Source organism: Rhinopithecus roxellana, chromosome 13, assembly GCF_007565055.1.
Source record: "Rhinopithecus roxellana isolate Shanxi Qingling chromosome 13, ASM756505v1, whole genome shotgun sequence".
NCBI lineage: Eukaryota > Metazoa > Chordata > Mammalia > Primates > Cercopithecidae > Rhinopithecus > Rhinopithecus roxellana.
Window position 1 is genome coordinate 133,284,459 of NC_044561.1, and position 55,825 is coordinate 133,340,283.

At 54.1% G+C, this 55,825-nt stretch overlaps 2 protein-coding genes across 18 annotated transcripts; one reads left to right on the forward strand and one right to left on the reverse strand.

Annotated features, from left to right (window-relative positions):
• Nucleotides 1-4,001: 4,001 nt before the first annotated feature.
• Nucleotides 4,002-23,590, reverse strand: GGT1 (gamma-glutamyltransferase 1). Of its 17 annotated transcripts, XM_030914063.1 has the most exons (17): nt 23,447-23,589; nt 23,158-23,227; nt 21,147-21,215; nt 20,843-20,930; nt 20,649-20,725; nt 19,936-20,103; nt 16,938-17,068; nt 16,717-16,803; nt 11,394-11,586; nt 10,843-11,000; nt 8,979-9,128; nt 8,335-8,471; nt 5,379-5,566; nt 5,019-5,146; nt 4,805-4,917; nt 4,610-4,723; nt 4,002-4,306 (listed from the first exon to the last, which is right to left on the reverse strand). In XM_030914063.1, exons 6-17 carry the CDS (start codon nt 20,097-20,099, stop codon nt 4,160-4,162), a joined length of 1,710 nt encoding a protein of 569 aa, XP_030769923.1. In that variant the 5' UTR covers nt 20,100-20,103; nt 20,649-20,725; nt 20,843-20,930; nt 21,147-21,215; nt 23,158-23,227; nt 23,447-23,589; the 3' UTR covers nt 4,002-4,159. The 17 variants fall into 17 exon arrangements, with proteins under 17 accessions (XP_030769923.1, XP_030769922.1, XP_030769925.1 ...); XM_030914052.1 differs by having other exon boundaries at nt 4,005-4,306; nt 4,610-4,917; nt 23,447-23,590; XM_030914049.1 differs by having other exon boundaries at nt 4,005-4,306; nt 4,610-4,917; nt 19,936-20,106; nt 23,447-23,590.
• Nucleotides 23,591-36,653: 13,063 nt separating this feature from the next.
• LRRC75B (leucine rich repeat containing 75B) lies at nt 36,654-44,204 on the forward strand. Its single transcript, XM_030914066.1, is given in 5 exon segments — nt 36,654-36,955; nt 39,883-40,011; nt 41,492-41,604; nt 43,429-43,470; nt 43,472-44,204. Coding segments are annotated over 5 exon segments (942 nt in total). The 5' UTR covers nt 36,654-36,778; the 3' UTR covers nt 43,953-44,204.
• Nucleotides 44,205-55,825: the final 11,621 nt, after the last annotated feature.

The window sequence follows — 55,825 nt, forward strand, 5'->3', positions numbered from 1 at the left end:
ACACACACAGCTCCTGCTTCCTGGGCCAGTGCATGTGCACACACACACGCACACACACACACCCCCACAAATACACATACCCACAATCACACACATTCACACACACCCACACCCCCCACAAACACACAGTCACACCCTCACACACCCACACACACACCCAAACACAATCACACACATTCACACACCCACACGCCCTTCACTCTCACACATACACACACCCACACACACATACCCAAACACAATCACACACATGCCCACACACACACACACCCAAACACAATCACATTCACACACACCCACACTCCCCACACACACACAGTCACACTTACCCTCATACACCCACACACACATCTAAACACAATCACACACATTCACACAGCCCCACACCCCCACAGACTCACACTCACACATACATACACACTCACACATGCAATCACACACACACACCCACACACTCACACACACACAAACACACACACCTTCTCCAGGAGGGGCTGGCTGTCAAAGGCCACCCAGCTTCCTCACACATCTCACTCACAGTCCAATATTTGAGCAGACCTTGGAGTCAGCAGCAACAGTAGCGTGGGCAAAGGCCTGGGGGCCACAGGGGGTCTGGTGGCGAGACAGGACCACAGCCAGCACAATGACAGCCAGCACCAGCCCCAGCCCCAGCAGCACCAGGGTGACCAAGGACCCACAGCCCTGGGCCATGGCTCTGTGGCCCAGGAGGAGAGGGGAGGCCGGTGGGCAGGCACAGGGACAGATGGGTGGGCAGATGGATGGACAAGAAGATGCACAGATAGATTCAAAGGTAATTGGACAGATGGACAAATAGGTCAGACCACAGATAGACAAGAAGATGGATCGACAGACAGGCCAGATTGCTGGACAGAGAGGACAGTAAGAGAAAGATGGTCAGACAACGGGACAGAGATGGGCTTATAGATGGGTGGACAGACAGGTCTGAAAAGCGGGCTGCCAGGTGAATGGGTAGACAGCTGGCAGCTGGCAGCTGTGGTAAGCTGCTGCCCTCCCCAGGTGCACACTACAGAGTGGCCAAACATATGCCTCAACTTCTAGTTTTCAGCTCCTGCTTGTTCCTGGCAGGAGGCCAGGCACCAAAGTGTCTGAAGGGAGTTTTCCTTGCCTAGAGGAGCCAGCTGCTGTGCTAACTCCCTCACTGCTGGTAGGTCCCAAGGCCCCACCTGCCACTCACCAGAGCCCAGGGTCACACTGTCCCAATGTGCAGGAGAACTTGGTGCCTGCTGCACTGTGGTTGCCAAGTGGGGACAGGGCTCCCAGGGATCTCCACACCATTCCCGGGGTTCCCAACAGCTCCTGGAAAGCAGAGCTGGAGCTGCTCAACTATCTCCCCTGGATCCAGCAAAGCTGCCCCCTCCCAGAGTGCAGCACCACTCCCCAGCTCCCATCTCTATCCCCTAACCCTCTCTGCATGGCCCAGCCCAGGCAATATCAAAGTGGAACTGAATAGAGACAGAGGGAAGGGGACAAAAGGTGGTGTCACTGAAAACTTGGGTTCAAGTCCCTATGCTTCTGCAGCCTTGTCTGGGTTCCACAACCCCCCAAGGATGACCGAGGGCTTCTCAGTCCACAGAGAGGACAGGGGGACTTGACAGCATCAAACGCTGGTGACTACAAGACGTCCGTGTGGGGAATGCAGACAGACCATGCTTCTAGCCCTTGGCACCCAGGACCATTCGTCCCTGGGACTTGCTGTCCTGAAAATGCAGCATGGGCCTCCAGGGAGGGAGGCTGTGCCGCCTAGGTGCCACGCCCAGCCTGCAGCTCTTCCCCACCCTGGCTGCGGGTCTGCTTCCCTGAATCCAAATCCGATATGACTATGCTGGCAGCACAGCCTCTCTGGGGACACTGGCCTGGCCCTGTTCTCCCCAGGCCTCAGGGTGCCTAACTGGGAGGCAGCCAGGGGAGTGAGGACCCACTGAGGGGCTCTGTTGACCAGGCTTAGCAGGGGTGCAGGTGATGTGGGTTGGAATCCTTCGCACGTGGCCCCCACAGTCCTCCCCACTTCTTTCCCAGCTGAGCACTGCCTGCTCCAGATGTCTACACCTGGAGTCTGAGATGCCCAACTGGGCAGCAGAGAAACTGAGGCACAGAGACAGCCTGTGCCCTTACAGGCCACACAGTCTGCCAGGCCCCTATGTCCAGCCAGAGCCCCTGGTCAGCCTGGGCTGGAGTGGTTGTTTAGAGGCAGACTGTTCCCACGGCTGCCTTTTGCAGTCGGGGCCTGTGGACTCCTCCTCCCAACCCCACCTGACTCCCAAGTCTCAGTGACTTTGCTCAACCAGGAGCTGAAGTGCATTCCTGGGTTCAGGCCAGTCCACCCACCCACCCGCTGCAGTCCTGGAAGCCCAGAGGCCAGGGCAGCAGGAACAGTGGAGACAGCAGTGAAGGGGACGTCCCCCCTCCTCTCCCCACCATCCTGGTCAGGCAGAGGCCAGGGTGCAGGGACCGCCTGAGCAAAGGCCCAGGGAAAGGAATGGGTGTCATTCTGGTTTTGGCCCGAGGCACAGCCAGGGAGGTCCCTGAATGTCCTTCCTCAGGAAATGATGGGGGAAGGGACGATGAGAATGAAGGAGAGGATTTAAGTCTCCCACCCCCTGCAAGGTAGTCCTGGGCTGAGCCCCATGGGACCTGGAGAACCAGGGTGAACCTCACCAGTGCTTCGAGTCCAGAAAGCCTCATGGCCAGCTCCCACTTCTCTTGCTGCTGTGCAACCCAGAGCAAGGCCTGACCCTCCAGCCTCAGTCTTCTCCCCTGCAAACGGGGCCACGGCCTTTCCTCTCAGGCCAAAATAAGGATTGAGGACACGTGCAGTGACTCATCCCTGTAATCCTAGCACTTTGGCGGCCAAGCTGGGAGGACTACTTGAAGTCAGGAGTTTAAGACCAGCCTGGTCAACATAGTGAGACCCCCATCTCTATTTGTTCAAATAAAATTTTTTTTAAAAATTAAAGAAATAAAATAAGGATTGAGGAGTGACTTGTACACCAGTTGAGCCCACCTCCATCTCACCCCTGGGGAGCCCCAGAGAGACAGCCCTCCAGGGCTCAGATCCAGTGGTACTCTACTCTGAAGGCACAAAACCCTATTTGTCTGTGGGCCTTTTGTATCACCAGGTTTTTGGGGCTCCTGAAGGAGAGCCCCAACCCGGCCTCACCTGGGCCCTGGCCTCAGTGCCCCTGGTAATATCCAGGTGCTGGGCTGTAATCACCACCCCCCACCAGCCCACCTCCACCAGCCTTTCCCAGATCCCTGCCCCAGGTGTTGGAACTGTGCCCAGAGGAGGGAGCAGGCCCCAAGGGAGGCCTGGAGGGGCTGCCAGTGGTGAAGGCTGCTGTGTCTAGCTGTTCCCTTCCAGACCCACTCCCTCTGGGCTGCGTTACCAGCTGGTCCAAGCCCTGATCCCTGGAATCTGGGGACCTCTTCCCATTTGCTGTTCCCTGAAAACCAGGCCTCCCTCTGGAGAGGGTCACAAGCTTGGGTTTCACTCTGGGCTTACACTTGGAAACCCCCCAGGGGCTTGGCTCTGACTAAGATGTTTTCCTCTAGCATGATTCCCAATCCCCATTCCTCGGAACTCAGCTTCACCTCTCGTGTCATTGGCAGGATGAGTTGGATGCCCATGGGTCTGAGAAGGTGCCCAGGTTCCCAGCATCAGCTGGCCACCCACTGCCTAAGAAAGCACCAGGGGCACGGCACCCCCTGGTGGCTAGTCCTAGGTGTCACTGTGCAGCCCCAATAAGGGAGCACCTGGCCCCAAAGTCCAAGGGATCAGGGTGGGAAGGGGCAGGGGTTGGCATGGACCTTCCCTGGGCCTCCAGCCACACGCCTGGCTCTCCCCATGCTGAAGATGCTGAGGCTAGTTCCAGCGCCCACAGTGTGAAGATCTCCCAATCCCACCTCTCCGTTCCTCCCCAGCTAGATGATTCCATTTCACACAAAATACACTGAGGCCCAGAGAGTGGGGAGCCAGGCCAGGGAGGCCACCTGGAGCCTGACACAGTGGCCTCATTTATTGTGATGCTCTGCCACTCACAGGGGACCCCGAAGTCCCCTTCCTGGTCCTGGTGAGTATCTTGTCCCTGGATTGCTGGTCAGCTTTGTCCGCCCTGAGCACTCAGTAGCCGGCAGGCTCCCCGCCTTTCCTGGAGTCCGAGGCAGCTGCCCAGCCACCAGCTGTGCGGACAACAGCTTGCACCACAGCAATGAAGGTGGATGCGACCTCGGTGTCATGGTGCCGGGTTTCCAGGGCTGCAGTCACTGCCTAGGGGTGCGAAGAGAGGGGAAGCCTGAGCAGGGCTCCAGATGCCACCTGAACCATGCCTGTGTGGTCACAGGCCTCAGCCCAGGTGGTGCCATTTTGGGCCAGGTCATCAGGAAGAGCAGGTTGGGGCCTGCTGGGTCTCACTGGAGCAGGTGGCTTGGCCCTCATGGCACAGGGCTCCAGATGGCCCAGGCACCATAGAGAGGACACCAATCATTGTCCACTCCGTGATGATCCAGGCCTCCAGTCCAGGATGCCCTGGGACCCCATACTGTGACTCAGTTTCTCCAACCCCCAGCCCACCTGGTCAATGGTTCTCTCCACTGTTGTGACGTTGGGTAGAAGCTGGTTGTGCAGCCGGGGCTCCTCCACGGCCCGCTTCACGTCATAGCCGAACCAGAGGTTGTAGATGATGGCCTGGGGCATGGGAGTGTGATCAGCATGGCCTGGGGGCTGTGCAGGGTGGGCAGGGCCAGGGAGAAAAGGGGTGACACATACCAGTGCAGTGGCCGTGGTGATCTGAGTGCCCCCAGAAGCTCCCACCACCATCCGGACCTGGCCGTCCTGGCCCACCATGATCGTTGGGCACATGGACGAGAGCGGCTGCTTCCCTGTGGCCGACGGGAGAAGGCGGGGATGCTGGTCAGCTGCCTGCCCAGGACACCTGCCCGTCTCCACCCCAGCCCCCCACCCCCAGACCTCCACCCCATACCTGGCTGGATGAAATTGGCGGGTGAGGGGGGCACCCCAAACTGATTGGTGATGCTGGGAGAGCTGAAGTCATCCATTTCATCATTGAACAGGATCCCGCTGACTGGGGAGCGGACCTTGGAGCCAAAGCTACCGCCCAGCCAGGTCAGACAGCGCCTGACCTCGCCCGATCCAGCCTGGTCCCTATCCACCCACTGAGGCTCAAACTTACTCCCTGAGAGGCCCAGGATAAGCTACCAAGGTTAGGCCTCAGTTTCCCACCAGGAAAAGAGGTGATGGAGCCACCTTACTGGATAAGTGGGCAGTCCCTGGGCCACATGCCCCTGGCCCTGTCCCACCCAGGCAGCCCAGCAGCCCCTACTAGAGGTTGATGGTGCTGGTGGCAGACACAGCACTGCCGTCCTCTGCGACGACAGACAGGTGGGCAGTGCCCCCATCATCTGGCGTGTAGAACTCGGGCTTGTAGTAGGAGATCGGGTGGGTGGTATCGTCAGAGATCTGGGCCCGGAGCTGGGCAGCGAAGAACTCCGAGGTCATGTTGCGGACCACCTGCCGAGACCCCAGAGCTGGCCTGAGGAGGTGGGGAGGGAGGGTGGGGAGGGGGCACAGGTCTCAGAAGGCCCCCAACTTTGGCTCTGACCACAACCCTCTAGCACCCACAGCCTTCCATGGCTCCCCAGGGCTCAAGGACAGGCCCAGGACCTTGCATGACCAGTCTGATTCCCTGTCTCTGTCACCTTCCAGCAACTCTGAATGTCTGCCTGGCCCTCAGCCTCCAGACCCTTGCCACATTCAATCACTCATTCACTCATGCAAAAATATATTTCTAGAGTTTGCACTGCGTGCCTGGCACTGGAAAATCAACAGGGAACAGACACTTAGGTCCCTGCCCTCATGCCAAGAAAAACAAACACACACGGGGAAAGTGCTGAAACCACAAACGAGGTAAGGGAATCGAGAGGCATGAGGTATGGGTAGAGTGGTCAGGGAGGGCTTCTCGGAGGAGGCAACATGTGAAAAGAGCCTGGAATGTGGCCTTAATGGTCAGTGCAAAGGCCCTGAGGGCTGGTAAGCGATAGGCAGAGAGTGAATGGGGTCGGGGGAGAAGAAGATGAAGATGCAGGCTGGGGCCCATCCCACAGGACCTCCTAGGTCCCATAATGGCTGGCTTTTGCTCTGTGCCACGCAGGCTTTGGGCAGAGGAATGAGCAGGCTGGGGAGTGTTTTCACAGGGTCCCTCTGGCAGCTGTGAGGGGGATAAGGATAAAGCCCAAAGGGGAGGCTGCGGGTATCAACCAGGCGAGAGATGATGGCCTGGGTGGGAGAAAGAGAAGAATTGAGGATGGTGCCAACTAGGGAGGTAAACCCTGCAGAAGGGGCAGGTTTGGGGACGGTCAGGAGCTTGCCTTTGGATACTTCATCAGACCTGAAGAGCATGGGTGCATGTAGAAGCATGGGTGCACCGGCAAGGGCAGGCTGAGGGATGAATATGGAGGTATTGACATTGAGAGGCTGCTGGATGCCACAAGCCTGGCCAAGGTCCCCAAGGCCGTGGTGAGGAGGAGATGAGGAGGTGAAGGAGGAGACAGAGAGGATGGGCCCTGAAGGCTGAAGAAAATGCCTCAGGAGAGTTTCAGCAAGTCCCCCACGGATTAGCAATCGCAGGGCAAGGTGCTCTGTCTGAATCTGCCCCCAAGGAAACAGAAAGGCAAATCCAGGATGTGGGACATCTTCCAAGACCACTGCCCTGGGCTTTAAAAATCAACAAAACAGGTCGAGCACGGTGGTTCACACCTGTAAGCCCAGCGCTTTGGGAGGCTGAGGTGGGAGGATCATTTGAGCCCAGGAGTTTGAGACCAGTCTGGGCAACATGGCAAGATCCTGTCTCTAAAAAAAAAATACACAAATTAGCCAGGTTTGGTGGCATGTGCCTGTGGTCCCAGCTGCTTGGAGGGGCTGAAGTAGGAGGATTGCTTGAGCCCTGGAAGTTGAGGCTACAGTGAGCCGAGATCACACCACTGAACTCCAACCTGGATGACAGAGCCTCTGTGTCCAAACAAAAACACAACAAAAACAGAACAGCCAAGGGAGCCTACTATAGGTAAAGAGAAGGGACAGCAGGTTGTGTCACCCCAACATCCTGCTGTGGTATGTTCAAGTCTCACTCTTGAGACACACCCTGAGGTGTGACATCAGCAACCTACTGTCAAATCCCTCAGAAAAACATGAATCCCAATAGACGTGGGTGGAGACGGAGAGAGAGGAAATCCAGCAGAAACATCCACACTGCAGACTCCAGGGAAAGGGAACATTGACACTTGGATGGTTTTGGGGTTTTTTTAAACATTTTCATAGGTGTGAAAATTTGCAAAATGAAAACTCGAGGAGAGTGTGGTGAGCTGTGTGAGATGCTGTCGAGTGGGGCCTGATGGGGAAACTGAGGCTGGATGTGGCGATCTGGTGGCATGGGGATAGAGCAGGGGAGGGGACACCCTGAAGGGAGAGAGGACATAGCCCAGCCATGTTTGTTCTAAGGGGAGCAGAGGACAGAAGGAGGCAGCAGATGGAAGTTTCTGGAGCTACAAGAGCTGCCTTTCTTTTGGGAATAATCCGTTATAAAGAAGTAAATGGTCAGAGGCAGAGAGGAGCATTGTAGGATCAGTGCCCTGAGCCAGTAAGTGGATGGAAGAGCTGGCCTTAGCCAAAAGGGAGGGCAGAGGGACACGCTGTAGTGGCCCTGTCCCCTCAGAGAGACAAGACACCAGGTCACTGGCTGCAGCAGCAGTCAGAGGTGCAGAATGCTCATGGGGAAAGAGAAGACACCATCCGGACAGCTGAGGCCCCTCCTGGGACGTCACTGGTCAGTGTGGAGGGGTCTGCAGGTCTGCCTGGGCATGCCAAGGACCCAAGTATGTAAGGAGGGATGTGAGGATCCTCAGTGGGAAGGAATATGACAGGGTCTCACAGGGACCCAGCATGGAGCTCTCCCTTTCACCTGTCCTTCTCATCATGCCCGAGGGCTGCAATGCCCCATGCGTTCCTCATCTCAGCACTGAGCACTCGAGAACCACAGCATGTGCAAAGGACCTGAGGTAGGAGTGTGGCCACTAATTACCCACACTGTCAGTTCTGTGGGGCAGAGGCCAAGACTCGGGGTCACCCACCAGTCCATCTGAGCACACGGTATGCCCGCAATCAAAGTTTGTGGCAGGAATGGATTCATAAAGCATATGTGAGGCTGCAGCCGCCCTGGGGAGCCCACCTGATGCCTCTACAGCAGGCCCCACGCCTAGAGTGGGCCAGCCTCTGCCCCTTACCTCAGTCACATCCACAAACTTGGGGTCCCCAAGCAGGGTCCTCTTGGCATAGGCAAACCGGAAAGCCTCCACGATGCGGTGGTACGTCAGGCCCTTCTGCTCGGGGGTCTCCACGCTCGCCCGGGAGAAGTTGTACCCTGGTTGATCAGAGCCAGGTACATGTTGCTGAGTCCCAGAGGATCTGAGGGACTCAGAGGGTTAACACCTTCCTGAGCCACTTTGCCCACCTCAAGGAGCGTTTAATAACCAATAGCACCAGCTGGTTCAGAAGGCTGTGGTGAGAGTGAAGTAAGGTGAAGGCTCCCCAGCCTGGACCTCACATCACGCATCAGCTCTGGCCATGCAATGACCAAGTGGCAAGGCCACCCACTGGACCAGGGATGCCCTCTGGACCAAGCCCTGCAGCCCTGAGCTCCTGTACCTCTCTCCGTCCTGATGACTCCTGTTCCTCCTCCAACCCTTGAGCATTGCCTACTTCAGCCCTGTCACTCTGCACTGCCTCCTTCAGGACATGGTGAGCTGTGACGCAGGAGCACTCCCTGGGAGCTCAGTGATGCAAAGACGTGGCATGGGGGCCAGCAGAGCTGCAGCAGGGGTGGGGCGTGTCATGGGTTCTACCACAGGGCTGTGGTGCGACCACTCACCTTTAAGGATGTTGAGGATGAGGGCCAGTACGGGCCCGCTGAGTGGCGCGCTGGGCATGTACAGTACCGCGTCTCCCAGGCTGATGTTCAGTGGGTGCTCAATCAGCTCAGCGCGGTAGTTGTTCAGGTCCTCGGCTGTCACAATGCCCCCTGCAATGGGACAGCAGCTCGAATAGGTGCTGGGAAGGGGCTGCACCCTTGTGTGGAGGATGGAGCTGCACCAGTGGTGTTGGGGGCAGGCATGGCTGCACCATGGTGGTAGGGAAAAGCCTGAACCTACCAGGGAGGACAGAGTGCACTACTGGAGGGTTGGGACTGTGCCCTGGGAGGGGGCCACAGGCAACCTCACCCCCTTGGGAACCTCACTCGCTCTTGAACTCCTGTCTCCCTGACACTGCTCACCACCCCCACAGCTGGGCTGGGGCCACCTGCCCTCTGCCTGCTTGGCTTACTGGCTTCCGGTCTGCCTTCTCTCCTCTGCGGCCAAAGAGTGTTTTCTTTTTTCTTTTTTAGACATAGGATCTTGCTCTGTCACCCAGGCTGGAGTGCAGTGGCTTAATCACAGCCTTGAACTCCTGGGCTCAAGTGATCCTCCAGCAGATCCTCCCCAGTAGCTGAGACTAAAGGTGGCACCATCACACCCAGCAAATTTTAATTTTTTTGTTGAGTCTTGCTATATTACTTTTCAGTATGCTTTGAATTTTTTATGTTTTCTTGTTCCCCACTCCCACTCCCACTATATTTATGTAGTCTCAATATGTTTTTTGTAGTCTCACTATGTTGCCCAGGCTTGTCTTGGACTTCTGGCCTCAACTTCTACCTCAGCCTCCCAAAGTGTTGGGATTACAGGCGTGAGACACCAAGCTTGGCCTCAGAGGGCCTTTTCTTTCTTTTTTTTTTTTTTGAGATGGAGTATCTGTGGAGTGCAGTGGTGCAATCTCGGCTCACTGCAACCTCAGCCTCCTGGGTTCCAGCGATTCTCCTGCCGTGGCCTCCCAAGTAGCTGGGATTACAGGCACAACCCACCATGCCTGACTAATTTTGTATTTTTAGTAGAGACAGGGTTTCACCATGTTGGCCAGGCTGGTCTTGAACTCCTGACCTCAGGTGATCCACCTGCCTCGGCCTCCCAAAGTGCTGGGATTAGAGATGTGAGCCACCGCACCTGGCTCAGAGGGCCTTTTCTAAGTGGAGAATTCCTGCCAGTGTCCCTGCCATTCGGCCTCTTCTCATGATGAATGGATAGAGGGAGGGAGGTTCTTAATTCTCCAGGAGTCAGCTCCAGACACACAGGGTATTGGCATGCTAATTTCCAGCCTCAGTGGTAAAGGTCGACACACTAGTCATCCTTCTCCATGAAACAGTGACAAAAATTACCTGAAGAAAGCCACAGCCAAGCTCCAGGCCCCTGCCCCACAAAGCCCCTTCCCCACGCCTCCCTCAAGGTGACCCTCATCCCTTGTAACCCTCCTGGTGAATCAAAGCCCCTCTCCCTGGGCCTTAGCCCAGCTGCTCGTCTGCCAGGAATCCCTTCCTCTCTCTGCCTAACAAAATTATCTGCAGCCCAGTCACTACCTCCTCCAAGTCCTCCTGGATATTCAGGCTGTATTTTAGTGCTTCCCTAGCCCTGGTTCTTGCCTACACCTGCATTTACCCCACCAGGGACTTGCTCTCCTGGCTGCATGGCCTGTTTTGGTTTTGACATAAGCAGGAGCTGTGGACCCACATGGCCAACCACTGACCTTCCTCCACCAGGAACTTCCTACAGGCTCAGGCAGGATGGGAGGACCCCAGGGCTCTGGGCCATGGCTCAGGGTTTCCACTGCAGGGTTCCTCACCCAGGCCCCTGAGGTTACTGACTCACCAGCTGCCTGGATGTCCTTCACAATCTGGGCCGTGAGGCTGCCGTTGTAGAAGGCCTGGGCACCCTCGATGGCCAACGTCTCGTAGGTGTCAGCCAGCCGTGGCAGGGTCAGTCTTTCCCTCTCCCGAAGCACCTTTCCATCCCGGCAGAACACCTCACTGGGGCAGAGGGGGCTCACGTGAGGAAGCAGGTGGGATGGACTCAGCTAGACCATCCCCTACACCTGCCCATACAGGAGAACGGAGCAAAGCAGGGGCAGCACCTGTCACAGGTGGGTGGCCCCGTCACTCAGCGCTCATCCTCCCAGTGTACCTTCCAGGAGCCTCCTAGTGTCCCTTACCACTCAGGACACATGGCCAGCCACAGTGGCCACTGGGACCCCAGGCTGAGAATGTGTCCCCACACGTGGTGGGAAGGGTCTGCATCTCCTCAGCCCATTATCAGTGCGGGGTCCTGAAGGCAGAGGGCCACTCCACTGCTGCTAGGGGCCTGCAGGGTCCTTGGGCTGTGCCTGCACTGCCTGTGTCAGGGGGTCGCATCCACAGACATACCACAAGACAGGCTGCTGCTCGATGACGGTCCGCTTGTTTTCCAGGGCTGCTGCCAAGCCCTTGCCCACGGGGAAGCCCTGGCGGGCCAGCTGGATACTGGGCTGGAAGAGGCGAGCCCAGGGTAGCCGCCCATGCCGCTGGTGAGCCAGCTCATAGCCTCGGATCTCCCCGGGCACCGCCACTGACAGCCCCCCTGGGGAGAGAGAGCCACAGTTAGCGACCGGGAGTGGGGAACATCGGAATCTCTCGCAGGCACATTCCCTGACTCGTTTTACAGATGGGTCAATGAGGCTTAGGACGAAAGATATTTTTTCTTTCTTTTTTGAGATGGAGTCTTGCCATCTTTCCCAGCCTGGTCTCAAACTCCTGGACTCAAGTAATTCTCCCACCTCAGCCTCCTGAGCAGCTGAGATTTCAGGAGTGAACCACCACACCCAGCAGAAGGGGATGTTTAAGGTCATATCTGGGCTCAGCAGGCAGGAGTGTACATGGACCAGGGATGTCTGAGGAGGGCACAGGAGGGGAAGCAGTAGCATACAGCTGGGTTTTGCTGTCCCAGGATGAGGTTTCTGTCTGTGCACGTGCTTGCATGTCTAAAATCCTGTGCCAGGCCAGATCCCCTCCCATCTCACTGACCACAAGCCCTTATCCTGTAACACTCGTGGGCTCCACCAGAATGTGCCAAAGCAAGAACAGGTCCTGCCCAACCCAGGTCAAGCACAGGCCACCCTCAAGAATCAGCCAGCCCCAAGAAAGGGCTCCCTTCCACTTTTCAACTGCCCTAGAGGCAAGACCTGAGCCTTAACCTCCCCGTCCTGTCCCCTCTCCCAGCCTCAGTTTCCCCATCCAACTATAAGGGTTTTTTGTTTGTTTTGAGACAGGGTCTCACTCTGTTGCCCCAGCTGGAGTGGAGTGGTGCAATCATGGCTCACTGCAGCCTTGGCTTTCCAGGCTCAAACGATCCTCCCACCTCAGCCTCAGAAGTACCTGAGACTATAGACACACCCCACCACATGTGGCTTTTTTTTTTTTTTGGAGATGGAGTTTCACTCTTGTTGCCCAGGCTGGAGTGCAATGGCACAATCTTGGCTCACTCCAACCTCCGCCTCCCGAGTTCAAATAATTCTCCTGCCTCAGCCTCCCAAGTAGCTAGGATTACAGGCATGCACCACCATGCCTTGCTAATTTTTGTAATTTTAGTAGAGACAGGTTTCACCAGGTTTGTCAGGCTGGTCCTGAATTCCTAACATCAGGTGATCCATCCCGCTCAGCCTCTCAAAGTTCTGTGATTACAGGTGTGAGCCACCACACCAAGCCTAATTTTTTAGTTTTTTATTTTTGTAGAGACAGGGGTCTTGCTATGTTGCCAAGGCTGGTCTCAAACTCCTGGCCTCAAGTGATCCTCCCACCTCAGCCTCCCAACATGCTGGGATTACAGGTGCACCCAGCCTATAAGGGGTTTTGCCTTTCAGTTCTGACTTTCGAGGAGGTCACTGGAAACAGACCCCTGGGCCTGCTTCCCCCATGAGCCTCACTGACCACATGTACACTATAGACACCGACCCTCTGCCCAGAAAGATACAACTGTGGCCTCTGCCCCCAGGTATTTTCCTGCTCTTGCCAGAGATGACAGGGGCCATTTGGCTACTCCCAGGCTTGGTGGCTGTGGCTCTAGAACTGCCTCTCCCACCCTGAAGCTTGGCACAAGTTTCCAAGAGCCGGTGGTTTCATTTCTTAGAAGCTGCATATACATCCTGGAAGCTCTCATACCCAGCACACGATTCCTTCCCCCTTGCAGTTAGACAGAACTTCTTTTCTTTTTCTTTTTTCTTTTTTTTTTTTTTTTTGAGACGGAGTCTTGCTGTGTGTCCCAGACTGGAGTTCAGTGGCATGATCTCAGCTCACTGCAACCTCCGCCTCCTGGGTTCAAGTGACTCTCCTGCCTCAGCCTCCCAAGTAGCTGGGATTACAGGCACATGCCAGCATGTCAGGCTAATTTTTGTATTTTTAGTAGAGATGCGGTTCCACCAGGTTGGCAAGGCTGGTTTCAAACTCCTGACCTCAGGTAATCCACCCACCTCAGCTTTCCAAGGTGTTGGGATGACAGGCATGAGCCACCGCACTGCAGGCCCAGTCAAGACAGCAGTTCTAATGTTTGACAGCAGACCAGGGTGACAATGGTTAGCAACAGTATTTTGTATATTTCAAAGTACTGTAAGAGAAGACTATGGTGCTAGCAAACAGGAATGAAAAATACTCAAGGTGAAGGAGACCCTAAATACCCTGCCTTGATCATCATACACTCTATGCATGTAACAAGCACTCACATGTACCCATAAGTATAGAAAATACCATGTATCAATATCAGAAAAAAATCTTCTCCTGACCTCACTCCAATCAGGCTGTCATGCCACCACACTTGCCAAGCTCTCCAGCGACCCCCACACTGCCAGACCCAGTCCCCCCTCTCAGCTTTACTGGGCTCATCACTTTCCCTGATAGCCACCCCTGCATCCCAGCACCTGGCTCCACCCGAGTATCCCCTGCCTGCCATCCTAGCTCCTGCTCTGCCCTCTGTCTTTGCTCTCTCTCCTGGTGGTCTGCCTGACATCTGAGCTTCAGCCTCCATTTAAGCACTGACAATTCCCAAATTGACCTGCTGGCCTGGACTGCTCCTCTGATTGCCAGACACAAGTATCTACCTGCCTGCTCGAAGAAAGCATCTCAAACTTAAACGTGCCCAAAACCGAGCTCCTGAGTGTCCACTCAGACCTGCTTCCTGAGAACCCTGCCTGTCTCCACTAGGGTCACCCCATCCTTCCAGGTACAGACAAAGGATCTAGAGTCCTCGGGGACTCCCTACACCAGCATCACACCCAACCCATCCTCAAATCCACAGGCTCCACTTCCAAGTGTGTCTGTCCAGCGTCAGCCACTTCCCACCACCCTCTCCACGAATTATTGCAGTGACCTCCAGACAGGTCCCCATATGCTCCCTGTCCCTTACCTAGCAACCCAAGGGGTCCACAGGTCAGATGCATCCCCCTCCACTCACACACTCCACGGGTCCCCACTTCCTTCAGACGAGAGACAGAGGCTTCCCCATGACCTAAGAGATCCCACACAACCTGGACCGTTCCCCTCAGGTCACTTGCTGCAGCCTCCCCAGCTCCCCACAGGGCTCTGTCCCTGCCCATCACACCTGGATCACTTGGTCTTCCCCCAGACACCACACAGCTCCCCTGACCCCACCTCTGCCTCTGGGTCTTTGCTCAAATATCCCCTCCCTGACTAGGTCACCCTCCATAGAATCCCAGATTCTGAGGCCCCCTAGGTCTGTTTTTCCACAGCCCGTAGCACACCCACACCTGCCTAGTTTCTCCTTCCCACCTGGAATGTCACAGATTTCATCTGCCATCTTTGTTTTTCACCCCAGCTTCAGGAACAACACCTGATTCTTTAAGAGATGCTCAATACATTCTAGTTAAAGAAATAATTCCAAGCGTCCACAAGGTACCAAGCCTATGATTCCTGCATTCTCTTACCCTGAGCAACTTCATGTCTACAGATGCTGAGTTTCTCAATGAGTATTAAAAAAAATGAAAGATTGGTCGGTGCAGTAGCTCACACCTGTAATTCCAGCACTTTGGAAGGCCGAGGGGGGAGGATCATGAGGTCAGGAGTTCGAGACCAACTTGGGCAACATAGTGAAACCCCCTCTCTACTAAAAATAGAAAAAATTGGCCGGGCATGGTGGCGGGAACCTGTAATCCCAGCTACTTGGGAGGCTGAGGCAGGAGAATCACTTGAAACTGGGAGGCGGAGGTTGCAGTGAGCAGAGATTGTGCCACTGCACTCTAGTCTGGGCAACAGGAGTGAGACTCCATCTCAAAAAAAAAAAAAAAAAAATCAAAGATTGAGTATGTTGTAGAAGACTCCAAAGGCCACCACCCAGGATCCTCACCTGAGGTCTAAGACTTGCTATGGTGAGTGTGCCCTGCCCCTCCATCCTCCAGCTTTTTTTTTTTTTTTTTTTTTTTTTGAGACCGAGCTTTGCTCTTGTTGCCCAGGCTGGAGTACAGTGGCATGATCTCGGCTCACTGTAACCTCCACCTCCTGGGTTCAAGCGATTCTCCTGCCTTAGACTCCTGAATAGCTGGGATTACAGGCCCATGCCACCATGCCTGGCTAATTATTATACTTTTAGTAGAGACAGGGTTTCACTATGTTGGCCAGGCTGGTCTTGAATTCCTGACCCAGGTGATCCACCTGCCTCAGTCTCCCAAAGTGCTGGGATTACAAGCGTGAGCCACCACACCCAGCATTTTTTTTTTTTTTTTTTGACAGGGTCTTGCTTTGTTGCCCAAGCTAGAGTACAGTGGTACAATCATGGCTCACTGCAGCCTCAACCTCATGGGCTCAAGTGATCCTCCCACCTCAGCCTCCCAAGTAGCTGGGACCATAGACACACACCACCACACCTGGCTAATTTTTTTTTTTTTCCATTTTTTGTAGAGACAGAGTCTTGCTACGTTGCCCAGGCTGGTCTCAAACTCCTGGGCTCATGCAGTCCTCCTGACTTGGCCTCCTTAAGTACTAGGATTATAGGCGTGAGCTGTTGAGACCCACCCAATCTTCCAATTTTTATCTTATAATCTATTGTGCCTCCTTTGAGGATGGACAGTGGCTTCCTGGATGGACAGTGGCTTCCCCTCAGGTACCTGGGGAATTTGGGGGCCTCCTCTCCACTGAAGACCAGATTAGAAAAAGAGAGATTCCACCTCACACTCTAGAGCCCCATCCCCACAAATGAACAAATGAGTGAATGGGATGCCTGTTGAAAAGGCAGGGTAGAGACAGCTTGGACTCAATTTTAACTTCACAACCTCCCAGCTGTGTGACTTCAGCTGATTTTCATGACCTCTCTGCATCCGCACCCTGTAAAATGGGAACCCACATAGCATCCCTTACCCCAAAGGAGCAGGGACGGGTGTGAGGGACTCATGGATGAAAAGCACAGAGCAGAGCGTGGGCCCCAGTGAGCCCTGGTCCATAAGGTCTGCTAGTGTAATAATTATTCTCTCCGTGTGCTGCACAGGGTGGCCCCAGAGGCCTTAGCAGAAATAACAGAAGCCCCCAGCCCTTTACCCTGGTGATGATGGTCCTGACCACTCATTGTGGGAGGGTGCTATGGGGCCAGGAAGGGATGGAGGTGCTAGAACTGCCCCTGGACCCTGACAGGGCCAGGATCCTGTGGGCAAGGCCCCTTCCCAGTGGCCCAGCCGGCTCTGCACCCACGCCCCAAGCTTGCAGGACAGCTTACCATTCTGGGACTGCTCTGAGCTGTTGAACATGCTGGCGAAGGCCAGCCTGGGGGCCACCTCGCGGGCGTTGATGACCTCAGCTTTTCCTAGAAGGAGAAGCAGGTAGGCAGGCAGACCCACCCAAACCCTTTATGCTGCATGAGCCTGGGGACCATCCAGCTGTGCCGCAGCCCAACCCACGCCCCCTGCCCCTCTCCCTCGCCTCTCCCAAGGCACTCACGCGTGGTGCTGTTGTAGATGGTGAGGAACAGGCCGCCCCCGATGCCCATGCTGTGGGCATTCATGAGCCCCATACACAACAGGGCTGCAATGGCTGCATCCACCGCAGAGCCCCCGTCCCGCAGTGCATCCCTGCCATGTGGCACATAAAGATGTGAGAACCTGCAGGCTTCCATCCTGGCCCTGCGTACACACCCTGCTGCCCACCTGCCTAACGGAGGATGGAAGAGAAGTCCATTCGAGTTTTGGGGTTTTGTTTTTAGTTTCTTTCTTTCTTTCTTTCTTTCTTTTTTTTTTTTTTTTGAGGTGGAATCTTGCTCTGTTGCTAGGCCTGAGTGCAGTGGCACTATCTCAGCTCACTGCAACCTCTGCCTCCTGGGTTCAAGCCATTCTCCTGCCTCAGCCTCCCGAGTAGCTGGGACTACAGGCACATGCCACCTCGCCTGGCCAATTTTTAGGAGAGATGGGGTTTCACTATGTTGGCCAGGATGGTCTCCATCTCTTGAGCTCATGATCCGCCCACCTTGTCCTCTTTTTTTTTTTTTTTTTTTTTTTGAGACAAAGTCTCTCTTTGTTGCTCAGGCTGGAGTGCAGTGGTGTGATCTCAGATCACTGCAGCCTCAATCTCCTGGGCTCAATTGACCCTCCCACCTCAGCCTCCCAAGTAGCTGGGACTATAGGCACATGCCACCACGCCCGGCTAATTTTGTTTGTTTGTGTGTTTTGTAAAGATCGGATTTTGCCATGTTGCCCAGGCTGGTCAAGAACTCCTGGGTTCAAGTAATCCACCGACCTTGGCCTCCCAAAGTGCTGGTATTACAGGTGTGAGCCACTGTGCCTGGCCTTTGTTTTATAAGACAGAGTCTCACTTTGTCACCCAGGATGAAGTGCAGTGGCATGGTCATGGCTCAATGCAGCCTTGACCTCCTGGGCTCAAGTAATCCTCCCACTTCAGTCTCCTGAGTAGCTGGAACTACAGGTAAGAACCACCATGCCTGGCAATTTTTTGTCTTTTTGTAGAGATAGGGTCTTTCTATGTTGCCCAGGCTGATCTTAAACTCATGGTCTAAAGCAATCCTATCACCTCAACCTCCCAAAGTGCTGGGATTACAGTTTCCTCTTTCTTTTTCTTTTTTTTTCTAAGATGGAGTTTCACTCAGTCACCCAGGCTGGAGTGCAGTGGTGTGACCTTAGCTCACTGCAACCTCCGCCTCCTGGGTTCAAGCAATTCTCCTGCCTCAGCCTCCTGAGTAGCTGGGATTACAGGTGAATTCCACCACGCCCAGCTAACTTTTTTGTATTTTTAATAGGGACAGAGTTTCACCATGTTGGCCAGGCTGGTCTCGAACTCCTGACCTTGGGTGGTCTGCCCACCTCAGCCTCCCAAAGTGCTGGGATTACAGGTGTGAACCACCTCGCCCAGATAGTTTCCTCTTTCTCAAGCAAACAAATGTACATGACTTTTATAATTGGGACAAAAAGGGAAATTGCTATATTTTATTAATAACGTTTTTTGTTTTTTTGTTTTGTTTTCTTTTCTTTTCTTTTCCAGCTAGAGATGGTGGCTTACACCTGTAATCTCAGCACATTGGGATGCCAAGGTGGAGGATCACTTGAGGCCAGGAGTTCAAGACCAGCCTGTGCAATATAGTTAGACCTCATCTCTACAAAACAGTCTTTTTTAATTAGTCAAGTATGATGCACGCCTGTAGTTCTAGTGACTCAGGAGGCTGAGGTGGAAAGATGGCTTAAGCCCAAGAGTTCAAGGCTGCAGTGAGCTATGATCATGCCACTGCACTCCAGTCTGGGTGACAGAACAAGACCCTCTCTCAAAATATCAAAAACAAGATTTTTTCTGTTTAAGTCTTTAGGAGGGAACTGATCTTTGTATATAACATGAGATAGGAGTCTAAAATAGAATGAAACAGTAGAGGCCAGGCACCATGGCTCACAGCTATAATCCCAGTACTTTAGGAATCTGAGGCGGGGGATCACTTAAACCCAAGAGTTTGAACTGCAGTGGGCGATGATCGCTCCCCTACACTCCAGCCTGGGTGACAGAGTAAGACTCCACCTTAAAAAAAAAAATAAGCCAGGCGTGGTGGCTCACACCTGTAATCCCAACACTTTGGGAGGCCCAAGTGGGTGGATCACCTGAGGTCAGGAGTTCGAGACCAGCCTGACCAAAATGGTGAAATCCCGTCTCTGCTAAAAACACCATAATTAGGCCGGGTGTGGTGGCTCATGCCTGTAATCCCAACACTTTGAGAGGCAGAGGCAGGTGGATCATGAGGTCAGGAGTTCAAGACCAGCCTGGCCAACATAGTGAAATCCTGTCTCTACTAAAAATACAAAAATTAGCCGGGCATGGTGGCACAAGCCTGTAGTCCCAGCTACTGTGCAGGCTGAGGCAGGAGAATCACTTGAACCCGGGAGGTGGAGGTTGCAGTAAGCTGAGATCGCACCACTGCCCTCCAGCCTGGTGACAGAGTGAGACTCTGTCTCGGAAAAAGAAAACACACACACACACACACACACACACACACACACACACACACACAAATTAGCTAGGTGTGGTGGCACATGCCTGTAATCCCAGCTACTTGGGAGGCTTAGGCATGAGAATCACTTGAACTTGGGAGGCAGAGGTTGCAGTTAAGTGAGATTACACCACTGCACTCCAGCCTGGTGACAGAGCGAGACTCCATCTCTAAATAAATAGATATATGAAGAAATAAGTAAAAATAACAACCAAACAATAAAACAGTGGAGTTTATTCCAAAGAGAAAGAGACTCTTAAAACTGAGAAAAGGGGCCCTGTTTGGCTCTAGGACACCCAAACCCTGCTCTCAGAGTCACCGTCCCCTTACTAGAGGCTACTGAGAGAGTCCAAACAAAGCTTACATGTGGGGAAACTGAGTCTCAGAGGGGTGAAGGTATTGCTCAGTTCCACTTGCCCAGTTTTCATGGTCCATGCCCCCATGCCCTGCCCCACTCACCTCCCAATCTCCGAGCACTGCTTGGCATCTGCAGCCACGGCAGCCCTAGTGTACACATGGTTGTCAGGTTCCTTGGAGGCCGAGGGCAGCCAGAGACAGAGGCCAACAATGACCAGCACCAGGACCACGGCCAGCAGGCCCAGCACCACTAACCTCTTCTTCATGGCTCTGCTGCACCCACAGGGTAAGGAGCAGGGTCAGGTCCAGCCTCAGATATTCCCTGGTCCCTCCCCAAAAGGGCACAGTCGAAAGTCAGGCCTCATAAACACAAGCCCTGTGTCTCCTTCCCACTTCCCAGAACTCGTGCAGGCTGTCCGGCCCCTAGACCTTTGCCCAGGCCATGCACTCTGTCAGAAGTCTGGGCCTCATCTCTGCCCTCCCAAATCCTCCCTGCTTATCTTCAGAGTCCATCCTGGTAAGAACCCCATCTCCAGCAGGGGCCCTTCCTGGGAGCCCCCATATTTCCACACCTCTCTTTCTGCAGGGCCTTGCCTACCTTCTCACAGTGGCTGAGCCTCCACTGCTTAGGGAGAAGCTCTGGTAGGGATGGGCCTGGCCTGGTTTCTCTTGTGTCCCCCACCTCAGCCCAGAGTCTGGCACTGTCCAGGAGTCCCCTGAGGACCCTCCACCCCACCTGGAGCATGGGGTTTAGCTTCCATAGTGCCCACAATCAGAGCACCCCACAGATTCACTGCCATGGAGCCAGGACTTACTGTCCAGCAGCAGACGGGGGCACCAAGCCTTGCCTCAGGTGTTGGCCACAAAAGATGGGAGGATTTGGTGGAAACAGCTGAGGAAATAACCAGGGTCTCCCTCACACTCTGCAGGAGCATGTAGCCACAGAATCTTCTTCAGAGACTCTCTGGTCAGGCAGCCTTCTCATTATCCTAAAGGTCAAGAAGGTTACCTGAAGCGCGCGTAGCCCAGTCCTTTCTGGGGGACTCCGTGTGACCTCCCTCTGCCTCTAGCTGATTTCTCTGGTCTCCAGTTGAACTCTGGAGGCAAAGAGGCTGTCAGTAACACATTTGTTTCCATGAATTCTCTCAGCATATCTCCCAGGCATAGCTTAAAGAGGGTTTTGCACAGAGCGGGGCATGGAGGAGACAGGGCATTCCTGTGCAAGCCCAGGATGTGCATGTGGTAAGCATGGCAAAGGGGGCTCAGGGAGCATAACTACCCTGCCCTGCTCTGAGGCTGGACTTGCCACTCACCTGCCGTGGGGCCTCAGGCAAATCAATGAACTGTCCAATCTGGATGACGGCAGCACCTCACTTGCCTTGCTGCTGAGAGTGTTGTGAATAGAGTAGGTTAGACTGTGGGAAGGGCTTGGTGAATGGTGGCTGTGATTATTATCATGGCTGCATTGGGGACACCCCCAGGAGGCCTGAGTGGCACCGGTCTCTTGCTCACTGTATGTCCCCTGTGGACTCCCTTCCGGGCTGTGCAGTGAGGTGCAGCAGTGACCCTTGGGAAGTCTCATGGCTATGGCAGTAGGTGACAGGTATGACCCCAACAGCGAAGAGGGATGTGGTGACAGAGGTGGGGGTTCCCCCTCCCACACTCAGTTTCCCACAAAGTGCAGTGTCTGCCAGCAAGCCCCTCCAATGAGCCCCAAGCTGGGTTCCCCCCCACTCCACCCTGTCCCAGGGCAGAGCATCTGACCTCAGAGCCAGACACACTGTCCCAGAGGTGGTCTAGGAATGGAGCCCCTGTGCCCTCCCCACATATAAGGAACATCCAAATGCCATCATGGAAGGGTGGCCACCCCCCCAGGCTTGGCAGGCCTGGGGCCAATAGTGTGAAACATTTGACCACCTCCCAGCCCTGAATGCAGACACCAAGAGCAGAGGGGACTGGGAGTAGTCATGCAGCAGCGCACCACCCCACATCCCCAGCAGAATCCAAAGCAGCCCCTCATCCCCACCGTGACCACCACAGCCTGAATCCAGGTGCCACTTGTTTCTGACCTGAACTCCCTCAGAGCCCCTGCCTGCACTCCCTCCAACATCACCTGCCCGTCAGTCTTTCAGAAAGCAGCTAGAGGGCTCTGTCTGTCCAGCTACAGAACAGGTCCTGCCTCCTCCCTGCCCCATGGGACAGCTCACACCCTTTACCAGGCCTGACAGCCCTCTTGCCACTCCAACACCCTGGGTTCCAGCAGGGAGTCTGAGACAGGGTTAAGGGTTCCTGATAGAAACACCGATTCCTGGAGGTCCAAGGAGACTCAGGAGCTGGACCAGCAAAGTGCAGCATCCATTATGGACACAGAACATTCCCATCACATGGCCCGATGCAAGGACTCACGCCTATAATCCCAGCACTTTGGGAGGCAGAACCAGGCGGATCACCTGAGGTGAAGAGTTTGAGACCAGCCTGGCCAACATGGTGAAACCCCCGTCTCCACTAAAAACACAAAAAATTAGCTGGGTATGGTGGCAGGTGCCTGTAATACCAGCTATTTGGGAGCTGAGGCAGGAGAATTGCTTGAACCCGGGGGGCGGAAGTTGCAGTGAGGCAAGATTGCACCACTGCACTCCAGCCTGGGCAACAACAGTGAAACTCCATCTCAAAAAAAAAGCAAAAAACAAAACAAAACAAACGGACATTTCCACCACATGTCATGGGGTAGGGGCCTGGCCTGGTCGGTGCCCCATCCTAGCATGACAACCCCCTGCACCAAGGAAGCTACCCAGTCCCGTCCACTGGGCCAGGTCATGCTGAGTGCCCTGGAAGGCATGGCCTCATCTCTCCCAGGCTCGGGGTCATGAGTTGAGCGCCCCCATCAGGGTCCCGGGGTGGCCCAACCATGACCCAGTCTCCCCTGTCTGTTAATCTGTCTACCCAAAGGCCCAAGTAGGCTCCTGGAGGAGCAGGGGACACCCAGCCAGGTTCAGACTGCCAGGAAGCATGGGGAGGGGAGTAGGCAGTGCTGGGCCCTGTCACTTCCTCCCAGGGCAGGTTAGCAAGGGAGGTTGGGCCCAGCCTCCCACATGCAGATGTCCCCAGCTCGGAGGAAGACACCCTGCTGAGGCCCTGGGCTTCCATTTCCCATCCCTCCACCCTCAAGACTCACTGAAAGAATGTCCAAGCCCAGAGGGCTGGCTGTCACCCAAACAGTGTGAGAGCTGCACACCCTAGGGGAAACTGAGGCTAGAAAGTAGGTCAGTTGCCATGGTTGGCCGCAAACCCAGATCCCCTTCCTTGTGACCCTGATGGGCTTACCTGAGGCTTGGGGACAGTGGGGACCCAGGAGAGCACCTCTTCCTCAGAAGACAGTTCTGGGCTGCACCCGCTGGGGAGGAAGAAACAGACTTGTCTGCCTGGGAAAGTCCCGGCCACAGAACTGGCTGGGCCCCCCCACTCTCCAGAGTGTCTCAGAGCCACGCCTGCGGCCCCCTGCAGTGCTCCTCAGGGAGCCTCTGAATTGGGACTGGGATCTGGGGGTGGCCACCTCCGAGGAGGAGCAGAGGCAGGGAAGGAGCAGGAGCAGCTGGAGGACCCATGAGCTTACCTAGTACAAGAGACCAGCCAGGGGGTGCCCATCAGCCCCAGCAGACAGTGGGAGGCATCTGCACAGGGTGCAGGACAGGCAGGCCTCTCACAGAGGTCCAGCCTGGCTGGGAGGATGGGGAAGCTGACGTCACAGCAGCAAGGAGGCGCACAGTGACTTGGCACGGTGACTCGGCCTGTCACCATGTGACTAAAGTTCACGCAGCCCTGGGAGGGCCCTGGGTGCCAGGTGCTGTGACCCAGGGAAAGGGTTTCCTTCCAGATTCAGTTCCCTCCAAAGGGCGCTGTCTGCCCACGAGCCCCTCCAGCCAGCCCCAGGCTGGGTCCCCCTCTGGCTCTCCCTGTCCCTATTCAGAACATCTGAACTCACAGCCAGTGTCCCAGAGATGGCTCTGGAGGCAGTGGAGTAGTGGTGCCCCTGGCACCAGACCAGAACCCAGCCTAAGAGGCCTCACCATACCCTGATGTCAATGCTAAAGGTGTGTTCCAGGAACATGGCCTGGGGCCCTGAGTGCAGACCGGTTCTCCTGCCCATCCAGAAACATTAGCACTCCAGGCCCAAGGAACCACCTGAACAGCCCAGAAAGGCAGGGCCGAGAGAGGGCCTGAGCTGGCCCAAGCTCACACAGCCCAGCAGCACAGGCTTGGCCACTTGGTAACTGCCCCAAGTTATTGCATGTCCCTGACCAGCCCACCAAGAACTCTGAGCCAGGAACAGCTGTGGGCTCAGCCCAGGGGACATTGGACACTGCTGCCCATTCCCCTGTGGCCCTCATCTGCCAAGGATATGGGCCAGAGGCTCCACGAGTCATGGCTCCCTTCCCTGCTCCTGGGCCTGCTGTACCTACAGTGTCGGAGAGCCCCTGCAGCCTCCACCTGAGGTCTATTCTGTGCCCATAACACCTACCCCACAATCATTCTTCCAGGCTGCCCCAGCTGACAGAAAGGGACACGAAGGCTGACCCAATATTGCTGCCTGCCTGGGTCACATAGGCCTGTCCTGTCACCCACTGTTCTCAAATGGGCTCTGGACAGAACCCACCAGACACACAACTGAGAGATCCTCAATAGCCCTAGGGTGGAGGTGCAATGACCAAACCCTTTCCCTGGCTGTTCCTCCCCCTGAAGATCAGGGTGACTGGGAAGATGACAGGGCAGGAACCAAGGCCCCATGACCTGTCCCTGAAGGCTAGACAGCAGACAGGAACCTCAGGGGATTTGGCCCTGCTAAGTGGCTGCATTCCACGGCAGTCAGCTGGGAGGGCTCTAAAGTGGAGAGTCACAGGGCTCTGTCCCCTGCCCTGGCCGGCTCAGCAGTTTCCTCTCTGCCTGAGAGCATATGAGACATGCAGGATTCACAGCAGCAGGTGGGCAGGAAGAATGTCTGAGTGGGCAAACGATGGCCCAGACCCCCGCAGCTGACCCCAAAGGGAAAACCCTGGGCTGGGGAAAGTAGGGAAACAGAGAGCTGCCTGCGATGGGGCACAGAAGAAGCCTGGCAGCAGGTGAGGGTTCCAAAGTGGGGAGACAGGAAGGGAGGCACTTTCTCAAAGGTCATGTCAACAGAGGTAAGGCCTACAGAATGAAGGAGGCTTTTCCTCACATGCTGAGTGTGTCCCATTCTGTCCCAGTCAGCCTTCTACCCCTTCAATGCAGATAGGGCACCTCCAGGAAAGTGGGTCTGGGGAAGCCATGTCACCCAAGGAAAGACTGCAGGGGTTGGCCTAGAAGTCTTCTCCAGACCCCACAGCTCTTGTCCTAGGCACATAAGGTAGTGAGTTTCCTGTCCCCAGAAATGTGCAAGCCTCACTCACCCAGAGACACTGACTCTGGTGTCAGTACCACACACTTCCAACACACGTGCAAGCACATGTACACACAGACACAACTGAGCCTAATCTAGGCTGAGCTGAGCAGCTTCCCAGGATGCAGCAGAGAGAGGAGTATGAGGAAGAGGTAGACACGGCAGCCAGTCTCCAACCCAGCTTGATGGCTTTTTCACCACAACCCTAGAGCCACAAGGGTGAAACTGGAGCACAGCCCCAACCCCATTCACAGGCAGGAAACTGAAGCTTAGACAAAAGGGATTTACCGAGGTCAGCTGGCCCCAGGAGGTCTGCAGACCTGCAGGTAAGCCCAGGACCCACCCACGCCTTACACTGACAGCCCTGAACATGGAGTCACTATCTCTGGGTATGAGAACGCACAGATGTCTGAGGCTTCCCCAGGCCTGTCTACACCCCTGGACTGGATGCTTACCAACCAGACCTGGAGTTGGAATCCGTCTCTCACAGTTTCCACCCTTGCGGCACAGAGTTGACAATTAGAAAAAACACCCCTTCAGTAAGATTTAATAACCCCTACCTGCTGGAAACCTGTTGAAAGAACTATATATATCCCTATATATAGAGCTGAGACGTGGCAGGCACCCCCTGGAGTAGGGCAATGACCCCTCGCACAACCCGCCCTGTCCCACCCCAATCCACAGCCACAGACAGAGCCCAGGAGTGGGACAAGCATGGCCCAAGGACACAGGGTCCCCCAACCCCATCACAGCTCTGGCTCTACTCCAGAGCTGACCCCCCACCCCCACCCCCACCCAGAGCTGCTAAGTCCTCCCGGGCCTCAGTTTCTCCATGCTGCACTCTTCCCTCTTAATTCCAAGAAGCCACAGCTCTCTCAAGGGCTTCTTCGCGTAAGTCAGGTGACTCCCCCCAGCCCTCCTCCACCCACCCGCACACCTCACTCAAACCCACTCAGTCAAGAAACGGATGCCCCCCAGCCCAGACCCAGTCAGATAAGGAACCCAGGGTTCTGCCCACCTGTGGGATCCTTCTGCAGGGTGCGCCCACACCAGTCTCACCCCCTTCACCCTGAAGTGCAACTCACTCCCACCGCACAGGTGCATAAACCGAGGCTCGGAGAGGAAGAGGAGCTCCTCTAGAGCACAGCAAGCATATGGCAGAGCTGAGAATGGAACTCAGGCCTCCAGACACTCCTGGGAGTGCCCTGGCCTGAGCTTCCCCACCTATGATGTTCACCAGTTCAGAGAGGGTGAGTGGCGCCTCTGGGTCACACAGCACTGGGGCACAGCCAGCTGCCCTCACTTCCTGGCTCACCCGACTCCCGGTCCGGTCATCCAGCAAACCAACATAAGATTCCCTGCTGTGACCCAGCTCCTCCTTCCCTCCCCTAGTGGCGGGAGGCGGGGGTGGGGGAAGGGAAGGCTTTAAAGGCACAGGAACTGCTCCAGGTGGGACACGGGCTGGCTCCTGGTCCCATCCCTGGGGCTGTGTGATCTGGGATGGCTGCAGGTCTGAGTCCGGTGGGGTCTCAAACCCTGAATGAGAGACCTGAGCTCTGAAGGCCTTGGTGGAGCTGAATGAGGCCGGGTTTCAGCGGGAGGCAGATTAGCCCAAAGGTTCCCTGGGAGATGAGGCCACAGAGCTGGGGTGCAGCCAGACACCCATGCCAGGAGGGGCTGGAGAGGTAAGCATCTGAGGCCCCACAAGGTCTGAGGAGCCTAGATCACCTCTACAACCCCAGGGCAGAGATGCCTCTCCTAACAGGCCCTCTCCCCAACTTGCAGGGCTATAGGCGGGAGGTCTAGGAACTGTCACTCCAAGGACCCTGGTAACCTGGGCTGAAGGGAGTCACATGATCCAGGAAGGTCCTTCCTCAACCCCCAATTTCAGGGGTCTGAGCAGACAGGCTGACAGAGGACCCCAGACAGTTGAAGCAGGGGGGTGAGGCCCATTTGTCCATCATGCCCTCACCTGCTCTGCACTATTCAACGAGATGAGATGGGGTGGGTGCCCCCACAGGGCTGGCAGGCCCAAGCCTCTCAGCCCTCAGATCGAGGCCCACACATGGTCTTCAGCCTGCCAGAATTGTCACTCTTAGCAAGGCACATGCTTAAATTCCTTCTTTCATTCCATCATTCATTCTCCCATCAAATCTTGGCCCCTCCAGATTCTTCTCTCCAGGTCTCATGCCCCGACCTGGCTGGGCATGAGACAGTACGGTCACCCCAGGGGGAAGAGCCCTAGGAGAGGGGCAGACACCAACCAGAATAGGGGCCTTGGGAATCCAGCCCAAGCTGGGATTGGATTTGGGGAGGACCTGCCAGGCAGAAGGAACCACCTGACCCTGAAGGCCAGGAAGTGGAGCCCTTTCCAGGAAGTGAGGGCTGCAGGAGATCTCTTGACCACCCTAGGCCCTTCCTGAGTCCCGAGGTGTCAAGGCTGGAAAAGGAGGTGACCGAGCTAAGACCTTCAAGGCAGGGCAGTCTGGACTTTGAGATCCCTGGGAGGCTGGTGAATGTGTCACCGGGCCCAGTAACCCATTAACCCTGGCTCACTCATTAAGACCCTGGTGGGTGTCCATTAGCTCCTTGACCAGTTCCAGGAGCTGGGCAAAGGGCAGGGGTCATGGGAAGAAGGGAGTGCTGATTGGGGTGCTAGGTGGAGGCTGGCTGAGCTGCCTTTCTGTGTCCTTGTTCTTTGAGGAGTGTTCCAGGGCCAAGCTGGCCTCCAGCCAGGGACAGCTGCCAACACAGCCCGGGGTGGGCGCCGCCCCACCATCCTAGTGACTTTCATCTCCTTATCACCCCTGTGTGCTGGCACCAGCAGCCCACACTGCCTCGGGGGCCTCAGCCTGACAGGAGGCGCAAGGGGCCAGTCCAGTGCCTGGCTCAGCATCCAGCCACACGGCCCTTCTGAGAAGTGAGCCCACCGTGGCCTCCACAGCCCTGTCTGTTTCAACAGGCTGGGATCTGCCCCACCTCTGTATCTGGGAAAACAAGCTCCTGGCATAGGAACTTGCGGCCTGAGAGGAGAAGGGACCTGCCCAAAGCCACTTGGCAAGACAGTGACCCATGACACCAGGAAGGCTGTGCAAACCACTTCCTGCAACTGGTGTCTCATTGCAGCTCCACCCCACTGTCAGGTCCAGGAAGCTGACCACACTGAGTACCAGGAATCACCCAGAAAGCCTCGTGCCCTGAGTGGGCCATGGTGAGGGTCATGGCGGGGCGGGGTAGGAGGGCGCATGGGGGGGTGACATGCCGAACTGCAGTCATGAAGCTCACATTGAGCGAGGAATGCTGATGGGTCCAGATGCAAGCTATGCCTGGCCCATATTCCAGAACCACTGGAACAACATCTGAGGGACCCCTGGGAGCCAGAAATCCAGTATTATCCAGGATATTTTGTGTTCCCTGGTGTCCTGCACCAAGGAGACACTTGGTAAACTGGCTAAATGAAACTGACTTCAAATCCAAGCATCATAGCATTTGAGTCAATATTAGGATCACAGAATCTCAAGTGTTTGATCTCTGATCTTCCAGCATCCCAGAAAGGTTGGCTTACATACCTTCCCCAATGGGGAGCTCACTACCTCCAAAGACAGCGGGACTATAGTTGGTTGGCAAGTTCTTCCAAACATTAAGCCCCAATTTGCCTCTTTGTAACACCTGCTGCAGGTGGGCCTGACCTCAGATCCTGCCCACTGTCTAAGGCCACAGAGCAGAGAAGCAGGGGCCACCCGAGATCCTGTACCTGGCCACAGCCTTTCTGAGCCACAAACACCACATTGAAGGGATGGAATGAAGACTTCAACTCAATGAAAGGGCGGGTGCCACTCAGTTGTGATGGAGGGAGGTCAGCACAGGCCAACTGTGGGCATGGGCAAAGCTCCTGTGCCCCCAGAACCTGGCCAACACCCCCAGTGCCATTTGCAGCATTTGCTATTCCAGCACCCACCTTTGATGTGAGGGCACAGGCTGCAGCACGGCCAAGTGTGTGGGCCCTTCAGAATTGTCAGCTTGTGAATGCCTGGGAGCACCCAGCCACAGGGCTGGCCTGGCACTTGGTGGACCAAGTCCAACTACCAAACTCAGAAGCAGGATGGCAGAGGCATAGGCCCCAGAGTCCCTGGGTTCAAACTCAACCCCAGCCACTGAAAGTGTGGGTATCTTGGTAGACTTTCCCTTCCTGGCCTCAGTCTCCTACCTGAAAAGGAGGGATAACTAGAACAGTTGCTGGGTGGATTCCCTGAGATGGCCACGCGCAGACTGTAGGAGGCACCTGCTACTTTTGAGGCCTCACAGGCTCTGGCCAGGCTCCAACACTGGGCCTGTAGTAGTTTCTCTCCTTTCCTGATGAGCAGCTCAGAGCAGGACAGAGCAGAGCTGTCCTCCCTGCCCAAGGCACCCTCCACAGGTAGTATTTATCACATCACCTGCTAATTATCTGCAGTGTCTCAAAGCTCCAAGGAGGGGTTGGGGGTGGAGGAAGACTGTCCATGCCCCAGTCCCGACACAAAGCCATGGCCTGATCTCCAAAAGAGCCAACCCACTCCTGTCTCAAAGCTCCCTGGTGACGCCCAACCCCACCTGTTCACACACAGCCCCCCGTGACTTCACTGATGCCAAAACTGCCCAGCACTTTCCATGCACGCCATGCTCTCACCTGGACTTTTGGGGACCTTCCCCACCTCTTAGCAGCACCTTCCCGACTTCCTTTGCTTCTTGGATGCTGGGCTCAGGAATGCTCTCACTGACGAGTCTGCACCCCTGCTGGCTAATGTTTCAGACATGCCAGGTGGATGTGCCCAAGCCTGAGCTAAGCGGCTGCTTCCTCAGACCTCCAACGGCCAGAGCAGCCAGAGTCTAGCCCGGGGCAGCCGCCCCTGCATCTTCACTGGTCCTGTTCAGTTGCTCCCGCCTCTACACCTCACTCCCAGCCTCACCTGACCCCCAGTCCCCACGGGCCAATCCTCTCACCTGGAGACTCCCAATCACAGGCCCCAGCCCCTCTGCTGTTTCCCTATTGCAGCCCAGGCGCTCAGCATGTAAATCTGAGCACACCCCTCCCCTACCGGGAAGAAAACACTCTAGAGGCTCCCCTTGTCCTACCTTGCTGGCGCCCGTCCTTTCCTCTTTTTTTTTTTTTTTTCCTGGAGGGGTGTGCCTGGATACGAACTATCCTTTCCTCTTGCTCCTTCCTGATCTTTGGGACTTTGCACTGGCTCCATTGTCATGGCCTGAGGCATTCTTCAGACACCGATCACAATGCCACCTCCTCCCGAAGCCCTCTGGCACTGCACCTCACTCTGCAGGCCGGCTGCTACTGCTACCTCCTTCACAGTATCCACAGTGCCCAGCAATCTTCACTGAATGGATGGATGCCAGCTGTCAGGTGGCTGTTTTTACTAAAATGCATCTTCTAGGACTTTACACTGAATTTACCTAGCCACCTGACAGCTGGCATCTCTAATCTTGTAATCCCAGCACTATGGGAGGACGAGGTGTGTGGATCACTTGAGACCAGGAGTTCAAGACCAGCCTGGGCAACATAGTGAGACTCTGTCCTTAATTTTTTAATTAATTTATTTTTAAAAAGGCCCAAGAGGACAGGGTTTGGGGAACTTCATGTGGAGGCTGACAGGAAGGTGAATAAGAACTTATCCACGGCCAGGTGCGGTGGCTCATGCCTATAATCAGAGCACTTTGGGAGGGCGAGATGGATGGATGGCTTGAGCCCAGGAGTTGACCACCAGCCTGAGCAATATAGACAGACCCCATCTCTTCAAAACTAAAAAAAAAAAAAAATTATCTGGGCATGGTGGCACATGCCTGTGGTCCCAGCTACTTGGGTGGCTGAGGGGGCTGGATCACTTGAGCACGGGAGGCAGAGGTTGCACTGAGCCAAGTTAGTGCCACTGTACTCCAGCCTGGGCAACAATAAAAAACCCCAACTCATCCACGTGTCCAACTCCACCAGGACAGAAACTTCTGTACTTGGGAGTCTTCCAGTCCTCACCCTATGTATCTCTTCATCTGACTGTCTATTTGTAGCCTTTATCTTTTTTTTTTTTTTTTTTTGAGACTGGAGTCTCTCTCTATTGCCCAGGTTGGAGTGCAGAGGCGTGATCTCAGCTCACTGCAACCTCTGCCTCTCGGGTTCAGCTGATGATTATCCTGCCTCAGCATCCCAAGTAGCTGGGATTACAGGCTCCTGCCACCACACCCAGCTAATTTTGTATTTTTAGTAGAGACGGGATTTCACCATGTTGGCCAGGCTGGTCTCCAGCTCCTGACCTCAAGTGATCCACCAGCCTCGACCTCCCAAAGTGCTGGGATTACAGGCGTGAGCCACCGTGCCCGGCCTATTTGTAGCTTTTAAAGTTTCCTCTGAGCTACTGACTTTAAGTGATGATAAAGTATGTCTGAGGAGAAAATAAAATAAAACGTCCTTTGAAATAAACCAACAAACAGGTCTCCCTGAGTTGTGTGAGCTACTCTAGCAAATTAATTGAACCCAAAGAGGGGGCTGTAGGAACCCCAACTAGAAGCCGGTTAGTCAGATGTTCCCAAAGCCCAGACTTGTGACTGGTGGGATGAGGGGTGGTCTTGTGGGACCAAGCCCTCAACCTGTGGTTTCTGAGGCCATCTCCAGGTAGACAGCATGAGAATTGAGTTGAATTGGAAGACATCAGCTGGCGTCGGCTGCAGAATTGATTCTTGCTGGGTGTGTGGGGAGAATCCACACATTTGGTCACAGAAGTCTTCTGTGATGATTGTTGTCTTGTGACAACAGAGGGAAAACACAGTAGTTGTGTGTGTGTGTGTGTGTGTGTGTGTGTGTGTTGAGATGGAGTCTCACTCTGTCACCCAGGCTGGAATGTGGTTGTGCTATCTCGGCTCACTGAAACCTCCACCTCCTGGGTTCAAGCGATTCTCTTGCCTCAGGCTCCTGAGTAGCTGGGACTACAGGCGCCTGCTACTCAGGCTAATTTTTGTATTTTTTTGTATTTTTTAGTAAAGACAGGGTTTTCCTATGTTGGCCAGGCTGGTCTCAAACTCCTAGCCTCAAGTGATCCGCCCACTTTGGCCTCCCAAAGTGCTGAGATGATAGGCGTGAGCCACCATATTCAGCCAAAAAACACAGTTTGAGTTGGTTTTTCCTCACATGACCTTATTTGGAAATAGAGTCTCTACATAAGTAATTAGTTAAGATGAGACCATACGGGATTAGAATGAATGAGCCCTGCCAGGCACAGTGGCTCACGCCTGTAATCCCAGGACTTTGGGAGGCCGATGGGGGTGGATCACCTGAGGTCAGGAGTTCAAGACCAGCCTGACCAATATGGTGAAACCCTGTCTCTACTAAAAATACAAAAATTATCTGGGTATGGTGGCGGGCGCCTGTAATCTCAGCTACTTGGAAGGCTGAGGCAGGAGAATTGCTTGAACCTAGGAGGTGGAGGCTTCAGTGAGTCAAGATTGTGCCATTGCACTCCAGCCTGGGCAAGAGAGTAAGACCCTGTCTCAAAAAAAAAATTAAAAATTAATATAAGAATGAATGAGTCCTAAATCCAGTAGCTTGAGTTTTTTGTTTTGTTTTGTTTTGTTGACAGAGCCTTGCTCTGTCACCAGGCTGGAGTAGAGTCACGCAGTATCAGCTCACTGCAACCTATGCCTCCCGGGTTCAAGCGATTCCCCTGCCTCAGCCTCCCAAGTAGCTAGGACTACAAGCACGCGTCACCACACCTGGCTAATTTTTTTTTTTTTTTTTTTTTTTTTTTTTTTTTTTTTTTTTGTATTTTAGTAGAGACAGGGTTTCACCATGTTGGCCAGGATGGTCTCAATCTCCTGACCTCGTGATCTGTCTGCATCAGCCTCCAAAAGTGCTGGATTACAGGCGTGATCTAGCACCCAGCCACTAGAGTTCTTACAAGGAGACCATGTGAGCTGGGCATGGTGGCACTCACCCATAATCCCAGCTACTTGGGAGGCTGAGGCAGGAGGACTGCTTGGACCCAGGAGTTCAAGACCAGCCTGGGCAACACAGTGAGACCCCATTGCAGAAATAAGGAAGGCCATGTGAAGGCCACACAGACACACAGGTAGATGGTTTCAGAGACTGGAATGATGCAGTTGCAGCCAAGGAAGGCCAAGGATTGCCAGGAGCCACGAGAAGCTGAAGAGGCAAGGAAGGATCTTCCCCTGGAGTCCTCAGAGGGAGCGTGCCTTGTCCTATACTTGGATTTCAGACTTCTAGCCTCCAGAACTATTCTGTTGCTTTAAGCCACAGAAGTGGGTTGCGTAATTTGCTATGGCAGGTCCTTACTCTGTCTGTGGTTACACATCCAACAAGTGGCAGCCCAGGGGATTTGAATCCAGGCCCTGAGCCTATACCTGTGATCTCACCCCACCCCGCCAAGTTCTGCTACCTACTACAGCCTCATGACAATTCCTGGCCCTGCAGAAGGTTGACAACCCGTAACCGTAGAGCAAGCACAGGGGACATCCTGTCTCCTTAGAGTATCCATCTGCTTCCTTCCTCCTAGTGAATGCCCCCAAATCATTCTGTATCCTTCTTTGCAGTGGCTACCAGGAGGCTCAGTGCCACCCAGCTATATGCTGAGGTTACATTAACCCAGAGCTGGCCTTTTTTCCTCCTAGGCTTGAAGAATACCACCAGGTGGGTAGAGAAGGGCCCAGAGGCAGTGCAAGGCCAGTTCCAGCCCTGGCTACAGCCCTCTACCAGCCCACTGAGCCAACTGGACCTTGTGTTCCTGTCATTTGAACTGGGCCACTGCATGGATGGCAGAGAGCTTGAGACTCCAAAGGTGTGGCTGTCATCAATTCCTGTCTCCTGGCAGGTCCCACTTGGAGCCTAGTGTGTTCCCATTAGAGCCTGAGGTCTAGCTGTGTTCTCCCTACCTGATTCTCCAGCTCCCAACCTCTGACTTCACTGACTCCCTAGGGATGGCAGGGCTACCCTAAAGGATCCAGGGTAAGCCCTTGAGCTCCCACATCAGCCCTGGGAGCTGAGAGGACAATATTGCAATCCCTCCACCCCCTGGGTCTCCACAAGCACAGCTCTGCTGCTCAGGGTAACCCCAGGGAGAGGGACCAGCAGCCTTCGGTGTGGAACACATGGGCTGGCGAGGTGGAATCACGCCCCCACGCCTGAGGGGATAGCTCTGCCTCCGCGGGTTCCTGTTCAAGTCAGGTTAGGCCAGAAATTGTCTCCAAGAGCCCATTTACCCTAGGCGCCCTGCAAGCAGGCAGAGAAAAGCCCATCCAAGGACCTAGGCCCAGCCACCACCCTCCCTCTTTTGCTGGAAAAACGTCCTCTAGGAACCTCTCAGCCAGGGACACAGAGGGTGGGGGATGAGAGGCAGGGGCTGGGGCAGTTCTCTGCCTTCCACAGGACTCTGAGCTCTGGGCACTCCCCCATACCACTGCCTAGGTTGCCCCTTTCATGGCTCGAGGTTCAGCTCTCCATCCCCTCCTCCCTCCCCTCCCCCTGCCCAGTCTTCTCACATTCGAGGGGACAGTGTCCAGGCCTGGCTCAGTCTCTGGGAGGATATGGTCAGGGTCTGGGAGCCCTCCCAGCTCTGGCTCCAGCCCTGAGGCTGCAGGGGAAGGGGAGGAGGGCTTACCATGCTGCCTGCTCTGGGCAGGGGGTCTGAGAGGTCCCTAGGGCACTGGGGCTGCTGCTTAAAGCTCTGACCCGGTCTGTCGCCACTTCAGTTCAGCAACAGCGTCTTGGCCCTGGGGGAAGGCACGCAAGGCCGTAATGCAGGTTTGCCAGGGAGGAAACCTGTGGTGCCAAGGTGGCCCCAGGACAATACTGGCTGCACTGTAGCGGGAGGAGAGGTTGTTGGGTCCAGCTGGCAGGTACTAAGGGAGATGGGGGTGCAAGTACCACTCCAGCAGGGGTTGGGGGTCTATGGATGGTCAAGGGGCTAAGACATCCTGCTGTCCTCTGCCTTGTCTCAGGGACCCAGCCCCACAGGAAGACAGAGCCTAGCACCCTGCCCTCTTCCTACTACCATCTCTGGGCAGGCAGTGCTTAACCCAAAGGAAGGAACCTTGAATCTTCATAGGGTAATTAACAGACACACACACACACACACACAAATGGGTGATTGGCTGTTGTCCCTCACTATATGCCCTCGGACGGTGCTCAGCCCTTCCTGCACAACAGGTACCCATCCTCACAGGCTAGACACATGCTCCTTGCTTGGGGAAGTGGGGACTGCAGATCAGTGCCTCAAACATCCCCCACCCAGGAGATGTGAGGGTCCCAGAGCTGGGATTGGGGCTGCAAGGGCCCAGCAGGCCTCCAACAGAGACCTAGACTTCTGTGGAGGGGGCCCTGGGAAGTGGGATACACCTTGAGCTGGGTGGGTCCGTACCTCACCCTGGTCCTCAGAAGAGCCAGGGCCCCCATCTCACCCTGCCTGCCCCAACCCCCTCACCCCTTGTCAGGGAGGAAGACTGAAGCCAGTGGCAGATAACAGCCCGCCTGCTGCCAGCCTGCCTAGAGCTGGGCTTAACGGTTAACCTCACTCTTCATCTGGTTTATTCCCCAGGCTAGAGTCAGAGGTGGGGGCCTGCCCCAAACCAAAAAGTAGGTGGCAGTAAATATTTGCCAGTGCAGGAGTGTCTATGCAGTGTGAGCAGGTCCTACACCACAACTGCCAGCTGCAGGGAAGATTTCTTTTATTTTCTCTTTTCTTTTTTTCTTTTCTTCTTTTCTTTTCTTTTCTTTTCTTTCTTTTCTTTTTTGAGACATAGTTTTGCTCTGTCACCCAGGGTGGAGTGCAGTGGCGCCATCTCGGCTCACTGCAACCTCCACCTCCCGGGTTCAATTGATTCTCCTACCTCAGCCTCCCAAGTAGCTGGGATTACAGGCGCCCGCCACCAGGCCCGGCTAATTTTTTGTATTTTCAGTAAAAATGGGGTTTCACCATGTTAGCCAGGCTGGTCTCGAACTCCGGGCCTCAGATTCCGTCTGCCTCGGCCTCCCGAAGTGCTGGGATTACAGGCATGAGCCATCGCGCCCGGCCTAATTTTTGTATTTTAGTAGAGACGGAGATTCACCATGCAGGGCAGATTTCTAAAAGCAGGTGGGGGCAATACCTAATGCTGGCACACGCAGTGGAACCCCCACACCCGCCTGGAATGCTCTTTGCACCGTCAAAGCGACTATTCCCCAATCAGCACTTGGGCCAGAAGGTAGAGAGGTGCCAAAAGCCACCTCGTCTGGGCCGAGCTCCGCGTCTCCCCTGGCAACTCCAGGTCCTTGGACTCTAGCGCCAAGACTGACACAGGCAGGGCCTCCTCCAGTAAGACCAGGCCAAACCGAGGAACCCACTGGCCTCGCTCCGGCGTGGGGTGGGGCGGGCGCTCAGCCTTCATACCCGGACGGGGCGGGGCAGGGGTGGGTGGGGGAGGGGCGACTAGGGGCGGTCCCGGGGGCGGGGCGCAGACCGTCCGGCCTCCTGTGAGTTCGGCGCCCGCCGCGCGGTGGCCATGGGGGCGCGCCTGGGCCGGCGGGCCTGGACCGAGGCGGGCTCCGAGGCCGGGGCGGCGGCCGGCTGCGGGCCGGCGCCCTACGAGCGCCGGGTGCGGTGGCTCCGCGAAATCCAGTCCACGCTCCGCGAGCGACGTCCGGAGCGCGCCCGGCAGCTGCTGCGCCTCCTGCGCCAGGCGAGAGAAGGAGCCGGCCGCCCCGGGGCTGGCGGCCAGGGAGGGTCTGGGGGTCTAGGAGGCGCGGGGTTATGGGTTGTAGGCATGTATGGGCTGGGAGGCGAGGCGGAGCTGGTCTCCGGCGCGCGCGGACGGGTTCCGAGGGCGCGACGGGCTGTTGGGCGCGGGGTCTTGAGTGGGCTAGAGGGCGGCCGGCTGGAGCGAGGGCTGGGTGAGGCCGGCGGACCGTGTGTGGAGGAGGGGGCCGCTGAGTGTGTCCGGGTCTCTGCGGTTAGAGAAGGGTTGTGTGTGTTGAGGGTGGCCCCAGCCTGGAGCTAAGAGCCCAAATTCAGGCCCTGGCAAGATGGGAGGGGCCCGGGAGGAGTGGCAAGTGAGGGCGAATCATCTTGTATTGAGAGACAATGGAAGAGGGTAGCTTCCCCCTCCTCCAGGATCGGGGAGGCACTGGATCCTGGAGAGGACCCAGGGCTGGTCTGCGGGTGCAGCCTCATCCCAAGACACCATGGCAGCCCACACAGAGCCACCGCATGCATCACCAGTTCTCCAGCAGGCAGCTCATGCCCTTAAGAGTACACACCCCTAGTATCTGTGCATCACAACACTCGGTCCAGTGGTGGCCCTGCTCCTACACACACCAGGTACACTAAACCCAGATCCCAAGCCCTGGGTTGTCCCAGGATGCTGGTCCCACCATCACCTGGGCAAGTCACTTCCCTCACCACCCCGTCCCCACCCCCTGCAGCAGCTGCCACCACTACCTGCCCCATCCTGTAAGCAGGAAGTCAGCCATGCAGGTGTTTGGCCTGCAGAAGGTATATTAGAAATGGGGAAACTGAGGCATGGGGAGACGTGGTCATCTCAGGGTCCACAGAGAAAATGTCGGGCAAGCCAGGGCCAGAGCCCTTCTTCCTCTCTACCCTCCTCCACCTCCTCCAACGCTGGATTCAGCAGGCTGGAAAAATGGAGCTGTCCCTTTAAGAGGAGCTGTCTAGACCAGCGCAAGGGAGGCTGGCAGGTTGCGGTCTGGGGCCCTGTTTGGGTCTGCTGCCAGGCTCATCAGCCAGCCTTCCTTCTGGATCTTCCCTAGCTGGCATCTGTGGCAAACAGCAGAGCAGCACTGAATCAGCCAGGCACCCAGAGGCAGGGATCTCAGTCTGGGATGCCGTCTGGAGCCCAAGACACCAGTTGGGCATTTTAGTTGGGAAAGGAGGAAAGAAAGGTCCTCAGAGACCAGCTAGGTCACCTCTTTCTGTCTCAGAGGTTGGGATTTGAGGTCCAGCCAGGGGCCTATCCTGCTCCATAACCTGCAAGGACCCTGCAGCTGTGACCCACGGACTCGCCTGCCTGGTCCAACTTCCTGTGCTTGGGATCCACGCACATAGCATATTACCTATGGATTGGAGAAGGCCCACATGGGGTCTAGAGGCCCCTCCTGGCTGTGGCTGCCATATCAGCTCTCAATCTCTCCTCTAAAGAGACCCTCTGGGCCAGACGCAGTGGCTCACGCCTGCAATCCCAACACTTTGGGAGGCCAAGGTGGGCAGATCACCTGAAGTCGGGAGTTCGATACCAGCCTGATCAACATGGAGAAACCCCATCTCTACTAAAAATACAAAATTAGCTGGGCATGATGGCGCATGCCTGTAATCCCACCTACTCGGGAGGCTGAGGCAGGAGAGTTGCTTGAACCTGGGAGACAGAGGTTGCAATGAGCTGACATCGCACATTGCACTCCAGCTTGGGCAACAGGAGCAAAACTCGGTCTCAAAAAAAAAAAAAAAAGAGAGAGACCCTCTGAAAGAGTGTTCAGCCCCACACCAGTCCTGTGGGAGTAGACAGGAGGAGAAAGTGGAGGAGTGAGGCAGGAAGGCCAGGGCAGGTCTGTGCAGGTGGTGGGGTGAGGGATGGGTAGGAGAGGAGGCTGGAGGCCTGAATCCTGGCAGGAGTGGTGGGGAGAGAGAAGGGATGACTAAGTGAGCTGGGGGAGAGAGGAGGAGGGAAGAGTGTTGGGGGGTTCCAGGGCTTCTGGCCCCAGTGCCTGGGAAGATGGGCATGGAGGCGCCCTACACTGAACCGGGGCATGGGGCATGGGTGGTGAGGCCGGCTTCAGGGTAGCATGCCTTTGAGACATCTGAGAGAGAGGTCCGCCCCCAAGGGAAGGATCCAGACCTGTCCACCAACAGATGCTGGCAGCAGCTCAGGAAAACCAAGGGATAGGTGGGAAGGCAAAGGGTCTGAAGGGAATACTGGGGCCAGGGGAATATGAGTGGTCATAAGAAAAGCAGACCCCCGTCCATAAGAGGAGAGACCCCAAAGAATCCCACGGATAAGCCCTAAGCCCAGAGAAGGCAGTGTCATAGCCTAACACTTCACCTCGAGGGAACTGGTCTAAGGGTTCTGGAATTCACTTATCACTTCCCTGACGGCTCCCATGTCCCTCCCCTCTACTTATCCAAAGGGTCCACGAAGGCCGAGTGGCTCACACCTGTAATCCCAGCACTTTGGGAGGATCACTTGAGCCCAGGAGTTTGAGACCAGCCTGGGCAACATAGTGAGACCCCATCTCTACAAAAAAATTTTTTTAATTAGCTAAGCATAGTAGTGCCTGTCTGTAGCCCCAGCTCCTCAGGAGGCTGAGGTGGGAGGATCCCTTGAGGAGGCAGAGGTTACAATGAGCCGAGATCACACCACTGGACTCTAGCCTAGGTGACAGAGCAAGACCCTGTCTCAAAAAATAAATAAGGAAAAATGAAAGGGTTCGCCCGCCACTGGACAGGTGGCCCATGGTCGCCTGTGGGGAGAATACAGCCAGCCTTAGGGAGGAGATGGAGACAGGAAGGGGCATAACCAGCATCTGGCTGGCTGGGGTGGGGCCTGGAGATGGGAGACCCGACTGGCTCACTCAACTTTCTCTTCACCACTCACAGGACCTGGGCCTTGAGGGGTCCCTCCTTACTGACATCCTCTACAGAGATGTGGCCTTCCTCAACCTGGTCGACCCCATCTCCCATGACCTGCTTGTGAACCTGGCCCGGGACCTGCAGTGCCCCAAGAAGGTGAGGCTGGCAGGCATGGGCCCTGGGCTGGGCACTGTGGTGGACAGGGGCCAGCAGAGCCCAGGGCTGTGGGCTGGGAAGCTAGGTCCTTCTGTGGCTTGCTGTGTGGCCTTAGGCAAGTCACAGTCCCTGTCTGAGACCTGCTGCCAGCATCAGTATATTAGGCTGCCCACCAGCTAAAGCAAGTGTGAGCTGTGCTTTGCAGGACCCTCAGAGTCCTGGGCAGACCCGTTTTCTGTGTGGCAGCACTGTGCGCCAGGCCTGGGGACCCAGGCAGGGGAGACTAGCTGGGCACAAGTCATATGGGGACCCTGTGGGACACAAACTGTTCTGAGAAATCCACTAACGGAACCAAACTCCCAGTCTCTGAGTTCCTGGGACAGAAGAGAGCTGCCCTTGGCTAGAGCCCCCTTCTGTCCACCAGTCTGCATCCTGTACAGACACCCTTAGGGACAGGTGCTCACTGCTTCCACCCACAACAGCTGGGGTCATAAGCAAGGCCCTCCTCATTGCTGGGCTGGAGTTTGCCACCTGCAGCCTCTACCCCACGGCTGCCCAGAACCCCACTCTGACAGCACCTGCAGATGTCCTGCCATGAGCATCGAGCCTGCCATGAGGCTGCCATGTGACCAGCCACTGTCCCCGGACTCCTAGTCACAGTGAGTCCCACACCAAAACAAGGGTATCCGCTATGGGCCCTGCCAGCTCTGAATGCCCAGGTCTCTGCATAGTCAGCCCCTAGGACTCTGAGCCTAGCCCACAGCCATCACAGGAATGGCCAGGGCTTGCTGCTGTGTGTGCCGCCTGCTGCTGGGGCTGTTCACAGAGGGACTGGAGAAAGGATGCAGTGGAGCATGCTCAGTGCCAGCTTTGTGGGCCGTGCAGCCTGGATTCTGCCCTGAGCTGGGCCTCTGCAGGAGCCCAGTTAGGACTAAGAAGAGAGCCAGGCGGTGGTGCTGTAGAACATTACATCCCCCAGCCCTGTCAGCCCAGACCCAGACCCCACGGGGCAGTCTCGCTTGGAGAGTGAGAGGAAGAACAACATGCTGACCTGGCTTGTTCCTACTCCCTGGGATTGGCGTCAGTGGAGCAGGCTCCCTCGAGGGGCCTGGTCTGGCCTCCTCCCCCGTGGCAAGTCCCAGAGGGGTGCTGAGGGTGGGCAGGCAGCCGGCTGATAGCCTGAGACGCTGGCCCTGGGCCTGAGGACAGGGAACAAGGGCCCATTGTCTGGGCTTCCTCCCGCCGGGCACTGCGGGACCGGACCAGCCTGTCCAGCTCCCAGAGGGCAGCCTCCCCTGGCTCTGTGCCAGGCTACAGCCGGGTTGGGGGGTGGGAGGGGGAGGCCCTGGTGGGCAGCTTGGTGATGCATGGTGCACGGCTGTACTGACACACACACTTGGCTGCCCAGGCCCCTCTCCCCAAGGCCCTGAGGTGGGCAGGAGGGGCTCAGGTTCACCATGGTGACACCGCCCTCCCACAGGACTACGAGCGCTGGAAGTCCTCGAAGATCTGCCGACAGCTCATCTACCACCTCACCCCTCACTCGAAGCAGCAGCAAGTGTCCAGCCTCCGCCAGAGGAAGACCCAGAGCTGGTAAGGGGAGCCCAGCCACTGCCCCCCTCACTGCTGCTCTAAGGTCCCCTCTCAGGCTGCACTCTCACCAAGAGGCTGGTGCTGAAATCCCACCTGGTGAGGCCCTCACCTGGTCCGCATGAGGGCCCTACCCTGGAAGTCAGCCTGACCTGTGGCAGCAGATGCTTCCCAAGCCAAGCTGCGCCCTCTGAGTGACCCGTTTGCCATTTCCCATGGGATGGTCCTGCCTCCTGCCATTCACACGTCCCTCAATCCCTGGCCTCTTACAAGACCTGGACACCCCAGCCCTCCACCCAACAGCTGAGGTGACCTCAGAAGGCATCTTCAGCCAAGACTTCCCAACAGGTTGTGGGGGAGGCAGATTCTGGATAGTGATTCTCATTTTAGAGGGAAGGAAACTGAGGTTCAGAGAAGTGGCATGCCTAAGGCCACACTCTACCCTGATTTTCCTGTACCTTGTTGGGAATTCTTTGCCACTGTCAGGCTGCCTAAAGCTGAGGCCTCCGTGGCTGCCCAATACCTCCCTCTGCCATGGGTCCCTCTTAGACACTCCATCCTGGAGTGACTCCATCCATGGAGCTTCACACACAGGCTCAGCCCAGAGCTGGCCACAGGCACCCAGGCCCAAGGGCCTGAACTGCTGCCGGGAGCTTACCTTAGCAGGCCTCCCCTGTCTGCCCTTCACCTCCCCTGTCTGCCCTCCCACCTTAGGCCTAACAGGCCACGCTGAGCTTGGACCGTACAAGGTTGTTCCCTACCATGGCAGGTGGGGGTCCTGAGGGTGTGCTTACTGCTGTCAGTCCCCCAAAAGGCCTGTCCACCTAGTTGGCTCTGTTCAGATAACTGGGGAGAGACCTAGAAGGTTGGTGGGGGCGGGGGGGCGGTCCTTCTCAGTCCCTGAACTTCCCTTCTGAGAAAACACAGGGAGCCCTCCCCCAGGGCAGGTCCCCAGCCTGCACACCCAGGACCTCCCCTCCTACTACCCTGGGCCTATCCCTCTCTAGCCCTGGTGCCCTGTACAGCCTAATAGCCATCCCTTTGTAGAAGAATTTCTCCCTACCCTAAAAGAATCGACCTCAGAAGTGGCACAGGGAAAAAAACATGTGGGCTCAAGAGTCAGAGCATCTCAGTTTGGGGACCTGGTTCCCCACCTAGTGGTGTGTGGCCATGGAAGAGTTACTTCACCTATCTGAAAAATAAGTGAGATGTCAATGTAACAAGTGTGGAGATGCTGGACACACAGTGAGATTTCAAATAATAGTTCATGAAGATAGAGCTTTACTGTGTGTGTATTTAATTCTCACAACAACCACGTCCCATTTTCACTAAAGGGGAAACAGAGGCTCTGAGGATTGCCCATGGCCACCCACTTAGAAAGTGACAGTTTGGGCCAGGCTTGGTGTCTCACGCCTGTAATCCCACCACTTTGGGAGGCTGAGGCGGTCGGATCACCTGAGGTCAGGAGTTCGAGACCAGCCTGACAAACATGGAGAAACCCCGTCTCTACTAAAAATACAAAATTAGCCAGGCATGGTGGTGCATGCCTGTAATCCCAGCTACTCAGGAGGCTGAGGCAGGAGAATCGTTTCAACCCAGGAGGCAGAGGTTGCAGTGAACCGAGATCGAGCCATTGCGCTTCAGCCTGGGCAACAAGAGTAAAACTGTCTCAAAAAAAAGAAAAAAGAAAAGAAAGAAAGAAAGTGACAGTTTGAACCTGGCTTTGCCAGACCACAGGCTTGGGCTTTTCCTGACAGGTCACTGTCTGTGGTCAGTGGGGGGAGTGCCTGGTTGCCTAGTCCATCCCCGCCTGCCACCCTCCCATAGCCTCAAGAGCAGCCTCCAGAAGACTCCACTGGCAGAGGAAACTGGATCTCTCAGGCATCCCGCTGTCGGTACAGGACGTGCAGCACATCACACACTACCTGAGCAGCCACGGTGCTGTGCTGGCGGTGCTGGACCTGAGCTTCACAGGGCTGAGTGATGAGCTGCTGCACCTGCTACTGCCCAGCCTGTGGGCGCTGCCCCGCCTCACCCAGCTCCTGCTCAACGGCAACCGGCTGACACGGGCTGCTGCCCGCAAGCTCACCGACGCCATCAAGGACACCACCAAGTTCCCTGCACTGGCCTGGGTAGACCTGGGCAACAACGTGGATGTGGCTTCCCTGCCCCAGCCCCTGCTGGTCGGCCTGCGCCGGCGGCTGAGCCAGCTCACCTCACTCCCCACCATCTACGAGGGCCTGGACCTTGAGTCTGAGGGCAGTGCAGCCAGAACCACCACCCTTGCCTCCACCTGGGACTCCACAGCTGCTGGGCTGGGACCCGAGCCCCAGGTCTGCTGCGCCAGGTGACCCACCACCCACCTGGCTCATTGCTACTGACTTGTGATGCTCTCAAGCACATTCTAGTGGGCCGTGAAGGTTGAGGAGGACTCACAGGGCCCCAGAGATCCAGGGCAAATGCTCAGCCTGAGATTAAGGGGACAGAAGGAGAATGGACTCATAGGAGGCCAGGCCAGCTCCGGCTAGAGGCTCAGCCTTCCCTCAGTGGGAGGAGCCCCAACACCCATAGTGTGGACCCCGCAATAAAGAGTGACACCCGCCTCTGCTTTTCTGAATCACCGACCTCAGGGTCACTGAGCAACAGCCCTGCTGCTGGGGTGGGGAGAAAGGGTGGCTGTGTCTGTCCAAAAGGGAGGGACAAAGGTCACACTGACCTTCCCCCAGGTGTTCCTTGGGGAAGTCCCCAATGGAGTCTAAGATGTGGGGGTCCTGGGTCCATCCCTGTGGGCTGGGGAGTTAAAGGAGGCCTCCAGGGAGCAGGACCTCACAGCTGGGCAGGGCTTGGGCTCCTTGAGAAGGGGAGCTGCGAAGGAGCGGGTTGGGAGCCCCAGGAGGAGCAAAGCTTTACATGGAGGCCCACAGCAAGCTCACATCTCAGCCCAGGCTGCCAGCTTGCCACCAGAACCCTCTGGGTGGGGGACAAGGCTGCACAGACCAGAGGCAGGGGCCATAGTGACTAAGTGGGAGGATTTGGTGCCTGCTTCCCACAGGGTACAGTGCTGCCTGCCACCCCCAACACCCAGTCCCAGGCCTCCTATACTTGGCGAAGGGCAGCTCTGTGGGGTTAGGAGACACAGCAGGCCACAAAGTGCTTGTGTGTTCCCTCCAGGCCTTGGGCGTCCCCATGTGGGAGGGCATGTGGGGTTGGAGGTGGGCATAGCCAGCAGCAGGGTGCCTTAGTCCTAGGGCTGTCCCTGGCAGGGGGAACTGTATCCATTCCTCCCCAAGCACCATCAGGGTGGGCTCCCAACCAGAGGCCTGATGCCAGTCACCCTCAGCCCTGTGTGAGGAGTTACAGTTCAGCCCAACCAAGAGACAGGCAGGGCAGGCGGGAAAGGAATTTAGATATGTCCGGGGGAATACTGAGGCCCAGAGTAGGGAAATCATGTGCTGAGCCAGGAGGTAAGGTCTGGGGGCAGTGGGCCCCTGCTAGATGAGGAGAAACTCAGCAGCAGAGGGAGGCTCCAAGGCTGAGGAGGAGGCAGGGGTCCTCCTGGGCCTACACACCCCAACCCACCAGCTCTGACTTTTCCTCACAGCCACGGCCCACAGAGGACTGTGAGCGGCGTATCCATCCCCCGTGGTGCACAGATTCCAGCATATTCCCAGACTGACTGGATGTATAACAGCCTCTCGGCAGAAGAAGATGGTCAAGGAGGGTGAGGACGGGACAGTGTTGGGTCCCAGGACTGGGATGGAGGGAGTGAGGAAAAGGATCTTCCTTAGGCCCCACTGATCTCACTGCTTTAGGTGGACTTTTCACCCAAAGGCTTTGGAGAGACTGGAGATGTCACGCTTCAGCCCAGCTCTGCTCCCGACTTGCGTGGGACCTGGCCAGGCCTTTCCCTTTTCGGGGTTTCTGCTCCCTCCCCTCTGTTAAATAGGACTTTCAGTTCTCAGCACTCCATCCTGGGGTCCAGCCCCCTCCCAGCTCTCCTTGTTTTAGGGACTGGCCCTGCCCAGCAGTTCAGAAGCCATAGAGGCGTTTCCCTATGCTCCTACTCTGGAACAGGGGGTTCAGGCTCCCCAGAGTGAGGCAAAATGGGGTAGATGGTGGGAGGGGCCAGCGGAGAGGATTATGAGAAAATGAAAGCTTAAACCAACATGCACTTATTCTGTGAGCAATCTATTATTTAAATCAAAACTAAGAGCCGGCCCTGGGCCAGGCAGGCTGATAAACCTGTCACATAAGCAGACATCTGAGCTCTCCCTGAAACTCCTGTTGGAGAAATGCCAAGCTCTCCGGTCCCTTGTGCCCTGCTTTCTGCCCACCACTGGCCCTAAGCCAGCCCACAAACCCTCCACTGTCACTGAGAGATTCCTACCAGGATGGTGCGCAAGGACCTGAGCTGGTGTCCCAGGCAAGCTCTGCGGGAATCCAGGTGGCGGCAGATGGTTTCAGTCTCTGCCTTTTGGACAGGAGCACATGATGCAGTAGCGAAGCCAGAGCCTGAAACGGATCAAGTGGGGAAAGTTGGCCTCACTGCCATGCAGGTGTTCACAGCTTTCACGGAGCCTTCACGACCACCAGCAAGGCCGTCCAGGGCAGGGCCACCAAGTTCCAGGAAGTGACAGCTTGTGGCTCATGCAGCCTGATGAGGCAGAAAGCTCTGGCCAGGACAGCTCCAGCCCAAGCTCTAAACGGAGGAGGAAGCAGGTGGGCCATACTCAGGCGGGTCCTCACACAGGCCTAGTCTGGGAGGCAGACAGGCCTGGCCTTGGTCCCAGCCTGTCACTTGCTGGTGATGTGGTCCTCTCAGAGCCTGTTCCCTCATCTTGGGAACGAGGTACACCAAGCCTCCCATTATCCCACTGGAGTAAAGATGACGTAAGTTTTGGAAAGTGTCTACCACACTGGGGGGAGGAGGGCAGGCACTCTTCTTCAATGTCAGCAGGGCCTCCACCCAGGGCTCTCTGGGTAGCAATGGCAGGAACCCACACCTTTGGGACTAGGCCAGAGATGAAGCCATTTTTTAATTCAACAAGCACTTCCATAGCCTCCCTTGGGCTAGGTACTGTTCTGATGGCCTTATACTCCTTTAATTCTCTTCTCATTTGAAGAAGGTAGGTGCTCTGTTTTCCAGGTAAGTCGAATGAGGCAGAAAGAGGTTAAGAAAGGGGACTTGTCAGTCGGGTGGCATGGCTCACCCCTGTAATACCAGCACTTTGGGAGGCCAAGGCACTGGATCACCTGAGGTCAGAAGTTCAAGACCAGGCTGGCCAACATGGCGAAACCCCACTGTACTAAAAATAGAAGAAAAAAAAATTAACCAGGCATGTTGGTGAGCGCCTGTAATCCCAACTACTTGGGAGGCTGAGGCAGGAGAATTGCTTGAACCTGGGGGTGGAGGTGGCAGTGAGCTGAGATCGCGCCATTGCACTACAGCCTGGGTGAGGGAGCGAGACTCTGTCTCTAAAAAGAATAAAACGGGGATTTCTTGTCCAACTTCAAAGAGCCAGAAACCAGAGGAACCAGGATATAAGCCCAGGTGGCCGGGTGTCAGTCTGTGACATTAATGCCTGCATGCTGCTCCCTTACCTGCAGCCATCTCAGGGACTGTCACTGAGGCTGCTCAGCCCCAGGATTCACCTACATGAGCGAGCCCCTTCCAAAGAGGCCATTTGAAGCAGGAGAACCATCATGGTCCTCCTGTGGGGAACAGACCTCTAGCCTCATTGTCCCTGGAGCAAAGCCAGTCAGGACCTCCCTGGACCTCCCTTTCCTGATCTGCAGCTAGTTGGTGGAAGAAGCCATGATGATTTAGGCTTTGCCCTCCCGCAGGATTGTAAGAGACTAGCGAGGAGTGGGTTTGGAAGTACTTCCCAGGCTTAGCAAAACCCAGCCGGCCCAGGCCCAGGGGTGTGGCATCCATACCCAGCTCTTGCAGTCTGCCTTCAGCTCCCTGGGACTGAGACTCCTCATACCTCAGCCTGCCTTGCAGGGATGCTGAGAACATCAAAAGCAAATATGTAGAAAAGATACTGTACTCCACAGGCCCAATGTGACCAAAACTCGGGAACTTCTTTTCTGTCCTATAAGGGAGGATATTTGAGTGCAAATAAGGTGCTTTAGGACATGAGCCTGCAGGAAAGGTCAGCCTCTGCAGACGGTCTTCATCTCGAGAATCCAGAGTATTGGGCAACTGATCCTAGCTGCTGCTATCAACCCAGCATGGAGGTTTTCCTCTGGGACCTGGAAAGAAAGGAAAATGTACTTCTTCCACTTACAGCTAGCTGCCAATCACCCATGAAAACTAGTATTTTCTTTTCCAACTATGCACTACACACACACACACACACACACACACACACACACACACACACACACACATATATATAATTTTTTTTTTTTTTGACAGTCTTACTCTGTTGCCCAGGCTGGCACGATCTCCACTCACTGCAACCTCCACCCCGCCAGGTTCAAGGCATTCTCCTGCCTTAGGCGCCCAAGTAGGTGGGACTACAGGAGCCTGCCACCATGCCTGGCTAATTTTTGTATTTTTGGTAGAGACGGGGTTTCACCATATTGGCCAGGCTGGTCTTAAACTCCTGACCTTGTGATCTGCCCACCTTGGCTTCCCAGAGTGCTGGGATTACAGGTGTGAGCCACTGCACTCGGGTTTTTTTTTTTTTTTTTTGAGATGGGAGTCTCCCTCCGTCACTCAAGCTGGAGTGCAGTGGCACGATCTTGGCTCCCTGCAAACTCCACCTCCCAGGTTCATGCCATTCTCCTGCTTCAGCCTCCCACGTAGCTGGGACTACAGGTGCCCGCCACCATGCTTGGCTAATTTTTTGTATTTTTAGTAGAGACAGTGTTTCACTGTGTTAGCCAGGATGGTCTCGATCTCCCAACCTCGTGATCCACTGGCCTCAGCCTCCCAAAGTGCTAGGATTACAGGTGTGAGCCACCGCGCCCAGCCTCAGCTTGTTTTTTAAAAATATTTTATTTTTTAAAATAACCCTTGAGGTATAATTGAAACACAAAAAGTGGACATTCCAAGCATTACACAAGATTAAAATGTGCAATATGATACATTTTGCACATGTATACATCTATAAAGCCACTAACACAATCATGATAGTAAATGTACCTGTCAACCCCAAAAGTTTCCTCATGACTCTTGGTAATCCCTCCCTCCTGCCTCTCCATGCCCACTGCCATCCAAAAGCAACCATTGATCTGCTTTCTGTTTTTACGTTTGCATTTTCTAGATTTTGGCATATATGCAATCATATAGGATATACTTTTTTTTTTTGAGGTGAAGTCTCACTTTGTCACCCACACTGGAGTGCAGTCTCAGCTCACTGCAACCTCCCCCTCTGAGATTCAAGCAGTTATCCTGCCTCAGCTTCCCGGGTATCTGATACTACAGACGCATGCCACCAAGCCTAGCTAATTTTTGTATTTTTAGTAGAGATGAAGTTTCACCATGTTGGCCACATTGGTCTTGAACTCCTGACCTCAAGTGATCTGCCCGCCTCAGCCTCCCAAAGTGCTGGGATTACAGGCACGAGCCTTTGCACCCAGCCAGATGTACTCTTTTCTATATGGCTTTTCACTTAGCATAATGATTTTGAGACTCGTTCCAGTAGTTCCTTTTTATTGCGGAGTATTCCACTGGATGGTGTGTCACAATTTATCCATTCATCTGCTGATGGACGTTTGAGTTGTTTCCAGTTTTTGGCTATTACAAATAAAGCTGCTATGCAAATTCATGCATAAGTTTTTACATGGACATATATTTGCTTTTCTCTTGGGTAAATACCTAGGAGTGGAATGCGAGATCATAAGGTAGATCTATTTTTAATGTTTTAAGAAACCATCAAACTGTTTTTCCAAAGTGGTGGTGCAGTTTTACATCCCCATCAGCAGTGTTTGGGAGTTCTTGTTGCTTTACATCTTCAACAGCACATAGCATGGTGAGTTTTTTAAACATTAGACATTCTTCTGGGTGTGTAGCAGTATCTCTCTGGCTTTAATTTGGCATTTCCCTAATGACTAATGATGTTGAACATCTTTTCATGTGCATGTTTACCATCTGTTTCTTCTCAACTCTGTTCACATTTTTCCCCGTGTTTTATTATTGAGCTTTGCGAATTATTTTTTTTTTCTTTTTTTTTTTTTTTTTGAGACGGAGTCTCATTCTGTCCCCCAGGCTGGAGTGCAGTGGCCGGATCTCAGCTCACTGCAAGCTCCGCCTCCCAGGTTCACGCCTTTCTCCTGCCTCAGCCTCCCGGAGTAGATGGGACTACAGGCGCCCGCTACCTTGCCTGGCTAGTTTTTGTATTTTTTAGTAGAGACAGGGTTTCACCGTGTTAGCCAGGATGGTCTCCATCTCCTGACCTCGTGATCCGCCTGTCTCGGCCTCCCAAAGTGCTGGGATTACAGGTTTGAGCCACCACGCCCGGCCGAATTATTTATTTTTTGAGACAGAGTTTTGCTCTTGTTGCCCAGGCTGGAGTGCAATGAAGCAATCTTGGCTCACTGCAACCTCCGCCTCCTGGCTTCAAGTGATTCTCCTGCCTCAGCCTTTCTGAGTAGCTGGGGTTACAGGCATGCACCACCACGCCGGACTAATTTTGTATTTTCAGTAGAGACGGGATTTCTTCATGTTGCCGGTCTCAACCTCCTGACCTCACGTGATCTGGCCACCTCGGCCTCCCAAAATGCTGGGATTACAGGCGTGAGCCATGGTGCCCAGTTGCAAATTCTTTATATATTCTGGATACACGTTTTTTTTTTTTTTTTTTTTTTTTTGAGGAGGAGTCTCGCTCTGTCGCCCAGGCTGGAGTGCAGTGGCGTGATCTCGGCTCACTGCCAGCTTTGCCTCCCGGGTTCCCGCCATTCTCCCGCCTCAGCCTCCGAGTAGCTGGGACTACAGGCGCCCGCCACCTCGCCCGGCTAGTTTTTTGTACTTTTTAGTAGAGACGGGGTTTCACCGTGTTAGCCAGGAGGGTCTCGATCTCCTGACCTCGTGATCCACCCGCCTCGGCCTCCCAAAGTGCTGGGATTACAGGCTTGAGCCACCGTGCCCGGCCTACGTTTTTTATTAGACTTACCTTTGCCAAAATTTTGTGGTTACTCGTCTTTTGTCTTAACAGTGTCTTTGGAAAGCAGTTTTTTATTTTGGTGGTCTAATATGTTTCGTCTTTCATGGATGGTACTTTGGTATTATATCTACATTTTTGATTAACCCAAGGTTTAGGGTTATATTTTTTCTAGAAGTTTTATAGTTTTAGTTTTAAGGTTGATGATCCATTTGGAATTAATTTTTTTGTATGGCATGAGGTATAGACCCAAGTTTTGGGGGATTTTTGCATATGGATATCCAATTGTTCTGGCACCATTTGCTGAAAATGCTATCCTTTCTCCAGTACATTACCTTTGTGCCTTTGAAAAAACTCATTTTGTATACATGTGTGGATTTGTTTTCAGACTCTTTCTCTGTTCCTTTGATCTATTTGCTTAACTTGATGAAATACCACGCTGTTTTGATGAGTACAGCTCTATAATAATTCTTGAAATCAGGGAGTCTTCTTTTAAAATCTGCTTACCTTTTAAAATATAGTTATAACTTTTAATGTCCTTCTTTGCTAATGCTAACGTCTGTGTAGTTTTGGATATCTTGATTAATCTCATTATGTGCTGTGCTTTCCTGCATCTTTGTATGCCTCGTAATCTCTGACCGGATGCCAGACATAGTGAATTTTACTGTGTAGGGTACTGGACATTTTTATATTCCTATAAATCTTTTTGAGTCTTATTCTCAGATATATTTAACTGGTTCGAAAAAACAGTTTGATGTTTTAATGTGTTGTTTTTATGACTTGTTAGGCAGGTCCGGTGCTGTCTTGGGCTGATTACTCCTCATTTACCAGGCAAGACCTTCCTGGATATTTGTATTAATCATGCCTTTTGTTTTCTGTTTTCTGTTGCTTTGGTATCTTGGGCCTTGCTACTCCTGGAGGCTGCTCCTCCTAGGGTTAGCTAATTCCTAGAGATAACAACTTGTTGGCAGCGTCTTTCATATACAAACCAATCCAAAATCCATACCCCCAACTGCCTCCTTTATCTAATTCTCATACACTTAAGCCAGTATTTCTTTTGCCCTCAATCACCTCAGGGTGAGGTACTTAACAAAAGACCACTTATAAACCAGTTGAAAATTATTCAGACTATCCAATCCTAAACTTGCTCAAACTTGCCTACTCTGCCTCACTCATTCCTTCATGAGAAAACTACAATAAAGGCTCTGGATCTTGCTCTACCATTGCTCTTTCAGCCTCCTGACTCAGGCTGGTGTTTCCCCATATGGCCCATGTAACGTGGTTTGCCCCCTTCTTTGAAAACTGTAATACATTCTTTCAAGGAAGCTGTCTCCGGGTCTTACTATACCTGATTAAAACAAAATCAGATATGGTACATCTTAAAACAACTGTACTCCATATCCTGTGAATTTTTTGTCTGGTAGGAAAAGGTTTCTTCTCAGCCAAGCATGATACCAAGCACTATTCTTTATGGGTCTTCCCCAGCCTGTTAACTTCCTCACATTGGTGTGCTGATCAGTATTCTGCTGAATATTCAAAAGGGACCCGCTGCAGATCTCTTGGGTTCTCCATGCGACTTTCTTCTCTGGTATTCTGTCTTATAATTCTAGCTGCCTTGGTGGCTTCTCTGAACTCTTAGCTCTCATTTCTCAATGCAGGCAGGCTGGTAGGTCAGCTTCAGTCCCCCTCCCTGTGCCACAACTTGGAGACTCTTGTTAGGCAGTGAGCTGGGATAATTGCACAACTCCACTTATTTATTTCTCCTTTCCCAGGGATTATTCTCCTTCAACGTCTGATGTCTTGAAAACCATTGTTTCATATTATTTTGTGTGTGTTTTTTCAGGCACAATGATAAATCAATTACTTTCATCTTGGCTAGTGGCAGAAAAACTCCTGTATGCTTTATTTTGATAGTTTTTTTAAGGTTGTGGTTCTACCGGTGTAGAAGCTGGGATAGTACCAGTTAATCAAGTGAGTCCACATCCACCCTTGTACAGATAACCAACCAGAGGCTGGGAGAAGTGGTCACAGTGGCACTCAGAACCAGAATTCATGTTTTTGTTTTATCTTTTTCTTTTTGAGATGGAGTCTTGCTCTGTCACCCAGGCTGGAGTGCAGTGGCACAATCTCGGCTCACTGCAAGCTCCGCCTCCTGTGTTAAAGCAATTCTCTGCCTCAGCCTCCTGAGTAGCTGGGATTACAGGCACCCGCCCCCACACCTGGCTAATTTTTGTATTTTTAGTAGAGACAGGGTTTCATCATCTTGGCCAGGCTTGTCTTGAACTCCTAACCTCGTGATCCACCTGCCTCAGCTTCCCAAAGTGCTGGGATTACAGGTGTCAGCCACCGTGCCCTGCCCAGAATTCATGTTAAATATGGGTCTAATTACCTTTATGACATCATCCTTTAGTCTATACCTTCTTTAAATTCAAGTTCTTTTTTTTTTCTTTTTGAGACAGAGTCCCGCTCTGTTGCCCAGGCTGGAGTGCAGTGGTGCGATCTTGGCTCACTGCAACCTCCACCTTCTGGGTTTAAGCAATTCTCCTGCCTCAGCCTCCCCAGTAACTGAGATTATAGGCATGTGCCACCGCACCCGGCTAATTTTTGTATTTTTAGTAGAGATGGCATTTTGTCATGTCGGCCAGGCTGGTCTTGAACGCCTGACTTCAGGTGATCTGCCCACGTCAGCCTTCCAAAGTGCTGGGATTACAGGCATGAGTCACCACCCCCAGCCTTATTCTTCATTTTAAAGTAACATATTTTCAAAGAAAAAAAGCAAAAACATGCTTAAACATTCATATTTCCACATGACCTGACTTCCCCAATCTTGGCAAAAAAGTTGGAAGCTTATTCTCCAGAGGGGGTTAGAAAGCTTCTGGACTAGAAGCCCTCTCAGAAACCTAGAGGATGAATGAACTGAATGTGGACATACTAAATGCTGAAACTCTCCGCTCTCTTCCCCAACAGAGCTCTCAATCCATCAGCTCAGAATAAACCATCCTGATGTGAGACCAAAAGTTTCTCCAAGAGATCCTGTCCAGCCCAGAGCAAAGTTCCAGAAATATGGACAATGGGGATTTCCCCAAAGAAGCTCAATGAGTTCACCTTACAAACGCATATTCTTTTTAATACTCCACTCTTAAATATAAGCAAGATTACCAATGATTGCTAGGCAGTTAAAGAAAGTCTGTAACATGAAAGATTAAACTGAAGAAACAGAAAGCGGAAAGACATATGAAGGGAGATCAAAGCTTCTACAGAGCATATTAATATCCTCAAAGATGTTCCAACAAGGAACAAGGTACTGTCTGTATATATCTACATAAATAAAGGAACAATCAGAGAACCATCTTGGCGTAATCCTCCATAAATTATGATCAAAAGACAAGACAAGGCCGGACGCGGTGGCTCAAGCCTGTAATCCCAGCACTTTGGGAGGCCGAGACGGGCGGATCATGAGACCTCAGGAGATCGAGACCATCCTGGCTAACACGGTGAAACCCCGTCTCTACTAAAAAAATACAAAAATCTAGCCGGGCGAGGTGGCGGGCGCCTGTAGTCCCAGCTACTCCGGAGGCTGAGGCAGGAGAATGGCGTAAACCCAGGAGGCGGAGCTTGCAGTGAGCTGAGATCCGGCCACTGCACTCCAGCCCGGGCGACAGAGCGAGACTCCGTCTCAAAAAAAAAAAAAAAAGACAAGACAATTGGGGTTGGGGTACACAGAGAGAAGAGGTAATTCTGGGTCCACCATCTGAGTAGCAGAAATTCCAGAAAGAAAAACCACAGATAGTCAGGCATGGTAGCTCACGCCTGTAATCCCAGCACTTTCAGAGGCCAAGGCGAGTGGATCACCTGAGGTCACAAGTTCGAGACCAGCCTGACCAACATGCTGAAACCCTGCCTCCACTAAAAATACAAAAAATTAGCCGGGTGTGGGGACAGGTGCCTGTAATCCCAGTTACTTGGGAGGCTGAGGCAGGAGAATCGCTGAGGCAGGAGAATTGCTTAGGCAGGAGAATTGCTTGAACATGGAAGGCAAAGGTTGCAGTGAGCTTAGATGGCGCCATTGCATTCCAGCCTAAGTAACAGGAGTGAAACTCAGTCTTAAAAAAATAAAAAAGAAAAACCACAGACAACCTAAGGAAGAAAATCACTGACAAAGAATTCAAGAAAGTTTCCCAGAAATTAAGGACAAGAGTCCACTTGGAAAGGGCCCTGGCATGGAAACAGACCTTCACCAAGGCAGGTATTAATACATCATTGTGAAATTTTGGAACACTGGTGACAGAAGGAAAAAAAAAAAGTCATATAAAAAGGATCTGGACTCAAAATCACTTCAGACTTCTCTATAGCAATGCTAGATGACACAGTAACTACACCTTCAAAATTCTGGAGGATACTGATTCCAACATAGAATTTCATACCCAATCAAATCAAGTGTGAGCACATTTTTAGACATGCAGGTACTCGCCCAAAATAAGGTGATAAAAGAAAAGGTTACACAGAAAACAGATCCAACAGAGGAGCAGTGTGGGGAGTGCCCAGGGTGACAGCGACACACCAAGCACAGGGGGAAACCAGTCCAGATTGGGGTGGGTCAAGAAGAACAACTGATACATGATGTGTCATGATCTTTAGATATGACTGGGGTTGAATTAGTGACAAATAGAAAACTAAGAAAATAAAAATGCAAGAGGATTACTTTCAGGGAAAAGTTCCATAGTAATCTAGTCTATGATATGACTCAGCTGTGATTATTATGACACTGCCATATTTTTAAAAAGTTTAATCACATCTTAATAATTTAACACTGAATATGATCTAACCAGACATTATCAGGGAGATGGGTGAGAGGAAATATATTCATGGTGGGTAGGAGGAAGAGAGGATTTAAAAGATAATGGTGGCCTGGTGCAGTGGCTCACACCTACAATCCCAGCAGGCTGAGGCCAGCGGATCACTTGAGCCCACGAGTTCAAGGCCAGCCTGGGCAACATGGCAAAACCCTGTCTCTACAAAAAAATACAAAAATTAGCTGGTCATGGTGGTGCACACCAGTATTTCTAGCTACTCAGGAGGCTGAGGTGGGAGAATCACCTGAGCCCGGGAAGGTC

Excerpts from the sequence above, each read along its gene's own strand:
- GGT1 (XM_030914058.1), bottom strand. The coding sequence starts at position 20,099 with ATGAAGAAGAGGTTAGTGGTGCTGGGCCTGCTGGCCGTGGTCCTGGTG. Across the intron at positions 17,069-19,935 it reads CAGTGCTCGGAGATTGGGAG|GGATGCACTGCGGGACGGGG; the intron begins GTGAGTGGGGCA and ends GCCACATGGCAG. Across the intron at positions 9,129-10,842 it reads GAAGGACATCCAGGCAGCTG|GGGGCATTGTGACAGCCGAG; the intron begins GTGAGTCAGTAA and ends GTCCCATTGCAG.